We start from the raw sequence: 72,089 nt of genomic DNA, 5'->3' as shown, positions 1-72,089 counted from the left end.
CTCTTACCTACCAAGTTTCAGGCTGGTCCTCGATATTTTCTCCACTGAGGATGGAACCTCCTATATCTGGGATTGATTTTATCTGTGTTCTGCTGCTCTGAGGCCTCAGTTCTTCTCTCTCTCTCTCTCTCTTTTCTGTAGAGTCTTCATCATCTTTTTAGTCTGGTCCAGTGTCTAGAGTGAGTGCTTGGGTATAATTTACTGCTTACCTGTAAATTAAATTTCATAGTATTCTCTGTTTCCTAGTTATACTGAAGGTGTGTTTTATGAATGTTTTTGTTCTCCTTGCTCATCTGTAGTTTCTCTTTTTTCTTTTTCTTTTTGACTTGAGAACGTGTGGAGAGATTTGGACTTTTCCTAGTTTACATTGTCTTACAGAAAACATATGGATAAAAAGGATTAAATTAACTTTTATGAGCCAACATTAATTACTTTTGTAAGACACAGGGTACAGATAAAAAAAATCAACTGAATCTATTGTATACATTTTTCAAAAATTCTCTGGATGAGGCAAGTATAGTATGGAGTGAGTCATAGCCATTTTAAGGCCTCAAGATAGAAACCACTATAGTCTTCTGAAAGATAATGACGGTTGGGACATTTTGACCTTCACAGATCTTCATATTTTAATATATATTCTTTACAGCAATAAAAAGACCCCTCTGCATGCTTGATTATCTGAACAGAAATGACGTTAAGCCGTGGGTTTATTATTTCTCACATCTGTGTCAACTATGATGTTCCATTCACAAGGGCCATGGCCAGGCCATTGTACATTTACTTGATACTTTATAAAACTTTTCTCTGATCAGTGGGAGCTGGATTAAGAAGATGTTGAAACTGTGTTGCTGTTTTGATAGAATTCTGTACACTTGTAGACTATTTCTGAATCTATCTTTAAAAGCCACAGTAATCATACACATGCAGTGTTATGTTAAATATCTCAGGCACTGTTAACTAAGAAGCAGAGAACTAAATCGATATGGTGATCATGCTCTTTTTGGAGTGAGTAACGGCAGATAAACAGAACTTTGTGTCAGTATGACATTAAAGTTCAAGCTAAGGCCAAATAAGTCAAACATGCTAATCTTATCTATAACCGTAAAATGTGAATCTTCAAACAATATAATACTTGGATTCTGCAGCAAGGTTGATCCATACCACCTATAAGATCTATAAATATTTATTCACACTAAACAACACATAGGGGTTCACTAACCTGCCAGCATTTTTGTGTTGGTTACCACTTTGCAACCACAGAAGACTGGTCACCATGAAAGAATAAACAACCACTGCTCCTATTTAGGATAACCTGAAGAGGGCATTAAACAAAGTCAGGGAGGACAGATGGAAAACCTGAAAATTTGCAAATGTAAATACTTCTTTAGGACAAATGAACCACTACCAGATTTCAGAGTTACCTGTTTAGTTGTTAATACTGTACGTAGTCTTATTTTTGTTAAGGAATTCTTGAAGTATTGAAGACTAAAAATTATCATGTTCCCAATAAAGGGAATCAAAGTAAACTGGGGATAAAGAAGATAAAACTTTGCCTCCTAGTTTAGTGGGCTATAAATGTAGAGTTTCAAGCCTGTTTTAAAATAGCTCAGAGAGTTTTGCAGCACATCTTCTGGGATAGTTTGCTCTCCTTTTAAGAGGCAGCCTTAGATCAATATCCAAGGTGGGTAATTAAGTGAGAAGAAACTGGGCCAGGAAGAATCTCTTGATATGCAACTGAGGAGATGCTGGCACAGGGGAACTCTCCTTTCAATATAAACTCATTTAGGACTTTCAGAAAGCAAGGATGAAGCCAACTATGATTACTGAAATACAGACTATATCAAGTCCTGTGTTATGCCAGACTTGAGAGTAATCATCTTTGCTCCTATGGGAGGAAAAAAAAATTTTAACAAGATGCCATGAGAATGGTAATTATTTGAGATAATGAGAAATTGCCCAAGGGAAATTAGCAAAAGTTTGGTTTGGTGACAAGAAATTAGATAACAGTTTCACTAAGTAACTTTTCAATTCTCATATGAGGAGCAAGCAATGGGCATTATTAGTAGATATTTCCATCATTCCCTAAAACATCTCTAAATGAGTGCTGGGGTGATAATGAGAGACTTTAAGTCAAACTCAAATTATATAGGGTATTGGTTAATTCAATCCTTGTTAATCCTGATTCAAATCAGGTCCTTGTCAGCTGGGAATTCTCACTTGCCTCTTCTTTTCTGAGCTCCTTCAACGTCAAGATCCCTGACTCTTTACAATGCAATTATGGGATGAATTGGTGGCAAGAGCTGACTGGTTCCCGAAACACATTTGGAAGCAACCAGTTCCCAACCTGTAATATGTATATACTACTTAACTCTTATTATTGACTGCAGAAACTTTCTCAATCCTTTGAGTCACCAGTGTTACTTCCTTTAAAGTTTCAAAAATAAATCTCTTCACGGAACCACAAAAAACCCCAAATAACCAAAGTAATCTTGAGAAAAAAGAACAAAGCAAGAGTAATTGTCCCTGACTTGACTATACTACAATACTACAGTAATCAAAACTGCATGGTACTATCACAAAAACAGACACATAGACCAATGGAGCAGAATAGAAAGTCCAGAAATAAACACATGCACTTATGGCCAATCAATCTATGACAAAGGAGGCAAGCTTACACAATGGAGAAAAGAGTCTCTTCAATAAGTGGTGCTGGGAATACTAGACAGCTATATGCAAAAGAATGAAATTAGAACATTTTCTCACACCATATACAAAAATAAACTCAAAATTAATTATAGGCCTAAATGTAAGACCAGAAATCATAAAACTCCTAGAACACATAGGCAGAACACTCTTTAACATAAATTGTACCGATATTTTTTTGAATCTATCTCCTAACTTAAAGAAAACAAAACTAAAAATATGCAAATGGGATGTAATTAAACTTAAAAGCTTTTGCACAACAAAGGAAACCATCAAAAAAATGAAAAGATAACCTAGTGAATGGGAGAAAATATTTGCGAATGGGAGAAAATAATTGCAAATAATGTAAGTGATTATAAGGGGTTAATACCCCAAATACATAAACAGCTCATAAAACTTAATATAAAAAACAAACCACCCAATGAAAAATGGGCAGAAGACCTGAATAAACATTTTTCCAAAGAAGAAACACAGATGGCCAACAGGCACATGAAAACATGCTTAACATTGATAATCATCAGAGAAATATAAATCAACAGCACAATCACCTCATGCCTGTCAGAATGGCTATCATCAAAAAGACTACAAATAACAAATGCTGGAGTGGATGTGGAGAAAGGGAACGCTAGTACACTGTTGGTGGGACTGTAAATTGGTGCAGTCATTATGGGAAACAGTATGGAGGTTCCTCAAAAAACTGAAAATAGAACTCCCATATGATACAGAAATTCCACTCCTGGGTATAAAGCTGAAGAAAATTGAAATGCTAATTCAAAGTGATAGATACATGCACCCCAATATTCATAGCAGCATTATTTGTAACAGCTAAGATATGGAAGCAACCTCAATAATCAACAGATGAACGGATAAAGAAGGATATATAGATATATACAGATATAGATATATACACACACAATGGACTACTACTCAGCCATAAAAAAGAATAAAAATTTTGCTATTTGCAACAACACAATGGACCTAGAGAATATTACACTTAGTGAAATAAGCCTGACAGAGAAATACAAAGGCTGTACATTATTACTTATATGTAGAATCTAAAAACTGAAACAAATGAATATAACAAAACAGAACAGACTCATAGATATAGAGAACAAACTAGTGGTTACCAGTGGGGAGAGGGAAGGGGGTAAGGGCAAGATAGGGTTGGGGATTAAGTTGTACCAACTACTATATCTAAAATAAATAAGCTACAAGGATGTAATGCACTACACAGGGAATATAGCCAATATTTTATAATAAATTTAAATGGAGTATGACCTATAAAAGTATTGAATCGCTACACTGTATATCTGAAATTTATATTAATATTGTAAATCAACTATACTTCAATTTAAAAAAAACACCATATGGTAACTGAAGATAACCAGAAATGGTAATTTAAAAGGTTAATGTAACAAATTCTATAAATATGTATCTTTCTTTCCTTTTTATCCTTCAGCTCATTTAAGAGCCATAAGACTACACTAAGCAACCATTGTAACAATTGTCCTGTAAGGTATATAGATGTAATAGTACAGGTCTTATTTTCCTAGTGTTAAATTAATATAAGTCTGAAGTAGACTATAATAAGAGAAGATGTATATTATAAGTCCTAGGACAAGCAGTGAGAAAAAAACTCAAGATATATTTTAAAACTATTAAAGGTATAGTAACAGTCTAGAATATACCTAAAAAGTAACAAAGGAGGAATATAGAGAAAATATAACATAAGACATATAGAAAACAAAAATCAAATGGCAGAAGTAAATCCAACTATATTAATAATAACATTAAATGTGAATGAACTTAGCAGTCCAATAGAAAGGCAAAAATTGTCAGACATAATAAAAAATATACAACCACACACTGTCTAGAGAAGATACACTTTAGATTCAAAGATACAACTGGCTTTCATTCTTCTAAATAGAAAATCTTATACCATACATACAGCAACAAGAAAGCTGTGGTGGCTATACTAATATCAGAAAAACAGATTTCAAGACAAAAGGCAAATTAAAAAATATTTGAGATGCATGTAAACAAAAACAAAACACATCAAAACTATGAAAGGTAGCTAAAGCAGTACTTAAAGGGATTTTATAGCTGTAAAAGAGAAAAAAGATCTTAAATAAACAGTCTAAATTTCCATCTTTGGAAATCAGAAAAAGAGTAACAAGCTAATTTCAAAGTAAGCGTAAGGAGAGAAATAATAGAGAGAAAAACATTAATGAAACAGAAAATAGAAAAGCAATAGAGAAGATAAGCAAAACCAAAAGTTGATTCTTTGAAAAAAAAATTAACATTCCTTTAGCAAGACTAACCAAGACTAAAACAGAGAAGACTTCAATAACTAAAACCAAGAATCAAGGAGGGGACATCACTATTGACCATACAGAAGAAGAATTATAGGGGAATACTATGAACACTGCTATGCCAATAAATTAGATAGAAGAAACTGATTAATTTCTAGGGAGCAACAAACTACCAAACTAAGTCCAGAAAATCTGAATAAACCTACAATAAGAGAATAATAAATCAGTAACTTTAAAACTTTCCACAAAGAAAAGCCCAGTCTCAGATGGCTTCATGGGTGAATTTTACCATACAATTAAAGACAAATTAATACTAATTTTTTATAAACTCTTCTAAAAATAGAAGAGGAGGGAACATCTCCTAACTCATTCTATAGGGCCAGTGCTATAGACTGAATGTTCATGTCTTCCAATATTCATACTTGAAATCTAATTCCCAAGGTGATGGAATTTAGAGGTGGGGTTTTGGGGAGATAATTAGAATTTTATAAGGTGATGAGGTTAGAGTCCTCATGAATGTGATTAGTACCCTCCCAAGAGTCACAACAGAGCTTGTTTCCTCTCTCTGCTCTCTACCATGTGAGAATGTAACTGGAAATTGACAGAACTCAACCATGCAGTAACCCCGATCTTAGACTTCTCAGAAATGTGAGAAAAAAATTTCTGTTGTTTATAGTCCACCCAGTCTGGTATTCTATAATGGCAGCCCAAACAAACCATGACAACCAGTATTATCCTGATAACAAAAAGCAAAGACACCACAAGAAAAGAAAACTAAAAAATATACCTTATGATTTTGAAATAAGGCAAGCCAAAGAAATAAAAATCATCCAGACTGGAAAGAAAGAAATAAAACTATATTTACAGATAATATGATATTTTATATAGAAAATCCTAAGGTATCTACTAAAGAACAAATAGAACTTATAAACAAATTTAGCACTGTTGCAGGATACAAGATCAATACACATATCAACTATATTTCTATGCACTAGCAATTAGCAATTAAAAAATTTCTTAGAAATTAAGAAAAGTTATATTCAATAGCACCAAAATAAATTAAAATGTATGTCCAAATAAACAAAAAAACCCTTATACATGAATGTTTATAGTAGCATTATTCATAACAGCAGGACAGTGGAAACAACCTATGTCCATCAACTGATGAACAGATAAACAAATGCGTTATAGCCATACAATGGAATATTACTCAGCAATGTAAAGGGATGAAGTGCTGTTACTTGCTACAATATAAATGAACATTAAAAACATTATGTTAATGAAAGAAGTCATTAAAACTACATAGTATATGATACCATTTGTGTGAAATATCCAGAATAGGCAAATCTATAGAGAAAGAAAGTGATTAGTGGCTTCCCATGACGGAGGGAGGGAAAAATGTGTGACTGTTTTTAGTCATGTTCTGAAGTTAGACTGTAGTGATGGTTGCCCAACTCTATAAATATATTAACACTGTTGAATTGTATACTTAAGAAATCACACCTGTCTCGTTCTTTGGATTACAATTTGATAGAGTACTTGGAAGTACATTGTTAAGTATAGCTCAGTATATAAATACAGGTTTACCCATTCCATTTCTTAAAGTAGCTAGGGTTGCCACAACCAATACATCTACTCAATGTAAATGAAAAAATAAAACTGTATGTAGTTAAATATTGTATCTGTATTATGATATAGGATAAAGGATAACCAGCTTAAAATATTTGGTCTTTGGTTTAAGTGCAATGGAAAAAAATTTACAAGTTTTAAGTGGAGATGGGATGGGTGGATATATTAGTTTACTGTGGCTGCCATAATTAGTATCACAGACTAGATGGTTAAAACAACAGAAATTTATCTTTTCACAGTTCTAGAAGCTGGAGGTCCAAGATCAAGGTGTTGACTATGATTCAGTGATTTCTGCTGAGGCTTTTCTCCTTGGCTTGCCAATGACTGACATTTCACTGTCCTCACGAGGTCTTTCCTTTGTGTGTGGGCATAGCTAGTAACTGTGTCTTCATATGTCCTCTTCTTATAAAGACACCAGTCAGATTGGATTAGGATCCACCTAATGGCCTTATGGTGCTTACGGCGCTTACTTATGTTTTTTAGGGGACAGAATTCATTCAGGCCATGACAGTGGTAGGAATGGAGCATGGGTAGTGATGTAAGTTTTACATTTCATAAGATTGGTCTTGGGACAGTGTGGAGAATGAATTGGATGAGTGTATTAGTGGATGCAGATGGGTTAGTTAGGAGGTTATTCTTGCAAGAGGTGAATGTAGCTACAGACAACATGAGAAGTGGATGAATATGAGAGACTTTAGGAGATGAAATTTACAACTTGGCAAAGGCTAATGCGTCGAATCAAAGGGGGAGTTCAGTGTCAAGAACTTCTCTATTTTATGATTTGCATGACTAATTGTTTAGTGGTGTTACTCCTTGAGATGGAGAACATTGGAGGGTAATTATGTCTGGGTGTCAGGTTACAGAAGATCCTAACCTCAAATTTGGACATGGTGACTCTAAGTTACCTTTGATACTTTCAAAGGAACATGCAGAGTAGGTATTTGGATGATGGCATCATTAAAAGAAAAAAGAAAGGGAAAACACATATTTCCTAAGGCCTGTTCATTGATTCCCTGTATAGATGTTCCACAGTAATTCTCTCGATTATAAATAGTTTTTGATTGTTACAACAGGTTGTGAGGGTGCACTAATAATTAACTCACAATGCCCAGTAGAATGAATTTGACTTTACCTACAGGGAATCCTTTGGAAGTGTAGATGGAATATCTTTCTTTTGTTTTTTTTAAAGAACAAGTTTGGAAATAGAAGTAATAAATATTATCTCCGTTCACTTTGGAGTTGCTGATGATAATCAGTGTGCCAGTAATCACTGCCTCATTTCTACATTTTCTACCTGACTTCAGGAAACTATCACTTGCCAATTTCCCAGTGTTTTGCGGGATCCCAGTGAGAGTGCAGTGATTTCTACATTTTCCATTACTTAGAGTTTTGCAATTTATCTTCAGATAACAAAATATCTATGTAAGATATTTATGTAAGAAATTAAAATTCCAGTGAGGCAATGAGATTTTTCTCAGTCAGCCATAAAAATCTGGACAGATGGGAGAGGATGGTTTACTATAAAAGAGACATATTTACCACAAAATTTTGTAAATAATAAACTTTAATAGAAGAATGAAGAAAATGGAAAAAATTAAAATAACCACAATAAGAATGATTCAACAGATTTAAATTTTATTTTATAGAGAGTTTAAAATTGAAACAGCCATGAAGCTTTGTATTCACCTTTTTTGTAATTTTGCAGAATGGAGAGAATCCTAGCCTTTAAATTTGATGACTGACCATAATACATAGCTTTTAAAATTTCAAGGAATTGTAAGAGTAAGGGCTAAAGTCAGTAGTCAGTCCTTTATATAATAGATAATAGATAGCTAGCACTGTCTCCTTTACTCTAACCTGGAAATGTTTTTTTATGTAACTCTTAAGGGAAAAAATATTCCCAAGGCTTGCTACATCTTAGCTTAATTATGCTGAATTCATGAAGTGAAAATAGAAATGTCTATTATTTGGTGATTTGGGTTGCAAAGAAAGTAAGGCTACTTTATTTAGGACAAAATCTCCACTTTAGAAAGAAAATATTTCCTTAACATTCACATATAGTCCATTTTTAGCAAATATACTCCAGTGAATCTTTTAAGATGTATATATTACAATAGGGATCCCTGTGAGTAGGTATTTAGTAACTTAAAAGAACTAAATCTTTTTTTTTTAGATTAGTGAAGATGGAGAATAATAACTCATTGTTCTCCCTACTAGTTAAACAAACCTAGCTTTTTAAATGAACTTTCATTCAGTGTCTCTACGTATTATGTGTCTAGAGGTATGGCTATAAATTTATCAAATTGATTTTTAAAATAAGTTATTATTTATTATAACTGTTATTATTGTGGCAAATGTATTTTCTTTTCCCTTTCAAGGCATGTAGGAGGTTACACATTAACCCTAAAATATTTGGGAATTCTATTCTGGACTTCCTTTTAGATATAGTTCATAAGTCATAGAAGGAAATCTTATTACTGCATAAAAATAATAGATATTATATTCATAATAGCAGTAAAACCTATAAATCCCTTAGGAATAAACTTAATAAGAAAAGTACTGAAACTACATGAAGGAAACTATAAAAATGACTACTATACTTAGACATCATCCTAAACAATTTCAAATACCTTTTGACTATTTCAAATCATAATTCCTGCTCTCAATCATCTATTATCAAATATTTAAATGGAAAGTATCATTAAGAATTAAAGATTGTTAATAGATATTTTCATAGAAAACTTTACAGATTATTTGTTCCTAATTTTAATTAGAGTTTACAGTGTCAAAGTCCTCCTTAAAAGTAACAGTAACATTTTATTTTTCCTATTTCTATTAATATACCAGTGATTATCCTTTTATATATCTTTCTAGGCACACACATGCCATGTAGACAGACACACAGGCATAAACACAAATAAACATACATATGTAAAACAATTATATGTTGTCATATATGTTGTATAAAAAAGTTATATGATACATATTTTTATTTATTTTTTTTTGGTCGGGGGGCAATAAAGTACCTCTCTCCTGCTTCTGCTGTCTTTACCTCCATATCTACTACTGGAAAATCAGTGTTAGCAACTTGGTATATTAGCCCACATCTTTATCCACACTCATATCATCATATTTATTTATATTTATAAACAAAATTTTTAATTATATAAATGAGACCCTAAAACGTAAACTTTATATTTTGATTCCCTCTTTTAATAATACATTGAGAAAATCCTCCCACAGTTAACTGATTCAGTTCAAATTCACTTCTTTCATGGCTGAATAATAATCCACAGTAAGACTGTACCATAATTTATTCAACCATTTTATAGTTGTGAATGTTCTTTCTGTTTCCAGGCTTTGCCCTCATGAACAATGCTTCATTAAAAATCTTTGAACTTTATTCTTGTATAGGATGAATATTATTTACAGAATATATATCCAGCAGTAAGACTAATAGATCAAAGTTTATATAAATTTCTAATTTTGACAGATAATATCAAATTCAAAAGACTGTTATAATTTACATTTTCTCCAGTTATATTAGAAAATGCTTCCTCTCTCACTTTCCTGACATTAGTAGGTATTACTCCTCATTTTGCATAACTTATAAGTAAAAATAATGCATCAATTTAAAAAATATTCCTAATTATTAAGGAGGATTAGTATTATGTCATATATTTATTGCTCACACTGACATGTCTGTTCATATTTTCTGCCCATTTGTTTCACTGGGTCATTTAAATTGTTTTCATCTAGTTTGTAAGAGGTTGTATGTGTGTGTTATAATTACCAGCCTTATAAATGCAAAATACGTTACATATACTTTCCCAACACATTTTTGTCCTTTCACTTTGCTTATGGAATTATCTCTGCAATAAAAGTTATATGGTTATGCCTATATGAAATTATTACTCTATTTCTCTTCCACATGCAACGGTTTTGCATTTGTGTCTCTTCCTCATCAATTGTCTTCCACATGGTTTTAATATTCCCTCACATATTTGTACTTATTTCAGTTTTTTCCAATTTTAGAGTCAGACACCTGAACATAGAATTTGTAAACAGACTTACTTTTGGATAAAAGTTAAACTTTAAAAACTGCGAATTAAATGGAAAACAACACTAAGGTATAGTTTAATTTGCAAATAAAATGCCACTACTTTATGTTATCTTTAGTGATTGTCTTTGTCACATATTTTCTCATAACAGTGATCAAGTGTGAGTATGTCAGAAGGAAACAAGACTCTGGTGACTAAATTTGTTCTCACAGGACTTACACAGAGACCATGGCTGCAGGTTCTCCTCTTCCTCCTGTTCTTAATCATCTACCTCACCACCCTGGTGGGCAACCTTGGACTGATGGCTCTTATTTGGAAGGATACCCATCTTCACACACCCATGTACTTGTTCCTTGGTGGTTTAGCCTTTGCAGATGCTTGCAGTTCAAGCTCTATAACACCCAGGATGCTGGTCAGTTTCTTAGACAAGACTGCAGAGATATCCCTAGCTGAGTGTATCACTCAATTTTATTTTTTAGCTTCCAGTGCAACCACAGAATGTTTCCTCCTGGTAGTGATGGCCTATGACCGCTATGTAGCCATATGCAATCCCTTGCTTTATCCAGTGGTGATGTCCACCAGACTCTGCACTCACCTGATTAGTATTTCATATGCAATTGGTTTTCTGCATCCTTTGATTCATGTGAGCTTGTTATTAAGATTAACTTTCTGCAGGTCTAATGTAATATATTATTTCTATTGTGAAATTTTACAGCTGTTCAAAATTTCATGCAATGACTCATCTATTAATGCACTAATGCTACTTATTTTTGGAGCTTTTATACAAATTTCCACTTTAATGACCATCATAATCTCTTATACTCGTGTGCTCTTTGACATTCTGAAAAAAAAGTCTGAAAAGGGCAGAAGCAAAGCCTTCTCCACGTGCAGTGCCCATATGCTCTCTGTTTCATTGTACTACGGCACTCTCATTTTCATGTATGTGTGCCCTGCATCTAGCCTAGCTGAAGATCAGGACAAAATATATTCCCTGTTTTACACAATTATAATCCCCCTGCTAAACCCATTTATTTACAGCTTGAGAAATAAAGAGGTTATAGGTGCTTTGAGAAGAGTTGCAAAGAAGTAAACAGTTCCCAAGGGAAATTTCAAATTGTTTCTCTTTTCACTCTTTGCATAAACATATCCCCAAGTCTTGCAGATTAGCCATAGTTCTTCCCTTTCACCAGAGTGGTAGAGGTCAGGGTGGTCACTGAGCACTGGGTGAAGGAACTCAGCTTCACACAATGTTTACTTGGATGTGGGTCCAGCTGAAGTTACTACTTCAGATGAAATGACACGCACCATCTACAACTGACATTAAAAATACTGCTGTTCCTTTTTATCTGAACAGTTAGTCTTTGAAAATTTGCTATCTTCAGGGGATTCCTCCCCCAAATTTCATTAATTTCATTTAATAATTGACAGTAACTGAGGCTGGTGTATTACTGCAAGTCATTTAGTTCATGACTGATCCTAAGTCACTAAGCTAGACTTCCATGTTAACAAGGCTTTGTGTTGCCACACCTTGATAAAGCGATAAGAACTTAGATACTTGTTTCTGAAATAAAAAAAATATTTCTGATATAAAAGTGAGGATAATAAAAAAAGTGAAGAGGTTTAAAAAATTGCAGCCTCAATAACAATGAAAAAAAAAAGTGGTTGACTTGAATTGAATAATGAAACATCAAAACCTGAAACTTTCTATATCTAAAAGTCCACACACTACTTTCGTATAGGACATTATATGACACAGTCATATTCAGGAATTTGGAGATTTGGAATATCTCAAGATATTTGATATCTCAAGATAATCTTCTTAAATATTACAGATTCCCTGTACTCTATTTACATGAGTATTTTGTTTGTAATAGTAATCCTGGTCAAACACTTGCAGAGAGATTGCATTGCTAAACTACAAGAGGCAGAAGTCAAGGATGAGAAACTGGTTAAGAGTACATGGAGGTGGGTACAAAACTGAGGTAGTGATCACTCAAAGCTGAGACTAAGTTCTTGCAGTCTCAGCCACCAATTTACTTACAATTCAGTGACAGGGCCACATTAATATATATTTGCTAATTTACTTTAGTATAATGGAACTGACACAGAGCTCCTTTTTTTTCTTTTGCAAAGACTTGATTATGTTCCTTGAGAAATCTGTTCAAGCACTGATTTTAGGAAGAAAAGAATTTACAGGACATGAAAATTAAATTCAGATTGTTGAAACAGGAGTGAAATGTTTCTGTTATTGAAGTATTATAAAATTATTTTTAGTTTTATAGCTATAATTCTAAAAAAATATATCAAATACTTATCTAGGATAAAGACATGGTATATATTATATATTTATTGATTATTTGATTATGAATATAAATGAAAGAAATTCTATTCATTTGTATGGGTCTACTGTTTATTCCTACAGTTCCCCACTGACAATTTTTTTTAAAAAATTACACACCCGAAGTATATTCTTTTTAAAAATACTATTGACATCCAGGATATTCTGATTAATTTTACTGTCTTGGTGGCTAACTTAATAATTCAGGATATTTTTATTTTGTAAGTTAGGATTGATTTTTACTATTATATTTTCTCTCCTTTTGATTAGGGCTCTATACCCTTTATGTTCTGATATAATCTATTAAATTCTTGCTATCATTTTGAATAATATTATTCCTACATGTCTTAATATGTACTTTTTTTAGTGTGAATGTATGACAATCCATAATGTTTCTAATTTCTGTAATTATTTTATGACTGAACTATTAGAGCTACAAACAATTATTAAATTTATATTAACCTTTTAGTGCATATAATGATAACAAATATTTTGTATTAATCTAACCACAGTATAATTACCATATGCAGCAAAATTAATAATAGTTAATATTTAATATCCATATGTGTTCAATATTTCCAATAAGTATCAAAAATTTTCCTATCTCTGTTTGAACCAGTATTTAAATAAAGTATACACATTGCATTTTGATGATAGTTTTTAAGTATTCTTCCTAAAGACTTCCTCTGCCCACAGCTCCTCTAGACACGGTTCTGCCCACCAGAAAACCAAGACCAGCTTCACCCACCAGAGGTCCAGCACTGGATCTGCCCTCCAGGAAGCCTGCACTAGCCTCTAGACCAACCTCACCCACCAGCATGCAGACACCAGATGCAAGAAAATCACAACCTTGCACCCTGTGGAGCCAGCCCACCCACAGCAGGCCAGACCCTACCCTGGGACCAGCTAGACTTTGGCCCTGCCCAACAGCATGCCATTGCAAGTTTTGGGACACCCTGCATCACATACTGAACTGTGTCAGAAAGCACCCCCTCCCATACCCGACCAGTGATCTGATTCCAGCTCTGGGATTCCTGGATCCTGAAGCCAGACTCCAGGATCCAGCTCTGCCTGTCAGTAGTCCAGCACTAACCCCAGGACCTGGCTTCACCCACCAGTGAGGGGTGATTGGCAACAGCCCCAGAGTCTTCCAGATCCTAACTCTGCCCACCAGTGAGCCAGCACTAGCCTTTGGGCCCCCTGGGGTTCTGCAGTCAGCTGCCTTGTGACCAGGCCCCACTAACCAGCAACCAGCAGCATCTGCATAAGGCAGGGCCTGGAAACCAATCAGACTACGGGCCACCTAAATCTACCAGACCACCTACACAGTCAGCCCGCCACAACAGAAGGATCCACACAGCCATCTTAGGGGGAAACCCGAGATAATACAGCTTATGTGATGAGAGGGGATTCTGCTACTGGACATCTCCTGTAGAAGGCCACCTCTCCAAGGTTAAGAAATGTAACTAGCCAACCACTTTCATTAAAAAAACAAGTAGCAACTTAGACAAAATGAGGTGGTAGAGGAACATGTTCCAGACAAAGGAAAAGACAAAATTCCAAAAGAAGAACTAATTGAAATGAAGACTGGAAAACTACCTGAGGAAGAATTCAGAGTATGATGATTAAAAAACTGATGAGTAAACTCAGGAGAAGAATGGATGTACAGAGTGATAAATTAGAATTTTTTAACAAAGAGTTAGAACATATAAAGAACAGAGATAAAGAAACAGAGATAAAGAATACAATAACTGAAATGAAAAATATACTAGAAGGAAGCAAAAGTAGACTAAATGATAAAGAAGAATGGATCAGTGACCTGAAGACAGACTAGTGGAAATCACTGCCACTGAACAGAAAAAAAGAAAAAGAATGAAAAGAAATGAGGACAGTTTAAGAGACCTCTGGGACAACATCAAGTGTGTTAATATTTGTATTATAGGGGTCCCAGAAGGAGGAGAGAGAGAGCACAAGGCTCAGAACATACCTGAAATCAAATCTTTCTCTAACCCAGGAAAAAAAACAACCATCCAAGTTCTGTAAGTACAAAGTCCCATACAGGATTAACCCAAAGAGGAACATATGAAGACACACTGTAATTAAAATGACAAAAATTAAAGATAAACAGAGAACATTAAAAAACAGCAAGGGGAAAGCAACAAAACACATACAAGGGAACTCCCATAAGACTATTAGCTGATTTGTTAGCAGACGCTCTTCAGGCCAGAAGGGAGTGGCATGATATATTTAAAGTGATGAAAGGGAAAACCTACAACCAAGAATACTCTATCCATTCAGATTTGATGGAGAGATCAAAAGCTTTACAGACAAGCAAAAGCTAAAAGAGTTCAGCACCACCAAACCAGTTTTACAACAAATGTTGAAGAAACATCTCTAGGTGAAAAAGTGAAGGCCACAACTAGAAACAAAATAACAAAGTGAAAAAGTTCACTGGTAAAGGCAAATATAGAGCAAAGGTAGAAAATAATCCACACACAAAGCTAGTAGGGAGGTTAAGATAAAAGTACCAAAATTATCTATATCCACAATGAGCAATAAGGGATATACAGAATAATTAAATGTAAAATATGATATCAAAAACAGTAATTGGGAGGGGAGTACAAATGGTTTTTAAAAATACATTTGAAATGGCAAGATCAGCAGCTTAAAACAATCATATATATATAGACAGCTATACAAAAACCCCATCGTAACTGCAAACCAAAAATCTATAATAGATACACACACAAAAAAGAAAGAGGTATCCAATCATAACATTAAAAATAGTCATCAAATAAGAGAAAAGAACATAAAAATAAAGGGAAAAAAAGGCTTACAAAAACAAACCCAAAACAATTAGCAAAATGGTGATAAGGACAAACATATTAATAACTACCTTAGTTGTAACTGTATTAAATGCACCAACCAAAAGACATAGAGTGGCAGAATGGATACAAAAATAATACCATATGTGTGCTGCCTATAAAAGACTCATTTCAGATCTAGAGATACATGTAGACTGAAAAGTGAGGGGATGGAGAAAGGGATTCCATGCACATGAAATCAAAAGAAAGCCACAGTAGCAATACTTATATCAGACAAAATAGACTTTAAAATACTGTTACAAGAGACAAAGAAGGACACTATGTAATAATTAAGGGATCAATCCAAGAAAAAGATATAACAATTATAATATATACAGACCCAACATAGGTGCACCACAAAACATAAGGCAAAAATTAACAGACATAAAATGAGAAATTGACAGTAACACAATACTAGTAGGGGACTTTAACAGCCCACTTACATCAATAGACAGATTATCCAGACAGAAAAGCAATAAGGAAACACTGGCTTAAGTGACACATTTGACCAAATGGAATTATTTGACATATATTATATATATATATATATATATATAGACCACTAAACAACCAATGAACCAATGACAAAATTAAAGAGTAAATGAAAAAAACACCTGGACAAATCAAATGAAAACACAATAATCCAAAATCTATGGGATGTAGTAAAAGCATTTCTATGAGGGAAGTTTACAGCAATACAAGTTTACCTCAGGAAACAAGAAAAATCTCAACAACCTAACCTTACACCTAAAGGAACTAGAAAAAAAAAAAAAAAACAGACAAAACCCGAAGTTAACAGAAGAAATCATAAAGATCAGAGCAGAAATAAATTAGAGAGTAAAAAAAAAAAATAGAAAAGATCAATGAAACTAAGGGCTGGTTATCTGTAAAGTAAACAAAATCGATAAACCTTTAGACAGACATATCAAGAGGAAAAGAGGGCCCAAATCAATAAAATCACAAATGAAAAAGGAGAAGTTACAACTGACACCACAGAAATACCAAGAACTATAAGAGACTACTATGAAAAACTATAAGCCAATAAAATGAAGAACATAGAAGAAATGAACAAATTTTTAGAAAGGTACAATCTCCCAATACTAAACCAGGAAGAAACAGGAAATATGAACAGACCAATTACCAGGACTGAAATCAAATGAGTAATTTAAAAACTCCCAACAAACAAAAGTCCAGGACCAAATGGCTTCATAGGTGAATTCTAACAGCATTTAGACAAAAGTTATCACAAATCCTTCTCAAACTATTCCAAAAATTTCACAGGAAGAATGCTTCTGAACTCATTCTACAAAGCCAGAATCATGCTGATACCAAAACGAGACAAAGATATTACAAAAAAAAAAAAAAATTACAGGCCAATATCACTGATGAACAAAAATCCTAAACAAAATTCTAGCAAACTCAATCCAACAATACATTAAAAAGTATCTAACACCATGATCTAGTGGTATTTATCCCAGGAACGCAAGGTTTTCAGTATCTGAAAATCAATCAATGTGATACACCAAATGAGAAATTGAAGCTTAGAAACCATATGATCATCTTAATAGATGCAGGAAAAGCTTTTGATAAAATTCAACACCTATTTCTTATTGAAAAAAACTCTCCAGAAAGTGGGCACAGAGGAAACATACTTCAAAGTAATAAAGGCCATATATGATAAACCCACAGGTAACATCATACTCACAGAGAAAAGCTGGAAGTGTTCCCTCTAAGATCAGGAACAAGACAAGGATGTCCATTTTCACCACTTTTATTCAACATAGTTTTGAAGTCCTAGCCAAAGAAAGCAGAGAAAAGAAATAAAAGGAATCCAAATTGAAAAGGAAGATGCCGCTATCTGCAGATGACATAATACTATACTTAGAAAATCCTAAAGACACCACCAGAAAACTATCAGGGCCTATCAATGAATTTGGTAACATTGCAGGACACAAAGTCAATACACAGAAATCGGGTTTCATTTTTTATACTCTAACAATGAACTATCAGAAAGAGAAATTAAGAAAACATTTGCATTTACCATCACACTGAAAAAAATAAACACCTAGGAATAAACTAAGGAGGGAAAATACCTGTACTCAGAAAACAATAAGACACTGATGAAAGAAATTGGAGACAACACAAACAGATGGAAAGATATACCATATTCTTGGATTGGAAGAATTAATATTGTTTTTTTTTAACATTTTTAAATTGAGTTATAGTCATTTTACAATGCTGTGTCTAATTCCAGCGTAGAGCACTATTTTTCAGTTATACATGAACATACATATATTCATTGTCACATTCTTTTTTCTCTGTGAACTACCACAAGATCTTGTATATATTTCCCTGTGCTATACAGTATAATCTTGTTTATCTATTCTACATATGCCAGTATCTACAAATCTTGAAATTCCAGTCTGTCCCTCCCACCTCCAACCCCCTTGGTAACCACAAGTTTGTATTCTATGAGTCTGTTTCTGTTTTGCATTTATTTTATTTTTTTAAATTTTTTAGATTCCACATTGAGTGATCTCACATGGTATTTTTCTTTCTCTTTTTGGCTTACTTCACTTAGAATGACATTCTTCAGGGACATCCATGTTGCTGCAAATGGTGTTATGTTGTCATTTTTATGGCTGAATAGTATTCCATTGTATAAATATACCACCTCTTTATCCAGTCATCTGTTGATGGACATTTAAGCTGTTTCCATGTCTTGGCTATTGTAAATAGTCCTGCTGTGAACATTATATATATATATAGACTACTAAACAACCAATGGACCAATGACAAAATTAAAGAGTAAATGAAAAAAACACCTGGACAAATCAAATGAAAACACAATAATCCAAAATCTATGGGATGTAGTAAAAGCATTTCTATGAGGGAAGTTTACCGCAGTACAAGTTTACCTCAGGAAACAAGAAAAATCTCAACAACCTAACCTTACACCTAAAGGAACTAGAAAAAAAAAAGAACAGACAAAACCCAAAATAAAGAACTGTGAGGTACTAGCCATTCTATAAAATCTGAGAAAAAGACAAATTATTGAGAAATTAAATATCAGTCTCCTACCACCACACCTCATCCCCCCAAATCAGTGAAACCTTGCTTCTATAACTGGCACCATTAAAAAAAACCCTGCCCTATAAAAAGAAGAGTGGATCTGATTTCACTGGAACATTTTATCACATTGAAATAATAGCAGTTCAATGGAAACACTGTAGGATATTTAAATCTATGCCTGTGTTAAATATTGATTAATTAGCAGTCTGGGCTATAGGGAGAAAAATACACATCTTTAATTTGCTGCTGTGTCACTTCCTTTCTCACTGACCCAAGGTATGAAGAATAGCATTAGAACCTCTGAATACTGAACACTAGTGGGATATTTGGGATGAACATTTCTTTCCTTTAGTACTTGTGAATAAGGCTGTTTCTTCATAAGAAATCTGACCCATAAATTTCCACCTCCCTATTTGCAGTGATATATTGAAAAAAAAAAAAAAAAAAAAGCCTGAGTTCTGAGTTACAGCCAAATCAAGTAGAAGGAAGAAATATTCTCTTCCCCTCTCTACTTTTCTTCTTTCAAGATCTCCCTAAATGTTCCTAGATCCCAATAAGCAAAAATTCCTTAGAGTTCCGAGCCCAATGGAGAGTAGATGTGTAAAGGAATTAGGATCCTCTAGTCAAACATCTTCATTTTTCACAAGTGAGGAGTGTTATGCTACATCACACAGAATTAACAGAAGGAGTTTCTTATCACTCCAATGCTCATTTTAACATCTCTACATTCAACAAGCTGCTACCTGGTGAGAAGTGATACTATCAATTATTAGAATTCAGGAGTTCGTTGCAGTCATCAGTCTCTGGATTTGAGTTGTGAGAAATGAAATCAGTCAACTGCAGCAAAAGTCAGAAACTGGAGGGAAGGCATGGAGCACTGGTTGAGTAAGAGAGTATTAAAGAGGGCCAGGCTGCTCTGAGGGAGGGTGAGGGGAATGAAGCTTCCAGTGAGACTGCGTGAGAAAGCCTCTGCCCAAAAGTAAAACATAATGCAAGGTTTAAAAGTTACTGCTTTGATAAGAAATCATGAGATCTTCCATATTAAAGTTGCACAAACCACAGGGCTACCCAGAGATAGCATAATTTTCCCTTTCATTGAGTAAATCTCACTCACAGTTGTATACCACAAGTAATTCTCAGAGGAAATCTTTGCAGCTCAAGAGATTTGTCAGAAATGTGAGGTTTTACTATCTTGTACCTAGATCAGATTTTGTGGTATGTTCTACTATGTCCCAGGCAGTGAAAAGGACAAGTTCATAATTCTATGTCATTTTCAGACTTGAAAACTTCTATGGCCTGCTTACATTAATGAAGAAAACCTAGTCCCAACAGTTGGCCCTTTCAGAGCTTCTTCAGAGTTCAAGAACTCTGTCAGCCTCAATCACAAAGCATGTGTGTTCCTCCTCTCACAGGGTCAGCATGTCAGGCAGAAGTCTAATGGGCCTCGAGAGATACTAGCACTTTTCAAGGAGAACTCTTTTCTTTCTTATGATAAGATTAGGAAAATAAAGGGATAAACTCTGAATTTTGTTTCACAGCAACATCACATACAGAAGGCACAAATGAAATTCTGAATTTTATCAACTCCTAGATCAATTTTATTATCAAAGAAATATCAGAATCATTCTGAAAAATCTATGAATTACATTAAACAAAAACTTTATATTTATAGAGGTATAGAGGATTATTGGATATGTTTTAGGATGAAGGAAGGGATATAAGAGCTAAAGGATTTCACTCCTTCTTCTCAGAGCCACTGGAAATTATTTGTAGGTTTAGGTGGAGTTGTAGCAATGGGGGTGAGAACAGTGGTGATCTCAGCAGTTTGACTTTTTATAAAGATGACTTTGCTCCAAATATAGGGAATGGTATAGGAGAAAATGTTGGAAATTACACAGAATATTAAAAGGTTATGTCAGTATTCTAAGTAGGAGATGAATTTTCTTGAATTTAGAGAGATGTAGACAGTTTGAACAGACATTGAAGAGATACAAGCTGTCGGTCTGATAATGGTTTTGACATGGTTTTGAGGGATAACTCTCAGGTTTATTTCTTTTAAAATGGGGAAGATGGTAATGTCATTAACTGAGAGTGGGAAGACAAGATGAGGTCTATGTTTAGTGACAGATTAGAAAAGACTAAATTTGGATTTGGAAATGTTGAGGTCGACAAGTCTTTGAGATATCTTTAACTATCAAGTCATTGGAATGTAGCAACATCAAGAATAATAAGATAGATGAAATTAATGTCCTAAAAATGACTCAGAAACAATTTATCAAGTTCCCTGCATAGTAAACTCTAACGACACAAAGTGTGGTTCTAATTGTTACACTGGGTACATCTGGGGTGATTTGCTCGCTAATTAGCTCATAATGCCCAGTAGGACAACTCTGCCTTCATCCCACAGGGAATCTACTGGTAACTTTCATTAAGGGAATTCTAAGATTCTTTTTACTTTTTCATGAATAGATTTGAAAGAGTACAAAGAAATATATCCCTGCCATTGAGGATTCCAAGGAAAATTCTTGCACAAGTAAACACTGTTTCATTCTGCATCTTCCACTTTTCTTCATTGGAGGGTTTTAAGAAGATATGCAGCCATACATGTGAGAACAGTGGTGGCCTCAACAGTTTGGCAATTTGTAAAGGTGACTCTGGCCCTAGTGTAAAGTATGGTAGAGGGAAATATACATTTTTAATTTATTTTCTTTGAAAAACCATCATCTTTCCTTCAAGAAAACTATTGCTTTGTCATTCTCCCCACGACTTATAGAAACTGAGTGAGGACACCAGGATCTGTCTAGTTTTAATTATTTGTTGTTTTTCACTTTGCTTACCTGATAATGAAATATCCAGGTAAGAGAGAAAAATCTTGGCCACCATACGTGATTTTCTGTTCCTCTTCAGGACAAACAATTCCATATGCCCGTCATAAATACTAGATGTTTTACTGTTGAGAAAATATGCATAATAAGATTTATTTTTAATAGTAAACTTGGAATATTAGAAGACTAAAACAATAAAAAATAATGATAATGATTCAAAAGTTTCAGAGGTTATTTCATACTACAGAAAAATTTCTTGTCAGGGTATGGACAACTAAATTAAGCTGCTTAAATTTCCTTAATTTATTCATGGAATCATGAGAAGATGAGGTAAAATCACCAATGATAAATTTCTTAGGCAACTGAATTCCAAATAGATGGGTCTTTCTCTCTGTCTGTCTATCTATCTACTGACCTACCTACCTATCTTCATCTATCTTCTATATCTTAAGGGCAAAGATCCAAAATGCTTAAAAGCTCTTGACCTAGTTATGAAAATTGAAAATATTAATTGTAGTTGGGAGTTGGCAAGAAAACTAGGTAGGCTCACTCAGGACAAAGCCTCTACTTTGGAAACTAAATGGCCTACACTCATTTCCAAAGTCCAATTTTCAGTGGAGACATGGCAGTCAATCTTCTTACTTTTTGTGTTGTGTTTTCAGGGCTCCTTGCAGGTACATACTTAAAAAAGATATATTTTTAAAACTAATTATTTTCTTGTTTTATTCTCAGTGAAGGTGGAAAATAAAAACTCAGATCTATTTTAAGGTTAAACAAATCCAATTTTGGTAAATAGAAAAAATTTTAATGTATTTTAATCAGCAACAAATATGTGTATAAAATTATGTTGTTCATTTAATTTTGAGTACAGCTGAGTCTACACACTAAATTATAGGTGGGTTTTCTCCTTCTAGGTAATTGAATAATCTCTGCATTCACCTCCAAATATATTAGGATCTTTTCTTTTGGATTCAATTTTTGGCAAAATTTGTATGTCACAGAACAAAGTCAAATTATTTAAAGATCACATCAAATATTCCATCTGTATTATTGACAAAAATTATAAAATATGTCCAAAAAGAAAGATACTTTGTTATCAAAAAGAACAAAAATGTACTGAACTTGTATGCCTAACTTTATTCATTTACAAAATACCTTGTTGAGTACTATGAAAAACAAACAAACAAACAAAAAAAAACAAAGAGGGAGAGAGAGAAAGAAATCACTCTCAACGGTTGAAGACAGATGTTACTGAAAATATTCAAAAGCATATGTACTAATCCAAAATAATTACTGGACTGAAGGTATATATTTTTACAAAAATTTTACTTACAATGAATCCAATTTTTTAATTAAAATTTCTATTGCTACCTCTTAAATATAATAATAGCATTTTTATTGTTTCTTTTTCTCATCTTCACCATATTTAAATATCTTGATTCTTTTCCTATTTTAAAAGATTTTTATATCAGAAGATGATTATTAAATTGCAATCAACTTTTCCAAATTACAAAATAAGATCTCTTATACAAGTCATGGAATCATCAGTGTGTGTGTGTGTGTGTGTGTATTATATTATATATATAAATGTATTTTCCCCCTAATTTATAAGACCAGTTTACTAAATACTTATTGTTTGTAAAGAATATTTACTCAAGGGTAGAGGTAAATGTCCTGATTAACAGGGATACATAAACAAGGAAAATGTATTTTTTTCAAATGAAATGTACTTATTTTCATGGTATTTCATGACTGTGTTCTTCATCTACTCTTTCACTGCAGTCACAGGCTGAGTGGATATAATGCAGGCAAACAAGACGCTGTTGACTGAGTTTGTTCTCACAGGACTTACAGATCTTCCAGGGCTGCACGTCCCCCTGTGCCTGGTGTTCTTGTTCATCTACCTCACCACCATGGTGGGAAACCTTGGACTGATGGCTCTTATTTGGAAGGATGCCCACCTTCACACACCCATGTACTTGTTCCTTGGTGGTTTAGCCTTTGCAGATGCTTGCAGTTCAAGCTCTATAACACCCAGGATTCTGGTCAGTTTCTTAGACAAGACTGCAAAGATATCCCTAGCTGAGTGCATTACTCAATTTTTTTTTTCACTTCCGGTGCAACCACAGAATGTTTCCTTCTGGTATGACCGCTATGTAGCCATATGCAATCCCTTGCTTTATCCAGTGGTGATGTCCAATATCTTCAGCACTCAATTATTAGGTGTTTCTTATTTTATTGGGTTTCTTCATTCCATGATTCATCTGAGTTTGTCATTTAGATTAACTTTCTGCAAGTACAATGTAATACATTATTTCTACTGTGAAATTTTACAACTATTTAAAATTTCCTGTACTGACCCTAGGGTTAATATGCTCCTGATTTTTTTATTTGCAGTCTTTATACAGGCTTTCACTTTTATGAGTATCATTATCTCTTATTCCTTTGTCTTCTTTGCCATCCTGAAAAATAAGTGTGAAAAGGGCAGAAGCAAAGCCTTCTCCATATGCATTGCCCATCTGCTCTCTGTTTCCATGTTCTATGGCACTCTCTTCTTCATATATGTGTGTCCTGGGTCTGGACCAGTTGAAGATCAGGATAAAATGTATTCTTTATTTTATACAATCATAATTCCCCTGCTAAATCCTTTTATTTACAGTCTGAGGAACAAAGAGGTTATAGGTGCCTTGAGGAGAATAATAAATAGATAATTATTAAGGCAAAGTTTAAACTTGTTTTTATTTATTGTTTTATTGAAGTATAGTCAGTTTACAATGTTGTATCAATTTCTGGTGTATAGCATAATAGTTCAGTCATACATATACATACTATATTCATTTTCATATTCTTTTTCCATTATAGGTTACTGTAAGATACTGAATATATTTCCCTGTTCTATACAGCATAAACTTACTATTTATCTATTGTGAATTAAATTACATTAAATTTTTATTGAATTATAGCAAACTGGTTCTTTTTCAACATTCAAATTAGCCTTGGTTTTATAATTTTAACTGAGGGCAGTGTCTATACTGTATTAATCTTTACATATTTTACAAAAGCAGAAACATAATTTACATAACTGCCACTCATAATCTCTTCTGTGTTTACTATTTAAGTAAAAATAATTTATTTCTGCAATTACACAATGCAACAAATCTTAATTTGGGTAAGTGCCACTATGGGATGGTTCTCGTTTCTGAAATGACTGTAAAAACTTTCAATGTAATATTTATTGTTCTTTCATAGACGGCTCTGTAAGGAATTTGTAATAACTTTCTCTGTTGGCCATATTCTAAACTTAAAGGAACTCTAAAGTAGTAAACATACAGTGTTTGGTTTTATAATATCATTGGCAACCCATTGCTGTTTCAAAATCCCCAGGTGACAACCTGATATTGCTGAGCAGTAAGGGAGAATTAAGAGGAAGTCACATATACAGAAAATCTGATGTATAGACTTAATAGGCATGCAGGGTAGGAGGGTGCAAGGCTGTGAAATGAAGTCAGCACTACAGCTTCTCTGCGCTGTTATAGGCCATCTCCAACTTTTAACAGGGCATAGAGAGTAAGTGAAATTAAAATGATTATATAAATGTAATTGGCTACTTAAACAGGCAGTGACAAGAGGAATGAACACATTGAAGCTAAATGAACTTAAAAATTCTACATATCAAATTAGTATTGGGAGAAAATGGTCCTAGTTGTGGAGGAACTTAATAGGGGCATCTCTGGTGCTGATAGAGTTCAAAGTATCTAATCTATCTATGCTTCTGCAAGGTGCTCTGTCCTGTCTTCAACTAGGCAGGAGGAAAGGTGTAGATTTGTGAATGGGGACACCATTATTTCACAAGTGCTGTGAAGCCATATATTCAAACTCATGAAAAAAATCTCATATATTGAAGTATTTATTTTTTGAAAGTATTTTTAAGAGAACTGACCACTGGAGGGAGTCCATAGTACATTTACATCCTGGTGATTCTAGAATAGGCAAATCAGGCTCACCCAGTCTAAAATGTAGCTCATCAAGCCTAGAAACAAAGGAAATCTTGGATTCCTAAGCTAAGTAATCTGCAAAGGATAGCACTGATAGTGCACCAACCACAAGAAAACTGCTTCTGGCAAACGGTCCCAGACTTTAGGAGGAAAGAGAAGATCTACAACCTTCTAGATAGAGAGACTGGGTTACTGACAAAGTAAAGATAAGAACAGTAATAACTGACTTTCTATTTGTTGTACTGAAAGTACAAGACAATGGAATGACATTAATAAATTATTGAGAGAAAAATAATGGGTTCCATGAATAGTGTTGTGACAAAGTATATGCAGAGGGATTGTGAATGACCATTCAAGCTGTGTGCACTGCTTAACTCAGGGGCACTATTTACAACACAATATTGTGTTGCTGACTGCACTGTGTATAAGACACCATAAGCAATGACCTAATGGATGAAGATGATGTGACTGGGAACAGTATTATAAGTATTTAGTTAGATTTTTAAAGATTGTAAAATAAATTAAATAACATTTCATTGCTCTTTAAGGGAAATTTTGGCAAATGTCAGAGGAGACTTTCTTCCAGTCAAGAGGCCCTATGTTAAGTACTATGTAGTACAGATTGTATGCCATGACTCACTTCAAAACACTGTTTCCCACTTTTCTAAGCCTATGAGAGCAAGTTTCATCATTTCTTTTGTTATTTGTGGACAAACCTCAATTTAAGGTTTTTGAGAATGGGTTGCTTAAGGGATAGACTGATTCACTGTAATAGCTAGTGTTGAATGATTCATTCAGTGTGAGTCTCAGATCACACTGCCCTTGATTCTTATATATTCCCTGTCATAGATACTGCTGGTGTCTCCCCTTATCTTTTCTAACTGCACATCTGCATCTGAGGGTTTTCTCTGATGGCCAGAGCCATTTTACCCTCATTTAAGGCAGACTATAAGAACTGGGAAATGATTACTATTCAAAGAATCTCCCTCAGATCATTTATCAACCAGTGACTTGCAGGAGTTGGTGAATAAATACCCCAAATCCTTTGCCCTTTGGTTGATATAAATTTGATGTTCATGCTTCATACTAGCTCATGGTGTTTCCAAAAACGAGTAAGCTTGATTGCTTACAATTGTAACTTGTTTGGTAAATTACCCTTTTTGGCTGCATTCCCCTCCCTGTCTCACTTCATCACTTTATTACTCATCAACTATTAACAAAAAACTACTGCATTCAAATCATGTCTCAGTCTGACAGAACACAAACTAAGATATCCCTTTTCCCCAAAGGTAGAACTGAATGTCTTATACGGGAACCAGGCATACCCGTAATATCCCATTTCAATATGACAAAATTATTACTTCTACATAAATCTCAATGGTTGTGGGTCTTCCTACTATGGATATGCCCCATCTATCCAGATGGTATTCAGCTCTAAGCATAATCTTAAAGTGGTTCTTACTTTTACCTCATACCCTACCATACAGATACAGAATACAGTCTATCAAAGTTGATAATCAACGTCCCTTTTAACTTGGTATCTGAAATACAGATATTTCAGCTATTAAAAGGAATTTTAGGTTTTTATAATTCAGAATATTTCATTTGTCCTCTAAGTACTGTTTACTTCCATTTTTACTGTCCTACACGTGAAGACCAGATTTCAATTAAAAATTGTGAGACAAACAAGCAAACAAAAAAAACAAGAATGAAACAACACAATGTCAAAAGGCAAAACAATTGCTGGTCATTGATTCCCCCAGCAATTCCTGGGATGAATTTCCTTCCACCAGCGGGGGTTCTGGGCATAAGAATGACGGTCCTGGGGATATGCGTAGAACCAGGACTGAAAATACACGATTTAATAGAAGTGTCATCCCAATCCTCTTCCTCCCTAATCACTCTGATTAACTCCAGGAAACTGGGGAGACAATCCTGCTCACTTGCATACATTCTGAGAAGATTCTTGAGCCTAAAGTGCAGGTCCCCATTCAGCTCAGCCCCTAAAAGGAGCTGGTGCAGATGAGTCTGGTTTGTATCTTTCTAAGCTATGACCCCTGCCTGAATAGCATTCTGGAGCTGCACCTCTAAACGGATCACATAAAGGGAGGCTTTCTCCCCTTGTGCCTGCAGGGTGTTAAAAAATTTACCATGAGAGGTCACACTGCTTTCAGACTCCCCAAACACCAATTTCATGGCGTGCAAGAAATCTGCCACACTTAGGTTGGGGATCGCAGCCTGCAGCAAAAGCATGACCTCTCGCGCGGGGCCCCTCAGGGTTTTAAGCAAGCGCTTAAGTTTTCCCTCCTCAGACATATTCCAATCGGTTCGGACCCCACTGACTTGGATCAGCCAGTTTTTAAAGGTTTCTTCCCCCTGAGCTGGCACCACCCTCCCTGAGAACAATTTCACGTTTCTCTCTGCCATGTTGGACATTAAATGACCAAATGAAATAATTGATTTAATACAAAACATAATCTATAACAGAATTAAATTAGAAATCAGTAAGAGAAAGATATAAAATCTCCACGTATTTGGCAATTAAAAATCATCTATCTAAACATCCACAAATCAAGGAAATAATCACAAGAGAAAGAAAAATATATTTTAAATTCAATGAAAATGAAAATACAAACATTTAAATATGTGGGGTATAGCTAAAAGAGTGTTTAAAGAAAAACTTACAGCATTAAATACTTACATTAGAAAAGAAGAAAGGATCGAATCAACAGTCTAAGCTTCCATATTAACACACTATAAAAAGAAGAGCAAACTAAACCCAAACAAACAGAAATAAATAAATAAATAAACATAAGAGCAGAAATCAATAAAATTGAAATAAAAGTGATAGAGAAAATCAATATAATGAAAAGCTGGTTATTTGAAAAGATCAATAAAAATGATAAACTTCTGGCCAAACTGGCCAGGAAAAAAAAAAGAGAAAAATCTTAAGTCACTAAATGACAGAAAATGCATATATCAGAAGAGCAAGAGAAACATCAATACAGATGCTATAACGTTTAAAGGACAACAAAGAAATACCGTGAGCAATTTTATGTCCAAAAGTTTGTCAACCTAGATAAAATTAGCACATTCTCTGGAAAAATATAAACTATTAAAGCTTATTTAAGAAGAAACAGATAACCTGAATACTTACACGATTTTTTAAAACTTGAAATTTTAGTTTTCAAAAAAGAAAAGCCCAAGTCCATATATTTTATATAAAACAGATAAGCACAAACAGCGAAATCATCTTCTAGGAGTTTTTTGGGAGATGTATATAAATGTTCTTTTAGACATTCTAGAGAAAGAATGTAAGTGTGAGGAAAAGAAAACAAAGTAAAATACATTGCAACTTGAGCTTTGGTCAAAATAAGACAGAAAATTGTGGTCTAGACTAGAGGTCCAAGGAGCTTTTTCTCCTTTAAGCCTAATCAGAATCTTGATTTCTAGTGCTGGAAGAAATGGAGCTAGCAGTGTAGAAGTTAACCCTTGGTGCACAAAGCTAGCCAGACTAAGCCAGGTGGCCAGTTTAGAAAAGAGTGAAGTGGAGCTGGCCATGTTTGGAAGGAAAAGTCCATGAGTGAGCTTATTTTTCTGGCAGGAAGAATAGATGTTTCAAGGGAGCATGCCTGCGGGCTACTTAGCATTTCTGCTTAAAGAAGACACAAGCTACGGTCAATCAAAGCGACAGTCTGACCTCTGGATGCCCCTTAAGCCCACCTACGTGATCCCACCAGAATCTCGTAATTTCACACATCGTATTAACATCTCCTTGCTTCGGGAAAAGGAAAAAGGAAAAAGGAAATTGTAAAAGGATCAGAGTAGGAATTTGAACTCCTTTCTCTAGAGTTATCATTCCACATATATTAAGCAGGAATAGCAGGTTGCAAAACTATGTATATTGCATAATTTCCTTATCTGCAAACTCACAGATGTATGTATATTTGTATAATATATGATAGAAAAATTTTAAAGATTGATACTAAAATATTAGTGTATATTTCTAGATAATTATAAAATATTTTTACTTTCCTATTACTTATCAATATCTTTAAATCTTTCTATAATAGACAGTTTTACTTGTGAAATAAAATAATTCTAGAGTGATAAAGATAATGATAAAGATTCTCTCACTCATCAAATTCTACTCAGACTCCTCTGAGCTCTTTTTCAACCACGCCTGATTTCTGGACTTCCATATTCATCCGTGAATTGTCCAATTTTGGCAAGAATCCTGCTGAATCACTTTGATCCTTATCTTTGATGTCTGATCACCCCTGATACATAATTGGGTTCCTTATCCTACACCAACCCCCAGGTAATGTGCGATGACCCTAGCCTGCCTTCAGCAATACTGTTAGGTTGGTTTAGCCAGAATCGCTCTTATCCCTGATGTTTTCTCTCGGTAATTCTCCATCCACTCTCCCGCACCCTGCTCCTTGGCTATAAGTACCCACTTGCCTATGCTATGTTGAATTCAACATCTCTCCCCCACTGCAAGATCCCATTGAAATGGTTCCTGCAACTATTATAATAGCCTTCCCTTGAATAAAATCTTCCTTATGACCTTCATCAAGAGTCACTGATTTTCTTTAACAGCATCCAGACTGAAGAGGAAGAAATAAATATTTAAATAGATAATACAATTATCCCTCCAGAAAAATCAAATGGAGTACAAAAAAGTTACTAAAACTAGTAGATGAGTTTAGCTAATTTCCAGAATACAAAATCAATATTCAAAAATCACCTGTATTTCTGTATAGTAGTAATAAACATTCAGAAATTGAAGTTAAAAATACTGTGTACAATAGTAATCAGCATATGAAAACTTAGTGATAAATCCGACAAATAATGTGCAAAAGCAATAAATTGAAAAAAAACAAAGCTTTTATAAGAGAAATTAAAGAATACCTAAATATATGGAAAGATGGATTGGAAGAGTCAATATTGAAAAAATTTCAATTCTCTCCAAATTCATTTATAGATTTAATAAAGTCCCAATCAAAATACTAGCAGGATTTCTTGTAGAAATTGACAAGCTGATTATGATATTCATATAGGAATGCAAAGAATATAGAATAGCCAAGACAACTTTGAAAAAGAAGAACACAACTAGGGATCTAACACTATCTGACTCTAGGATTTAACATAGAACTTCATTATCAACACAGTGTGGACTTGTTATAAAGACACACAAATAGAGGAGTGGAATAGAATACAATTCAGATATAAACCCATAAATTTATGGACAGCTGATTTTGAATAAAGCTGCAAAGGTAATTCAGTGAAGAAATGACAGTCTTTTCAACAAATGATACTGGAACAATTGGATATCTATATGCAAAAAATGAACTTTGATGTAGATAATATAAAAAATTAACTCAAAATGTGTCATAAACCTAAATGTACAAACAACAAATAAGACATCAAAAGCACAACTTATGAAAGAAAAACCACTGACAAATTAACTTCATTAAATAAAGAACTGCTGTTCAAAAAAAGTGCTAAAATGAAATGACAAACCATAGAATTTCAGGAAATATCTGTAAGACATATATCTGATAAAACACTCATATGTAGGATATAGGAAAAACTCTCAAAGCTCAAAAATTAGAAAACAAATAACTCAGTTAAAAGTGGACAAAAAAATCTGAACAGACATTTGACTGAAGATGGCCTGCAGATGTCAAGTAAGCGCAGATATAATCATCATTAGTCATCAGGGAAATGCAAATTAAAACCACAATTAGATACCACAACCCACCTATTAAAATAACTGAAATCAAAAGGGCAATCCATGCCAGAAGCAGCAATACACACCTTTGTACTTACAGACAGACAACACAAAACCTGGAAGATAATTACTCAAAATTGAAGGGGGCAGTAAACTTAAGTCAAGTTTTGGTTATGTTAAAGCTCCCTCTGCACATCCTGCTACTTACTCAATCCTTCTGTAGAGTTTTCACAGTGAATTCTCTTTTATCTATGTTACTTCTTCTCAATTTCTCTCCCTTTCACAAACAAGATTCTAAGGAAGCAGGAAAGGGATTAATGAAGCTATCAAACAATATGCCCTTTTTTCTCCCTAGGTTGCCAGTCACATTTCAGAGGTTATTCTTTTTCTTTTTTTAAAAAACCTTTTAGATGTCAAATCCAAATATCACAAGTAAGTAAATTAAGGTTTATTTTATGAATGTTCATGGATAATTTTATCTGTTAATGCACAAAAAAGCAAATTTGGACACATTACCACTATGTTCAAAATCCCTCAATAGTTTTCCTTTAGGCTGGGGTAAAGAACAAAGTCCCTGACATAGTCTCCCACATATGCTGGCCTCTCTAACCGCATATGACTCCTCCTTACTTCTCTGTTTACAAGCTACATTTATCATGTTGTGCTTCTCCAAATATGTAGGCTCTCTGATACTCTGATAGTCCCTCCAATGAGGAAGACCCTGTGGCCCTGTGGAAGACACCTGTCCATAGGCAACAGTCACCTTGCTAGAGATGAAGACCCTTGGGCCCCTCACAGACCTACTGAAACAAAATCTTCATTTTAACAAGCTCTCCAGGAGATTCATAGACATTACAGTTTGAGAAGCACTGATGTAGGCCACCTCCCACAGTGGCCCTTTGTTCTGTTTTTCCTTTGCTTCTCCCCCTGACCTTTGCTTAGTAAGATTTCTCATCAGACTTCCCCACTAATGTGTGGAGCTAGGTATAGGTATGGAATGTGATTTACAGTTCGCATGAGGACAACTTTCTTGGGATTGGCTCCTGAAGGGATTCTAGAACTCTGGCCTCATTAAAATCAAGTGTGATTAGCTCAGACAAGACCATACTAAGCTGAGCATCAAAATTTACACATGAACTGAATTTTCATAAACATATCAGAAGAGTCATCTATGGTTGAAAGTAGTGGCATAAGGTGCAATTTCTACTGTTAAAACTGGAACAGTCTAAAATGATCGATTTTTATGATTTCAGAGTTTATAATGCCTGGTGGAATAATCTGGATTCCTCACACATGTCCAGGTTCACAATGCCCAGTAGAAAAGATTAGCTTTGTCCTAAAGGGAATCCTTGGGCTCTATCAGGGGAATTTTGGTACTTCACTCTTTCTTCTTCTGGTAAAAGCACAGAGTTGTATAATTGATTGACTATTCTATTCAGAAGAAATTAATATAAACAATAACTTCCTTAGCTTGGAAAGTAAAGCCTCCAAAATTAATCAGTATGCAAAGAATTGCTACTTGTGTTATTGTCATTTCCTGTACTATTGTAGATTTTCCTACTCTAGAAAGCCTACTGTATTGAAAGGATATCCACAATTTCTCATAAGATATGGGTAAGAGATAAATGATTTGCATAATATTCATTATTCTTTATATAAAACATTTAAAATACTGCTTAATTTATAGTAATTTTAGATTGGGCACATAAGATGTCAAAATATCCAAGTGGAAGTGGAAAAAAATAGTGAATTACTTGTGTCTTTTATTTTTGTGACTAAAATTTATATATGTAAAATAGCTTAAGACAGAATTGTTCCCTTTAACAATGTTTTATTATTTTGTTAACCTATCTCTAACAATTTTATGAGGTGAATTTTGGTGAACCAAAGGTTAAATAGTTTAAAACTGGGTTTAATGTTTCATTTCATATGATTCTTATATAAGAAATCATTTTGGTGATTCTGACAAAAAGACTCACTCTGATTAATTAAACACTGATTAAAACTTTTAAGGCAAATTATTTAAATATTAATTCCTCTGTTTTTTCACCCACTTCTGAGAATAACTTTATTGAGTATTTTGTACATATAGCATAGAAATATATATGTTCTATGGAATATAAATTAAAAAAGATATATACATATAAATCATTGAGTACTTTAATAATAATATATATTTTATTTATATATAGGATATATGTAGAAAATGTTTCCCTACTATGCTTGCCAGCATTTATAAATAAATGTCCACACACAAATTAGATTTGAGAATTTTCAATTATTTAGTGATTGCAGGGAAGGAAGGCAATTCTATATAAAAATTGAATTAACAACTGGAATTATTGATGTTCATTATTTATATTGCCTATACTCAAGATCTAATTTTGGCTCAGTTTTTGTTTCCCCCTAAAACTAAAGAAATTGACAACTGGTGGAGAAAGAAGTGCTCTGAAGTTAAACGAACAGGATTTCTAAAGAAGTTCAGTTCTAATTACTCTAACAGCAAAGAGAAAGCAAATTTTAAATATTGAAAGAACTTTAGGCAGAGCCAATATATTTACAGACAACACACAATTTATAAAATTTAAAATTGAAGTCTCTTTTTAATACACAAATTCCATAGGAAAATAAACTTTGACTTAAAAAAAAAAAGATTCTTAGGACTGACCTTTGGGAACACCATAGTTAAGACAAACATTCACCCCTAAGTCTCTAAGCCTTTTCCTTTATAGGTTTCCCCCACCATCTGAAAGTAGGGTGTTCTTATGAAACCTTTTAAAAGCTGAAATGGCATAAAGAGAAGAAGCTACTTTTCCTAAGAGATGCTCAGAATAAATAGAGATAAAGCACAGATGCTCACAGACACAGTTCAGAGCAATGGTGGCTTGATGCTGAGATCCTAAATGTAGTTCCCAGGGAAGGAGCTTGGCGGAGCACTCTGGCTGCCAGGGGTTGAGAAGTGTAGGGGGTGGGGAGGTGTGGGAGGTGGTGGTATGGGGGAGTATTGGTGCGATCCTTCTATAACCGCTTCTTGCAAAAGGAATGCTGAGAGCTGTTTTACCCTTTTTTTTTTTCAGTAGTAGCAAAAATTCTCTTTGGATCTCTTTTGATTAGTGAAAAAAGGTGCTAAGTAGTTCTTTCATAAAAGTGAAGTGGCGGTTCAGCGAACTTTTGAAAAGCAGGCCTATCTGTATTTTCTGTTCAGCATTTCCCAGATAGTTTCTCTCAGGTCTTCTTTGGTTTGTTTTCCCATTAATCCACCTACGTCTTTGTTATTTTCCATCTGTTACTCACCTCTCTGCCGTTTTTATTTTCACCAATACATATGCCTTCCCACTTTTCCTGTTCCCTTTCTCCTCTCAGTTCCTTACTCTCCTCTCTTTTGAAAACTTTCCTTAAAATGTTCTAGATGGGAAAAAAAACCCTACATATGAGAAGCAGAAAAATGCTAACGGTCTTCACATTTCTTGGAGTACTCTGTATCATTCCGTCTACTTGTTCCTCTTTCACTTCTCCTTATTGTCTGGCCTCAACTCAATCACCAAATGCAAGCTGCTCTCACTAAAGTCACTAACAATCTCTTAATTTCCACACCCAGTGAAATCTGATCACTCACTGTCCTACTAGAGCATTTATTTTGACATTTAACATGTCCTTCACTTTGTTCTTCTTGAATATCTTTTCTCTATTTAAGTTCACAACACTTAACTTCCCAGTTTCCTCCCACTTCTCTGCTCAGTGTCCTTTCCTGGTCTCTCCCTAGTCCTTTTTTGTTGTGAGCCAGGCTTCTTGATTGTCACAGGAAATGAGTTAATTGAATGGAAATTGGCTTTCACATAGAAATGCAGGAGAGATTAAAGAAATCAGGTGAAAAAAAATGATCAGGAACAGAAGGAAGCAAAGGAGAAAATCAACAGCCAAAATCATGTCCTAACACCAGCTCAATGAAACCTGTTCTCGCTACTGCTGAATTTGGAATGCCAGCTCACACTCACAATGCCATGGTCATGGATGCAGGATGCGTTTGCTGGAGTCCTGGTATTGCTGTCTTTGCAACCGATATTCTCTTTTGTCCCTGTACCTTTTTCTCCCTCTTTCTCCATATTCTAAATGTAGGTTGAGTGGATTTGATTTGCCAAATCTAGGTCAAATCCCCTCACCCAGGTGTAAGAGGAATGGGAAGTCAGTTTCTAGCTCTTTTGGCTTGTTGAATGAATGATAACCTCTACCAGCCACCAAGAGTGTATGGGAGAAAAGAGGATGAGATGTTGGTTATCTATGCAGTGTATCCACTGTGTAACCTCTTTAATGTAACTTCCTCAAGTTTCTTTCCATATCCTTCTTTTCTTTATTTTGTGCACACTCTTTAATGGATATCGATACATATGCCTTCAGCTACCCCAGTAACTCCTAAGACATTATTTCTACTAAGCTATAGTTGACTTATACTGCTGAGTACATCTCATCTGGATGTTCAGAGAACGCTCTCTGCAAAAACTGGCTACTGCATCTGAGTTCTTGATCTCACTTTTTGATGACCATCGGTTAGGTAGTTAGATAAGTGGGGGCACTAGGCAGGTAGGTGGAGGAGAGGGAGGATGGTCCAGAAGATGGTGTTATGCCCACCTCCAGCATAAAGGAACTTTACTTCTCCTAAATGAGTGTCAGCAATAAACCAGTTAAGACCCAACAGCCATGACTGTGCAGTCGTGGAAAGGACTTAACTGGACACGACCCAACATCCATTGCATTACAGTTAACATTGTAGTTTAGCCACCCCCAAACCCTGCCCATGGGGTTTTCTATGTATACCATGGTTAAGGACATGCGTAAAGGGACTAAACATAACTAAGCATTCCAGGAACAAAAGCCATCAATCAATCAAAAGACCACCTCTAAGTGAGGGTGTAAGACAAAGGAGAGATAAAGACCACTGTGATTGCCCCTTGAATAAGCCCACCTCCTGTTCTTGGACGTGTACTCTTTTTTTTCTAAATAAATCTTTTAAAATGTTTTTGCTGTACAACACTTTCTGTCTCCCATCTGTAAATCTTATCTTTCAAGTAAGACAAGAATTGGGGTCTTTTCAGTTTCCCTTTTGGGTAACCTATCTACCCAGTCACCAGGTGACCTCTCTCTCCTTCACTGACCACCCCTTCCACATCTAAAGTCACCAAGTCTTAGGGACTCCACATTTTGAATTTTTTTGCATCTATCTTTCTGTCCTTCTCACAACTTCCAAAGTTATATCACTAATGAACTAGGCACTCCACATGCATTTGAATCACCTGTGGAGCATTTTTTTAAAGTACAGATTCCTAGAACTCAATCTTGACCCACTGAATTAATTTCTACAGTAGTATCTTACAATGTATATTTTACACAAAAAGCTTCACAAACAATTCTGATGTGTAGTCTGGTTTGAAAACCATTGGACAATAGCAACATGTCCTGAATAGTATCCCTGACTTCCAATTTCCCCTCCATGACACCTATTTTTTGCCCTAACAAAAAATTAATTTAAGATACTTTCCAATGCCTCTCCCTGTCTTGAAATTTTTCAGTACGTATCTGTTACCTGAGGAAAAGAGTTCAAGATTCTTTGCATGCATCCAATTCATTTTATAATCCAGATCCTTTAAACATCTATTCTCTTGACTAATAATCCATGTCCCAGACTCAGAATTTCTCTACCACATTCTATCGAGTCCCCACAAATTTTGAAAATGGTTAGAATGTCTTTCTTATATGAATCTATGAATTTCTGCATATTATTTGAACTGAAATTATATTTATCAACATTTCTTCAAGTCCCCACAAGTTTATTATAGTACTATTTTGTGAGATTAAAAGGGCATTCTGATAAGAGTATAAGTTATTTTGACTTCAGGAGTATAATTTATTTTGACTCCACTCTCCAAGTTCTCAATTCCATAATGAAATAAATCCATAATGAATATTATTTTTACATTTATTGCATTTTATTTCAGGGGAGATCTAGTGAGGACATGGAAAAGGAAAATGCAACATTGCTGACAGAGTTTGTTCTCACAGGATTCTCATACCAGCAGGAGTGGCAAATCCCCCTGTTCCTGGTGTTCCTGGTGATATACCTCATCACCATCATGGGCAACCTTGGTCTTATTGCTCTCATCTGGAATGACTCTCAACTTCACATCCCCATGTACTTATTCCTTGGGAGTTTGGCTTTTGTGGATACTTCAATATCATCCATAGTGACCCCCAAGATGCTGGTCAACACTTTCACCAAGAATAAGATGATATCCCTCTCTGAATGCATGGTACAATTTTTTTCCTTTACAGTCAGTGCAACCACGGAATGTTTTCTCTTGGCAAGTATGGCTTATGATCGCTATGTGGCCATATGCAACCCTTTACTTTATCCAATGATTATGACTAATAGACTATGTATGCAGCTGTTAATCTTATCATTTGTAGGTGGTGTTCTTCATGCCTTTATTCATATTGGTTTTTTATTCAGATTAACCTTCTGTAATTACAACATAATACATCACTTTTACTGTGACATCATGCCATTGTTTAAGATTTCTTGTACTGACCCTTCTATTAATATTCTGATAGTTTTCATTTTCTCTGGTTCAATTCAGGTGTTTACCATTCTGATTGTTCTTATTTCTTATACACTGGTTCTCTTTACAATTTTAAAAAAGAAGTCTCTACAAGGCATAAGGAAGGCCTTCTCCACCTGTGGAGCCCACCTCTTATCTGTCTCTTTATACTATGGGCCTCTTCTTTTCATGTATGTACGCCCTGGCTCCACACAAGCAGATGATCAAGACATGATGGACTCTCTGTTTTACACTGTCATAATTCCTTTGTTAAATCCAATCATCTACAGCCTGAGAAATAAGAAGGTCTTAGATTCATTAACAAAAATGTTAAAGAGAAATGTTTAGTTGACATACTAATAGGTGTTCTTTTTTTAGTAAAACACAAACTTTTGTAGATTAGATGTTGCTATGTATTGATTAGAGCTCAAAGTTTTTTGCATTTATAATTGTCTTATTATTTTAATGACTTAAGATGCTAGTGTCTAACAAACTCCTTAAAGTCTCTATTTTATTCAATAGCAAATAAAGAATTTTAATTAAGTGTTTATATAATACTAAAATAATTAAAACAAAACAAAAATGAAAATATTTCACATTCTTGCATGTTCTTCAACGTGGCTTTATAAATTCATCAAGTACTAAAATAGTGCAGTTCTTCCGAACAGGACTTTATTATGATGTATTTGATACCTACACAGGTGTACAGCCTAGAGACTCATATCACATTTAACTCCACAGTGGAGGTAGGTTTGTGTTTGAGTGAACAGAAGCAAATCCCCAGAATTCTGCCTGCCATCAAAAGGTCTTACATTCCACTTTATTTGAGACATTATAAATTTCACTTCTTGTGGTGATCAACTCTCATATCAAAGAGAAATAAATAGAAATTTGAAAACAATGAAAAAAAATGGCATGAGAGGTAATGGAGTGAAGACAGTGCTACAGTATAATAGATACTCTTAGCTTAGTGTGCTTCTTAGAGAAAGGCAAAGACGCAAGTTGCCTTTCACTATCTACGACACCTTCTAAGGTCCTTTCTCTCTGTGTCTGTATTTGTAGGTCAATCTGAAAAACTTCACTAATTCAGAAAGTTAACAGATTAGATAGATGATTTAATTTGGGTAGAGCCATAATTTGGATAGGCATAGAAAAAAAGAAAAATATGGCAGAATAGGAAGAAAATGGTCAATCTTTCTAGAATTAAAAAAAGTAAAGATAAATAAAAAAACAGTAATCTACAATAGTTATTGGAATGTGTTGTTGACAAGAGAAGCATTAAATGCACAGTATAAAAGTTCAAATAACATTGAGATGATATGATATCATAGTGCTCAGTGGGTGGCTGGGAAGGACATAAAAATGTAAGAAGAGTTTGAATGTTTGTGCCCCAAAGTCTTTAAATGTTCATTATCATCACACTATACTCTAAGAATAATGAGTAAATCATCTTCAGGTCTACTCCTTCTCCTCCTCTTACCAATGATTCTGTGTATATTCTTACTGATACTACTGAAATCCTCACCTTCATCCTCACCTTCATAACTACCCACTTCTGTGATTTGCAAAACTCAAGTTACTTATCCCCTCCACTTCACTGATTCTCTCTTACTATTCAAACGTAGCTGCCAGTTTATTCTTTGTAAACTGTACTCGGATCAAATCATACACTAGGCATTCTCAATGCTATAATAATGTGATTTTTACTTCTGAGAGACACCTTCTAAATGAGACTTAATTGAGGAAAATGACTAACAGTAGCATCATGATATTTCAGTCTAATTTTCAATATGAAGCAAGAAACTTGCTAAACGAACTGTATTTGTATTAGTATAGGGTTGTCCAGGTTAACAGAACAAATATTACATACATATAAATATATATCATATAAATGTTTTTATTATACAGTATTGGCACATACAATTATAGAGGCTGAGAATCTGCCCTCTGCAAAGAGGTCTAGACCCAGGGCAGTAACTATTCATAGTTCGAAGGCTTGAGACAGTAGAACTAATGGTATAGATTTCTGCAAGAGCCTGAAATCTTAAGAACCAAGATCATCAAAGGAAGAAGAAGAGCAATGTCTATGAGTTAAGCAGAGAGGAAATTCAACCATCCACTGCCTATTTTGTTAAATTCAGTTCCTCAGCATATCAGATGATGCCCACCCACACTGGGGAGAGACATTTGCTTTACTCAATCCACCAATTCCATGCTAGTAACTTCTGGAAACATTCTAACAGATACACGCATAAATAATACTTTTCAAGATATCTGGACGTTGCATGTCCCAGAGAAGCTGACACATAAAATGAATCATCACAAGTCTACCTGCTGTCAACTTGGCACCTGTATATAATTCCTCATCCATATTTAATCTCCAAATAAAGACAACAAGATCACAATTCTGCCTAACATAATACAACTATGCTATGTTCAACCAAAAAATGCACTAAACCTTTCACCAGAGGAGGAGGTAAAATGCCTGAATGATGTTTAGTCTTCTCCTTGATATCTGGTAGCTTAATACTATGATGTCAAATTAACAATGCTTACTTACAATGATATATAGTCTATACATCTTACTTTACGTGATAAGAAAAGGGAATAATACTGGAAGGAAAACAAATATATTAGCTGTATACACACACACACACACACATGTGCACACACACATACATAAACACACACACAAAAGGTATTCTTACCAAAGTAAGAAGAAATATGACATTACTGTCCTCAAATCTGTAACTGATCACTTGGTATGTATAACTGTGTTCTTCCCCTACCAGTCATGTCCCCATTGCCTTCAGGAAGCACATCAGCTAGTTACTGTTATTTACCTGGTGGGGTGACACAAATCTCCATTCTCAAATAATCTGGATCATTAGAACTCCTGGCCAACTGGTTTATTAAAGTTTGCCATTGACCTTAATCATAGGGAAGAACAGCACCACTAAGACAGAGCCAAAGTAATCTGCATTTTAGATACGCTGATCCTTCCCTCCATGGTACTGTAGTATTCCAATTTCTCCTTGGTTATCAGGATCAGTCATCCCAGCCAACACAGCAACTCCCTTCTTTGCCTGATGATTCAGAGTAATGAGGAGCCCAAAGTGGTCCAGTGGCAGTTTTAACTTCCAGCTCAACAAAATCATCATTCTGTGTTCTGATGGAAGTATTTCCCTCTCAGGATCTAAGATCTCTAGGTCATCAAAGCATAAGATCAAGGAAATATAAGCAAAAATTATGCCAGTGGGCTTATAGGGGTAATAGTGAGTGATACAACTCCCATTTCCACCTCTTGATTACTGGATCCGTGAAACCTGGCTATGGGAGAAAATATAGCCTACATTAAATGCTGATTCAGAAAATAGAAAGCCCTCTGGAGAATGCTGCCCTAAATCTGCAAAATATTTCCACTTAGTTCTTCTGTAAATGAGTCTACAAGAAGGTTTTCCTCCATTCAATAAAATACGTTGCCTCAGAATAGTGGGGAACAGGTTAAGACTAGTGAATCCTACAAATCATAGGCCTATTGCTACACTTCTTTGGCTGTGGAGTGAATGTCTTGATGAGAAGCAATGCTGTGTGGAATACTATGACAGTGGATTAGAAATTCTGATAAGTAAAAGGATGATTGCTTTGACAGAAGCATTGACTTCATGAAAGGCAAATCTCTATCTAGAATAAATATCTATTCCAGTAAGAACAAAACACATCCCTTCTATGATGGAAACTGTCCAATGTCATCAACCTGCTACTAGGTAGATGGCTGATCACACCACTGAATGATACTATATGAGGGACTTAATGTTATCTTTGTTCCTGGCAGACTGAAAACTCATCAATGGCTGCAGCCAAGAGCTGGCAGTAGTTAATGAAGTCCATGTTCCATTTCTTCATGATCTTCTGAATGATCACTTCAATATGTGTTGCTGGGAAAACTGGACTGCTACATGGAAAAGAATGAAATTAAAACATTTTCTCACATCATATACAAAGACAAACTCAAAATAGATTAAACACCTAAATGTAAGACCAGACACCATAAAACTCCTAGAAGATAACATAGGCAGAGCATTCTTTGACCTAAGTCATACAAATATGTTTTGGGTCTGTCTCCTAAGGCAAAGGAAACAAAAGCAAAAACAAACAAATGGAACATAATTAAACTTAAAATCTTTTGCAAAACAAAGGAAACCAACAACAAAAAGAAAGGACAATCTATGGAACGGGAGAAAATATTTGCAAATAATATGACCAATAAGGGGTTAATATACAAAGTATATAAGCAGCTGGTACAACTCAACATCAAAAGAAAAAACAACCCACTGAAAAAATGGGCAGAAGACCTGAATAGATATTTTTTCCCAAAGGAAGACATACAGATGTCCAACAGGCATACGAAAAGATGCTCAATATTACTAATCATCAGTGAAATGCAAATCGAAACCAATGAGATCTCTCCTTGAACTTGTCAGAACATCTGTCATCAAAAAGACCACAACTATACAACACTGATAAAGAAATTAAAGATGATTTTAAGAAATAGAAAGATATCCCATCCTCTTGGATTAAATGAATTAATATTGTTAAAATGGCCATACTACCCAAAGCTATCTGCAGATTCAATGTGGTCCCTATCAAATTACACAGGACATTCTTCATAGAAATAGAACAAATAATCCAAAATTTATATGGAATCACAAAAGACCCAGAATTGCCAAAGCAATACTGAAGAAAATGAACGATGCTGGAGGCATATCCCTTCCAGACTTCAGACAATACTACGAAGTACAGTAATCAGAACAGTGTGATATTGGCACAAAAAACAGACATGTAGATCAATGGCACAGAATAGAGAGCCCAAAAATAAACCCACACAACTACAGTCAATTAATCTTTGATAAAGAAGGCAAGAATATACAGTGGAGAAAAGAGTTTCTTCAGCAAGTAGTGTTCGGAAAACTGCACAGTTGCATGTGAATCAATGAAGTTAGAACACTCCCTCACACCATACACAAAAATAAACTCAAAATGGCTTAAAGACTTAAACTTAAGACAGGACACCATAAATCTCCCAGAGGAGAACATAGGCAAAACATTTTCTGATATAAATTTTAGCAATATTCTCCTAAGTCAGGCAATAGAAATAAAGGCAAAAATTAACAAATGGGACCTAATTAAACTTGTAAGCTTTTGCACAGCAAAGGAAACCATAAACAAAGCAAAACGACAACTGATGGACTGGGAGAAAGTATTTGCAAGCAATGCGACTGACAAGGGCTTAACTTCTAGATATATACAAATAGCTCATACAATCCATTAAAAAACAAACAATCCAGTCAAAAAATGGGCAGAAGACCTAAACAGACACTTCTCCAATGAAGACATGCGAATGGCCAATAGGCACATGAAAAGATGCTCAATATCACTAATTAGAGGAATGCAAATCAAAACTACAATGAGATATCACCACACATCAGTCAGAATGACCATCATTAAAAAGTCCACAAATGATAAAAGCTAGAGAGGGTGTGGAGAAAAAGAAACACTCCTACAGTGTTTGTGGGAATGTAATCTGGTGCAGCCACTATGGAAAACAGTATGGAGGTTCCTTAAAAAATTAAAAATAGAGGGGGGAGGGTATGGCTCAAGTGGTAGAGTGCATGCTTAGCATGCATGAGATCTTGGATTCAATCCCCAGTACCTCCATTAAAAGCAAATAAACCTAATTATCTCCCCTCCTTGCCAAAATAAAATAATACAATAATAAATAAAAAATTTAAAAAATTAAAAATAGAGCTATCATATGATCCAGCAATCACATTCCTGGGTATGTATCCAGAGAAAACTCCAAGTTGAAAAGATATATGTCTCCAATGTTCACAGCAGCACTGTTTACAATAGCCAAGACATGGAAACAACCTAAATGTCCATGGACAGATGACTTTTATAAATATTATAAAACAACTTTATTATATATATATATTGATATGACAAATGAGATTCAGAGTAATATTTACATATGATTCCAAAGATTGTTTTGTAGTGTATTACCCATCCATTGCTTTAAAGGGAGCAGTGTGCACTGTTTTGTAGGTTACTTTTTTCAGGGGTTACTTTGAGGGTGTGAAAAACAGAATAAAATTACTTTAAACTCAAATACACACACACACACACACACACACACACACACACACACAGAGTGGAACACTACTCAGCCGTAAAAAAGAATGAAATAATGTCATTTGCAGCAACATGAATGGACCTAGAGATTATCATACTAAGTGAAGTAAATCAGACAGAGAAAGATAAATCACGTATCACTTTTATGTGGAATCTAAATAAATGACCCAAATGAACTTATTTACAAAACAGAAAGAGAGTCACAGAAATAGAAAGCAAACTTGCAGTTACCAAAGGGGAAAGGGTAGGGGAAGGCTAAATTAGGAGTTTGGGATTAGCAGATACAAACTACTATATATAAAATAAAAAGGTCCTACCATACAGCACCAGGAACTGTATTCAATATCTTATGATAACCTATAGTGAAAAAGAATATGAAAAAGAATATGTGCATATATCTGTATGACTGAATCATTATGCTCTTCACCAGAAACTAATATAACATTGTAAATCAACTATACGTCAATTTAAAAAAAGACCACAAATAACAAATGTTGGCAAGGCTGAAGAAAAAGGGGGACCCAAGTACAATGTTGGTGGAAATGTAAATTGGTAGAGCCACTATGGAAATCAGAACGGGGATTCCACAAAACACTAAAATTAGAACTATCATGTGATTCACCAATTCCATTCCTGGATACATATCCAAAGAAAATAATAACACTAATTTGAAAAGATATCTGCACCCCAATGGTCATAGCATCATTATGTACAATAGCCAAGATATGGAAGCAATCTAATTGTTCATCAACAGATGACTGGATAAAGAAATGTGTATACATTTACAATGTAATACTACTCAGCCATAAAAAACAATGAAATTCTGTTACTTTCAATAACATAGATGGACCTAAAGGGCATTATGCTTAGTGAAATAACTCAGAAAGAGAAAGACAATTACCATATGTTATCATTTATACGTGGAATTAAAAAAATAAAACAAATGAATAAACATAACAAAACAGAAACAGACTAACAGATACAGAGAACAAACTAGTGATTACCAGCGGGGCGAGGGAGGAGGGAAGGGACAAGATAGGGGTGTGGGATTAAGAGAGATATGCTACTCAGTATAAAATAAATGTGCAACAAGGATATATTGTACAGCAAAGGGAGTATGTCTATTATTTTATAACAACTTTAAATGGAGTATAATCTATAAAAATATTGAACCACTATGCTGTACACTTGAAATTAATATTGTAAATCAACTATATTTCAATAAGATAAAAAGAAAATGACAGTTCCAGTCTCTACACTTATATTCTAGTAGAAAAGAGAGACTTAAAAAAAAGTAATTAAATTAAGTAGTAATATGTACTATGATTGGGGAAGACCCTTTTGCCTCTAAGCAAAGTTTAATGTTAGGATTCGATAAGGTTCAGCTGTAAGATTCTTTATTCTATTCTTTCTATTCTTTTTTTATGTGGCTCCATCTATTTTTATAGTTTTTACTATCATCTACATGAATGAATATTTCCAGCTCTGTCATCTCCCCTAATCTCCAGACTTACATGTCTAATTGCCACACAGGATATAGTTCTTTGAATTTCCCAAAGACATCTCAAATTTAATGTGATCAAAAAGCAACAGAAATGTGGGTATTCCTGGTCTTCTCCATCTTGATAGTAGCATCCTCCAACCACTGGGCAAGGATAAAATTAGGAGTAATCCTTCATCTTCTCTCTTGAGATCCAATCTTTCACAAGATCTGTAACTCTATCTCTGAAATATATCTTCAATGTGTCCAAATCTCTCCATTTACACTATCCTCACACAATTCTATGTTGTTTAACATCTCTTACCTGAATAATGTCAATGGCTTCACACTGGTCTCCCTGCTACTGGTCTGTTTATTTCTTTTAAATTTTTATTCATAAACCAATTTAAAAAATATTACCAAAAGTGAATTCAAAAATTATAATCCTTTGCCCACCATAACCTATGCATATCAGATATAACCACTTTCTAAGTATTTTTAGCTATTTCTCTGAAAATTTACCTTTTACAGTATCAATTGTACACATATTAATCAACTTCCTGCTATGTTATTAATGTATGCATCTATGTATATATGTATTTCACACCTCCCCATTTATCTCATTCTTGATGGTAATCACAATATTTGATAATTTAATCATTAGGCTTTATTAGGGTCCTGTGAATACTTTTCATTGCTGAGCAACTAGTGCACTAAGATTATACTTCATTCCTGATGACTTCGTGGGATTTTTTTAAATGTTACAAAAAACTTTATTTCCCATTTGCTCTATTAGATCCATCATGTGTCTATCAAATATATTCCTTAAAAACTCAACTCTATTAAATAATTTTTTTTAATCCTAGAGACTTCCTCCTGGTGCTCCTGTCTGGAGAGGCTGCTCTCTAGGCCCAGTGCTCAGCTGTCCTGCTGAGACATCCCTTTGCCGACTCCTTATGTTGGATACTTTGCTTCCAAACTCTCTATATTCCTCTCCATTTCACTAGGAAATCCTGATAATCTTGTTGGCAATAAAGACTGGGAATCCAGACATGTTGCAAATGACCTTTGTTCTTTCTTCACACATGACGAGTAGTTTGGCTTCTACAGAATTCTGGATTTGAAATAATTTTTCTTCTGATCATTAAAGGCATTCTTCCTTTATATTCTAGCAAGCTGTGTTGCTTCTGAGAAATTTCATTGTCATACTGATTCACATTCCTTTATTTTCTTTTCAGAAATTTTTAGACATTTTATTTATCAATGGCTGTATAAAGTTGCAGAATGAATATCTTTGGCTTTTTCCTTTCATTCATTTTTCTACATAATGTGGATTCTTTTTTCTTTCTTCCTTGCCTGCTTAGTTCTCTTTTCTTTTTTCTTTCCTTTCCTTCCCTTATTTTCCCTTTCCTATTTCTTCCCTCTTCTTTAGTTCTCTTCCAATTTCTTCCCTTTCCCACCCTGCCTTCCCACTCCTCTCTCCTCCCTCCCCACCCTCCCCCATCCTCTCTCCCTGTATCTATCTCTCTCTTTTCTTTTTACTTTCTTTCACTTTAAAGACTCAAAGCTTTACTTCATCAATTAAGACAACCTGAGAGAACATAATAGATACAATTTACATAGAAAAATCAGAATGAAGAAATCTTATTACTAGTTGTCAGAATAGATTGTTTTCCTAATATGCTATGAAGATCTTCAACATATTAAAAATGACCATTCTAAACTAATAGATTTTAATATGTTTCATCAGCTTAAATCCATTATACTTACTATTCATTTTGATACCAATATTGTCTCATCTTTGGCTAATAGAAACTCACTCAAAAACTTCAAGATGGTCCTGAGTCTTTCTGAGACAGTAGTCTCTGATAGATTTCATGCTCTCATGTACAACATGTCTAGACTAAACTTATGGATTTCCTGCCTCAAAATGGGAATTAGACATTTTTCTGAAGAGGCCCCATAAGCAATAATGTTAACTAGTTTCTGATCTATATTTCTTCTCTTTCTTTAAAAAAATAAGAAAACACACAAACATGCATGCATATCTACACAATCTAATCTCCCCTTCCTTCTTACTCAAATGGTAGCATACACATATGCACACACACACACACATACATACATAATACGCATTGAGTTTTTTTTTTCCCTTTACTTACAATGACCTGGAAATCACACCATATCTGTATGTAGTGATATCCCTCTCTCTTTTTTTGTAACAGTCATGCAGCACTTAGCTGTGTGTTTACTGAAATGGTCTCTAGGAATGGGTTTCTAGGTTGTTTCCTATACTTTATCTGACACAGCTCTATCTACTCATTTATTTGTAGCCTTTCGGAATGACTTTGTTGTAGCTGTACCTCTTATCCAGATTGTAAAGCTGACTTTCCCTTTTTGAGCAATATGAAAATCTCATTGTAATTGGTGAATTAATTCCATTTACATTAATTTCTGATTGGTCCAAATTCTTGCATATTATTTTATCTAATATTTACCAACCAACTGTATTATACAATCTTTGTTTCATTTTTGCATGGTTTGTTTTCCTTGCTTTTTCTATTTCTTTTTGCATTTTGGATGGAAGGTATTTTTGTTAGTACTGTAATATTACCTTTATGTTAATACTTTTATTACCTATCCAATCCCCACTTTTCTGTATTTATCATGCTACTTTTGGTTTGTTAGCTTTCAATAATATTACTTGACTATGACTAGAATTTATGTGGTAGTCAATAAGCTTATTTACTTTAGCTTTCTCTTCTCCTCCGCTGATTTTTTAAAAAATGTATTAACATTTTATTTTGTAATAATTTCTGATTTCCAAAGGAGTTAAAAAAATCCAGAGTTCTCTGGTACATTTTACCCAAGTTCCACTAATGTTACATCTTAAGTAATCATGGCACATATATCAAAGCTAAGATGTTAATTATACGTTTTATGCTGGATTTTAACAGTTTTTCCTCTAATGTCATTTTTCTGTTCCAGGATTTAATTAAGGATGCCAATTTGCATTTAGTTTTCATGTCTCCTTGGTTTCCTCCAATGTGACAGTTTCTCTGTGTTTCCTTGTCTTTCATAATCTCAGAAATACTGGAGGACTCAAAATATTTTGTAGAATATCTCTAAATTTTCGTTTGTCTGGTCTCATGATTAGACTCGTGTTATGGATTTGGAGGAAGAATATCACAGAAGTGAGAAGTCCTTCTCATTCTATCATATTGGGGGTTCATGATAGCAACATAACTTCTTACTAATGATGTTAATCTTGATCACACTAAGGTGGAATCTGCTAGGTTTCTCCACTGTAAAATTTATTCCTGTTCATACTCCATTTGTTAGAAACAAGTCACTAAGTCCAGGCTACACTCAAGGGAAGAGGTACTGTGCTATGTCTCCTGGAGGGAGGAGAATCAAAGAATCTGGAAATATATTAACACCATCCAGTAATTAAATATTTTGGGGAGACTATAAAATATGTTGTTTCTTCTTGAAGTTTTGCCCACCACTGGGTCTTGCCTAGTAATTACTACTTTGCATTCTCACAGCAATTTCCTATTTCCCTGATTATTTTTATACTATTAATTAGAAAGTGTAGCTTAACTAGATATAAAATTCTAGGCCCATACTCTTATCCTTAAGTTTATTGAGAATGCTGATCTACAGTTATCTTGTTTTATACATTGCTGTTGAGATGCCAATCTGGTTTCTTTTCTTTGTAAGTGAAGATATGTAGATGGAAGTGCAGATAATTTTCTTTAACTTGAAGTCTAATAGTTTTACTAGCATATATCTTGAAGTTCACTTTTCTGGGTCAATTATCACAATTATGTTTCAAAATGTATGTTAACGTTTTCTCGTTTTCCCCAATTTTTACTTAGATTATAATTTCTCTTCCATTATTTTTTCTTTTTTAAGGACTACAATTCTGTTTGTGTAGCAGTCTGTTAATTTTTACAGTATCATAACTCTTAATTCTTTCTACCCCTTTAAATGTGTCACTTTCATTCTTTTAATCATTTCCTTTCTTCTCTTCAATGGCCCTTTCACAGATAATAGAATCCCTTACCTCTTGAGAACCTTGTAATTTAATTTTAATTTCCAAAGTGATTATGTCTTTTTCTCCAAATCTTTTCTACATTTAGTCAGTTATCATCTTATGTATTTCTTTTTCTCCATCTCTGTTTTGGTTTTAGAATTTTTGATAAAAGGTGTTTTTCCATATCTACAAGAGTGCAGGCTGAGAAACTGTAAGAATTTTTTTCTTTCTTGCTGTTGTTTTTCTGGAAAGAACTTTATCAAATGAAACACTGTATTCATATTTTTAGTTTTCTCCTTATATTGGCTTTGTGGGGATGTAGCCTGTAATTTTTCTGTTTATTCTGAAATGACTATTTTTCCTCTGGATCAGTAATGATAGATTATCTAGCAGGGGTAAGGATATACTACAGGTTACTAAGTTAATAGTTTTGGAGCACTCTGCTCTGTTGGTACAGTATACTACTTCTTTAACAGTTCATCTTTGAGAGGTAAGGTTAATTGTGCCATCTGACCTTGTGATTTTTTGTTGTTGTTCTGTAGCAACTTGTTTAATTTGAGATACCCAAGAAACAGACTCTGAGATGGAGATGTGCATGTAAGAAGCTTGTTGGGGAATGACCTTAGGCTCAATACTTACTGAGGAAATGAAAGACGTAAGATTGATTAAAGGATATTGAATTTAGTCACAACAAAGACCTTAGCCAACCCATGGAGAAAAAGAGGTTTGGGATGTTCCTTCAAAGTTTCCATGCCTTAAGTCAGGGGTCTGGAATTTATATCTTCCGCAAAACAATCATTGGATGCCTCAAGTAAGGAATTTGACCTTCATAAGACATTTATCTTCAGCTAAGACTATTTCCTAGAAAGGGACTCAGAAGAGAGGAGTCATTAGCACTCTTACTGCTGTGGAAATAGGTAGGATCTAGGCTGTAAATCACAGATCCATTATTGGCCACCTATTATACTGCTCAGAGCTTCTTATTTCTTATAAGTTCTGGGAAAGCCAGGATTTGGGTCTTGCTCTTTTTCTGGAGAACCTTACAAGATAGTTAATTAGACACCTGCGGTTTCAACTGTTGCAGTTAGTCTCAGAGTCACACTAATATCCATCTTTCTCCTCTTGACTCCTTTCACCTTTGTCTAATACCTCTGCTGTACTAGGAGAGTAACATGGGAGGATGATCCAGAATTAAGATCCCCAGGGATCTGAGCCTTTAATCACTATGCCCTTTTCAGTCCTGGTTGTTACATTTGTCTATTTACCATCAAATTTATGCAAGGGAGTACCAATGAATGCCTATGGATCACCTGAATACAATTCAGGTCTTGTTATTCCAAGCTTCCAGGCTTTTATCATGTGATTCCCTCATACTAATTCTTCATATGCTTTGCTTATGAAGTCCTCATGTACCTACAAAATTCATCTGAAATGACACTTCCATTTAGAAATCTTTCTTTTTTTCTACCAGGTCACCACTCACTTCTTTCACCATATTTTTGTATAACATACTTATACTTTTGTATATCACATCTTGAATTACCTGCTAGTTAGCAACGTGCCTTTCTAGTCACTAGATTATGAGCTTGTTATCGGAAGCATTTTTAGAACCTGCGAAGGTCTTACTCCCCACGCTCACATCCTATGCTCACTCTAACAATTCTCTTTTCTAATACCCTGTCTATTGCAACCACTTAAGGTTAAACAGAACTGAAATTTTAAAAATCAAAAAAGCACACACTAAAGATTGAGCTCAGTTTGTTGACAAGGGCCCAAAATATATATGACATAGTCAGTGACATGGTGACTTAAGTATATTTAGTCAAGATGTTTACAATCAAGACACATACAAGTCACACTTGAAAAAGTGGCAAATGCATTACAAAAACAGGTAAGTATCATGCAGATCAGGAAAAGGAAAAGTCAACTTAATTTAAAGGACTTAGGACAGTCATCAAGGAGGAGGCCTGACTGGAGATCAAGAATGAGTAGTACTGAGAGGAAAGACAGTGAGAAGAAGTTGTTTCCAGTGAGGGAAACATGAGCAAATTAATGAAGCAGGTGCACAGAGGAACAGTGAATGGATGCATATGGCCACATGCCTTGAAGTAAGAGGAAGAAAGCAAGGTGACTGATAGGTAAGACACAGACAGACTGTGGAGCATCTGGAAAGCAAAATAAGGAAAATGGATTTGTTTGAAAACTAATGACTGTTTCAAATTCTTGAGCAGGGAAGTATTTTTTTCACTAATTGAACACATATTTGTTGAGTACTATAAAGTGTGACATATTATTCAGGGTGTTAGAAACATATGAATGAACATAATAGAGAAATCCCATCCCTCTTAAGCCAAATGCTAATGGTGGTTGGGAGGGAAGGAGTGACTGATTATAAATGTACTAACAAATGAAACATAGCATATTGAAGGTGATCAGTGGAATGAAAGGGGAAAAAACAGAGTAAAAAATATAAAGGCAGCTGGGGTAAACTAAAAAGAGAGGAGAACCATCTCAGTAATTCATATGTGGTAATAAATAATAATATCAGAGTTTCCAATGAGGTTTTTGCAGGATATCGGGACAAACCCAACTCACAGAGTAAAGCTGATGACCCTGGCTGAAGCTACCACACTTTTGAGTCTCTTCTAAAAATTCTAATTATCTTTCATAAACTATTAATTCCTCCAGTAAAAGGCCAAGTTAACATGAGACTGTTTTTTGCTCATTTTAAATTTATGCAAAAGTAAACAGAATTTTAAAATGAGGTCAGATACATAATAATCAGCAAGGTGGTCATCAAATAACCTGACCTTAGTGACCTTAGTGAAGGTGATTTGCTTTAACCTTGTTGTCTCACAGGGCATCTTTATATGTGCAGGGGATTGACTCTCCCCACAGAAATACATGGATATCAGTGCCGGGAAATCCCTTAGGATTTGATGGAAAATTTTAACTGTGCATTGTAAGGAACATAATTATTGACTCTGGCCTATTAGTAGTCTCCTAGATTTTCCTTCTTTTAATCCCAAATGTCTTAGAGACCAAAGTTTATATTCTGAAATTCTATGAGACCTAAGACCAAGAAGCAAACATAAATGGCTACAAAATATTTTTCAGTGGAATCTAGGTAAGGGAAGTATTCTAATTAATTTTTACTTTTAATATTAGAGCCCATTATTATGTATTCATCTGAATTATTAAGCATCATTTTGTTGCTGTTAGAGTTCAACTACTCAAGTTATCTTTCTAGCTCTTTTCAGAACCAAAGGCTATGGGAAACTAGGATGAGATTCAAACTGCAATTCATGCTGGACTTTTTTGATTAAGGTGGAACTTCAAAATAGGTAAGGACACAAAGTAACTTTGTTCAATAATTTAAGCATTTACACTGAACATTTTTCTGATTTAGCTGAATAATTAAATGGCTTATTTTTAGTATTTTAAAACAAATAAATAAATTTTTCAATTGGGGCCTTTACTTTGATGTTTTGATTATGGAAAAATAAAACTATTTTGACCATAGATTTATATGATTATATGACCATAGATTTATATGATTTATATATAGTCCTAGTGGATCACTAAATAATTGTAGAGATTGGCCTTTTAAAGGAAAACAAAATTAATTTTCAAAAATTGTATTAACATTTAAAGAGTTTTATCTTCTGAGTGTTTGAAAAACTAAAGTATAAAGGTAAGCTTACTTTTATTATTAGCTTTTAATCTACTGAGATATAATTCAGAAAATCTTATAATTTTCTTAGAATCAGAAAAATAGTAGAACAGTCAACTCAGATGAAAGAAGTACAAAACAAACAAACAAAAAACCTATTTTGAGAGGGTATAGTTCAGTGGTAGAATGCATGTTTAGCATGCACAAGGTCCAGGGTTCAATCCTCAGTACCTCCATTAAAATAAATAAGTAGATTAAAAAAGGAAACCTATTTTTTGATTAAATATATATACACAGTATTATTTATCATAAAACACTGTGTAAGTTTAACATATATCACATGTAAGGATTTGGTACATTTGTTTATGGTAATACAATTGTCACATTTGGTACATTTGTTTATGGTAATACAATTGTCACTGTAACATTAATTAGCACCCTATCACATCACATAATTGTCATTTCCTTTTTATGGTGGGAATAATTAAGATCTAGTCTCTTAGCAGTTTTAATGATTATAATAAAATATTTTTGTCTACATACTATACTGTGCATTAGATTCCAAGACTTATTTATCCATTAATTTCAAGTTTGTTAAACAACTTAACTCCTATTCTCTCACTCCTTATCCCCTGGTAACCACCATTTTACTGTTTTAATGAATTTGGCTTTTTTAGATCCACATGTAAGTTACATCATACAGTATCTGTCTTTCTCAATCTGACTTATTTCACTTAGCATAATGTCCTCAAGGTCCATCTATGTTGTTACAAATAGCAGGGTATCATTCTCTTGGCTGAATAATATTCAACTGTGTGTGTATGTGTGTGTATACCATAGTTTATTGATTTATTCATACTATGACAGGCACTTTGTGTCTCTGTATCTCACCTATTTTGGGTAATTTTGCAATAAACAGCAGAGTGCAGATATCCCTTTAATAACTTGTTTTTTTCCTTTGAGTATATACCCAGAAGAGTAACTGAGGGATCATATGTTTTATTTTTAATTTTTTGAGGAGCCTCAATATTATCCATAGTGGCTGAACCAATTTACATTCCCACCAACAGTGCACAACAGCTCCCTTTTCTCCATATCTTTGCCAATGCTTGTTATTTCTTACCTTCTTGATGATAGGCATGCTGATGGATGTGAGGTGGTATCTCACTGTGGTTTGATTTTCATTTTCCTAATGATTAGTGATGTTGAACATCTTTTCATGTACCTGTTGACCATTTGAATGTCTTTTGGAAAAATGTCTTAGTTCTTCTGCCCATTTTAAAATCAGATTGTACTTTTACTGTTCAGTTGTATGAGTTTCTTACATATTCTGGATATTGATCCTTAATTTTTAAATGATAAGTTTGAATAATTTTCTCTGCAGCCTCTTCTTCAAAATTAACAGGTTCAATTTTTAGAAGAGGTCAACAGGATCATTGGTAGGACCACCAAAGAGGTCATACCATACGATATCACTCATATGTGGAATCTAAAAAAAAAAAAAAGAAAAAAGAGGACACTAATAAACTCATCTACAAAACAGAAACAGACCAGCAGACATAGTAAATAACTTTATGGTTACTCGGGGAAAGGGCTTGGGAAGGGATAAATCTGGGAGTTTGAGATTTGCAAAGGTTAACCACTATATATAAAAATAGATTAAAAATAAATTCCTTCTGTATAGTACTGGGAACTATATTCAATATCTTGTAATAACCTTTAATGAAAAAAATTATGAAAATGAACACATGTATATGTTCTTAGAATCAGAAAAATAGTAGAAGTCATGTGTATGACTGAGACATTATGCTGTACACCAGAAATTGATACATTGTAACTGACTATACTTCAATTTAAAAAAAAGATTTAAAAAAAGAAGAGTCATTGATTGGACACTGGAAACAAGTTCACACATCCTAGCTCACTGGAGTGGAGGCAGAACTGGAATCAAGACTGGTTTTTCCCCACAGCACTGTACAGCTGTTATAAGGAGTATAAGTCAGTAGTTAACCTCAAAGTGCTAATAATTTAATAAGGAAATTGTCTACTCACATATAAAAAAGAAATGTGGATTATACATAAGGAGTTCTAGATTGTGTTGAGTATGCAACATGCTTGAAAGTAGAGAAAATGGAGATCAGTGTAGTCTGGGGCATTTAATTAAATTTTTAAAATTTTCATTATTTATAAATTATGTTTTATATAAAGAGGAAATGATTTAGATATACGGGCAAAATCAACAGAAATAATCACAGACAGAGTCAGTGTTTATGGAAATGGGTATGACACTGGGAAAAGGAATAAAAGAGTTGATAATCAGTGGATATGTAATTCCTCAGCTATCCAGGATTACTGTTTTTAAAACTGAATAGCCCTCTCCTTAATCTTACTGATCTTCAAGCAATTCCTAAGATACAACTTTAACACATCTATTGTACGCATTTTTTCAAACAGGTCCTCCACTGGGAGAGTATACAAAAACCTTTTGCTCAATGAAAAAAACACGTATATAAAGAAAAAATGATTTTAAATTTATTTTTAAAAATCTTTAATATAAATACTGACACTGAACTTATTTAAGAATACTGAACCAAATGTGGGTACCCTAAATTTGGACACTATGCTTATATAAATTCATATAGACAAACTTTTCCACCAAAAGCATCCTCCCTGGAATTATCAAAACAGTCTCATGAATCCTGAGTTTCAGATTTGAAGTCATAGAGGCTGACATGTTAGGGGAGCAAATGTGCCCTAGAGTATGTGTGTTTGTATCAAAGAGACAGTAGGAGAGGCTAAAGAGAAAGTTCCTCTCCTTGTTGTAAAAAGAAAAATTTGAAAATAAAATTATACACGTTCTAAATTAGAATCTTTTATCTCCATAATTGTTATCTCAACAGACAAAGTAGAGATGACAGAGGATAACCACTCCTTGACAACAGAGTTTATCCTCACAGGATTCACAGATCACCCAGAGCTGAAGACTCTTCTGGTTCTGGTGTTCCTTGCCAACTATCTGATCACTATGGTGGGGAATCTCGGCCTGGTGGCATTGATATTTATGGAAAGTCGTCTTCACACACCAATGTACATCTTTCTTGGTAACCTCGCTTTGATGGATTCCTGCTGTTCCTGTGCCATTACTCCCAAGATGTTACAGAATTTCTTTTCTAAGGACAGAATGATTTCCCTCTATGAATGCATGGCACAATTTTACTTTCTCTGTCTTGCTGAAAGCACAGACTCCTTTCTCCTGGCAGCAATGGCCTATGATCGTTTTGTGGCCATATGTAACCCACTGCAGTACCACACCATGATGTCAAAGAAACTCTGCATTCAGATGACAACAGGGGCCTACATAGCTGGAAACATGCATTCCATGATTCATATAAGCCTTCTATTTAGGTTAACGTACTGTGGGCCCCATCAAATCAATCACTTTTTTTGTGATGTTCTTCCATTATACAGACTCTCCTGTGTTGACCCTTATATCAATGAATTAATGATATTTATCTTTGGAGGGTCAATTCAAATCTTAACTATTACCATAGTAGTAATCTCTTACCTTTTCATTCTTCACACGATTTTCAAAATGAAATCCAAAGAAGGAAGAAGGAAAGCCTTATCTACTTGTGCATCCCACTTTCTCTCTGTCTCAATATTCTATGGTTCTCTTCTCTTCATGTACATTCGACCAAATTCAGTTAATGAAGATGATAAAGATATACCTGTTGCTATTTTTTATACTTTAGTGATTCCTTTATTGAACCCCTTTATTTACAGTCTAAGAAATAAGGAAGTAATAAATGTTATGAAAAAAATTATGAAGATGTCATAATGTTCTGAAACAATTATCATGCTATGTGGACAACTGATTTTGATTTGATTAAAACTCTTTTCAAAACCAAGGAATAGTGAGAAAGTAGAAAATCGTAACTTGATACATAAAGTAATAAATTATTAACACATGAGTGGTGTATGAGTCAGATAAACAAGTTCAAAAAGGAGTTATTCTGCTAAAGCATATTTCAAAATCTAAGTTACTAGGTTTCATTAGGGGTGAACTAAATAATTATTCTTGATGTCAAAAATTGTGTCACAGTGTAATTAGTTCTACAGTTCTACCCTTTACTATTCATTTCAGAGTACAATGAGTTAACAATTTTCAGCAAATCCAACAAACCCTAGGAATAGAAGTCATTATAAACACAGGTTGCCTCCACTTAATATTGTTGGCAAATTTCTGCAATCTGAAGGCATAATCTAACAAATTCTTCTGTATCACAAGTTCTCAAAAATTAATCCCCTCTTGAGCAACACCATATGACAGAAGTAAACTATATATTTCTATTTGAATCTCAATTTTGAATTTAAGAGATTACATTTGAATATGAATTCATGCACAATACATAACTTCTAATCAACAACACTTTCTTCTTTATTGTTAGTTAATTTTCTATCAAGTCCTCTAAAACAGAGTATCTGAGTAATTGGTGATTTATTCATCTGTAGTTGAACATGCTGCTACTTATATTGACATTCCTATATATTTGGTATTTTCATGTAGTTTCTTTTGTTTGGTAGTCCAGCATATATGACAGTGTAATTCCTGAAGATTTTAGTTAAATAAAAGTTTTTTTTTTTTCTCTCTGGTATTAGTACTTGAATTCCTTGTTATTAGGAATACCACTAACATAGACTGATTTCAGTGAAAAGTATTGATATAAGCATAGCTCTAACAAAAAGTTGGAGATGTTGTTCAAACATAAATGAGGCAGAAAATATTGCAAATTACACATATATAAACAAAAATATTTATTGATCCTACATGTGCAATTAAGAAAGAAAAAAATAATTTACTGAGAACCTATTATCTGTTAGGCACTAGGCTAAACCTTTCATATATATTAACTATTAAATAGTTAGACATGATTTTTCATGCTTTTCCTCAGTAAAAATCTCATTCTTTAAAATATTGAGGACCTTGCCCAAGTTTGTCCAGGTCATCTGGATTGAGCCAGAATTTGAAATAATACAGCATTTTCCCCACATCCTTGGGAGTTCAGAAAGTGGAGATCCTTGTAGCCTGGGATATTCAGGCTTAAGAGCATCAGAAGTTAACTGTGCCTTAAAAATGGGAAAAACTTTCTGATATTTGGAGAAAAACAATAACGGGCATGACCAGAGTCAATGTTTATGGAAAAGAGTGTGGTACTGGGAGTGGGGGATGACATAGGTGACCCATGGGACAGAGTCAGAAAGTTGACAAAACTATCGGTGAGAGCTGTTGGTGAATATGGGAAAAAATGTTAGAAGGGGATCAGGTTACTGAGAATCTTAAACTCCACTCTAAGGAGTCTGAATTTATCTTACAGGAATCAAACACTGAAGTCTTCCTGTAGCAGAGTAATATGATTGTATCTTTCAGAAACCTGATCTTGCAACTTACTGGAAAGAGACCCGAAGCAAGGAAACTAACTTCAATAATTAATATTTTAGGTGAGGAGAACTGACACTGGAGAATACTCTAAAAGGAGAGGGGTGCACAGATATGAGCAAAACTTCAGGAAAAAAATAGTAAATTGTCATATTGGATAATAAAATGAAAACCTATCTTCTTCCAGTGAATTTCAAACATGTCATAACTGATTTCATAGCAGCAACACTTAAGAAGGTGCCTAAGACATTTGGCCATTCAATGAATATTACCTTCAATATTATGTTTTTAATATAATTATGGAAGTAAATATATAATAGGCTTACTATTTTTATTTTTGAATTGAGTTGAATAAATTTAGTATTTCTTGGTTTTAATTTCTAATATTATAAATACTGATAGATATAACCCATATAAACAAAAGCTCTTTAGGGTCCTAACATTTCACCAGCAAAAAGGAATACAGATACAAAGTTTTGAGAAGCTCTGAATTAGATGGTTGTACATCCTGTATCCAACATCTATTAGTGGACATTTTTAGTTATCTGACTTGCATGCATTGATTTAGTTTCCCTCTTCTAAGGATAACACAATTTTTGTTAAGTATTTCTGCACCACCTGCCCCTAAAACTTAGCACCACTGAATCCCAGAAGTCTGTTAAGGGAATAGTATGTGACTTATTTCAGGCCAATGAGAAGAAGAGGTGATTTTCTGGAAGTTTCTGGGAAGTATGTATCCTTTACTTTAAAAGAGATCCATGAAAAAGGTAGTATTTCTCCCTCTAAACCTCATGGTTTGTGGATATGAAATCCAGCACAGCCTACATCCATTTTGCCACCGAGAGGGAAAGTAGCCTGGAGATGAAGTCAATATACAAAGGAGGGCATAGCTGAGCAACTCATTGGGAAACTGACCCAGAGGCACTGGAATAAACCATTCCTTTGCATAATCCAACAGACCTTCTTACTATTTTAGCTTATTTGGAAAAGATGCTTTATTTGCAACTAAATAAATTAAACATAACTGATATATTTATGTCCCTTGCCTAATCTTTCATTTTTATATTCGTTTAAATTATCATTAGGCCTTCTTTAGCTTACAAATAACTTTTCAGCAGTATTCACTTAACTATTCAGCACATCTATTAAGACTTTTACTATCCTTACTAAATTGTAACTTCCTATAACCCCACTTATAAAAGTATAAAGGATAGACAGGTTGCATCATTTGTCCAAGGAAATACTAAGGTGGAGATCAGGAATCAGACCCAGGGTATCTGTTTCCTGAATCCATTTACTTATCCAGTAAGTCATATCATACATAACATAAAGAAGTAAAAGTAGCATGAGAGGATAACTTTCAAGAAGCTGAGTTGTTAAGTGGGCAGAGAGATAAGGCAAAGATGCAGGAAAGATGTGGATCAATAATATTTTCCTCCAAATTTATTCTGAAAATCTTCAAACCTATAGAAAAGTGGTAAAAATAATACAATTAATGGGTGTGGGTTTTATTAGCCAAGATTAAACAATTGTTAACATTTTAGCACATTAACCTATGTCCAAAAGTATATATAATATATTTCCTTCATTTATATGTACAAATATATATGATGACATAAAGATACTTTATGCATTAGTAGACACTGACATTCTTGTGGCTAAAGTAGGGACAAGGGCAGCATCAACAAAGAGTACATTAAGTGCTCCAACCCCACCTACCATGCACCACAGCTCAGAAATGAGTCTGGAAGCCTCCATTCCAACAAAAGGGGAACAGACCTGGCCCCTGTCAGGGCTGTGACAATCACAAAATAAAAACGAGGCCCCGCTCTACAATGAGGGCAAGCTCTGATCACCACAATACCGGCCACACTCCCAATCAAAAGGATAGCAGCCAACACACATGGAAGAAAGACGTGGCAACCATTCATACTAAGAACAGCCCTCACAACAAAACTATTAGATGTGCACAGTCTACACAGGAACACTCCTACTTTAAATAAAAACAAACAAACAACTAAAACAGCCCTTCAAGACCACAGTAGATAATTGGTACTCCTAATTCCATAGATCCAGAGAAATATAAGTAAAATGAAGAAGCAGAGGAACTACTCTTAATTAAAAGAACAAGAGAAGTCCCCTGAAAGAATGATCAGTAAAATAGACTTCAATAATCTACTAGATCATGACTTCACAAAGGGGATAATGAAAGCACTGCAGAAAATAAGAGATTATTAATAAACCTGCAGAATACTATAAAAAGGAAATAGTAGCTACAAAGAGGAGCCAGTTAAAAACAGAAAACTCAATGGCTGAGATAAGAGCTGAGCTAAAGGCAGTCTAAAGCAGACTAGATAATGCAAAGGGATGTATAAGTGACTCAGAAGACAGGATAACAGAAATCAACCAATCAGAACAACAGACAGAAATCCAAGTAAAAACTCATGAAAGAAATATAAAGGACTCTTGGGATAATACAAAGCATCCTGAGCTATGCATAATAGGGGTACCAGAAGGAGAAGAAAGAGAAAAGGGGATTGAAAAGGTATGTGAAGAAATCATGACTGAAACCTTCCCAAACCTAAAGAAGGAATCAGATATCCAAGTACAGGAAGCACAGAAGTTCCCCAACAAGAACCCAAATAGACCTACACCAAGACATATTATAATTAAGATGGCCAAAGTTAAAGATAAAGAAATAATTTTAAATGCAGTAGGAGAAAAACAAAGAGTCAGTTACAAGGGAACCCCCAGAACATTTCAGCTGATTTCTCAACACAAACATTGTAGGCCAGAAGGTAGTGGCAAGATACATTCAAAGTCCTGAATGAGTAAAAGCTGCAACCTAGGATAACTCTATCTAGCAAGGCTATCTTTTAGAATAGAAGGAGAGATAAAGAATTTCACAGATAAGCAAAAACTAAAATAATGCAGCAATACCAAACCTATTCTAAAAGAAATATTGAAAGGTCTACTCTAAATAGAAAAGAAGCAGGATGCTATAGAAAGGAGAAAACTATAATTGGAAATGCAGTAACTATAAGTAGTTGCAATACCATAAACATAAAGATGTAAAACAGGATATCAAAATCATTAAGAGTGGGAGAGGGGAGCAAGAAAATATGTAGATATTTTTCCTTTTTTCATTCCTTTTAGGATGTGTTTGAGCTTATGTGACTATCAGTTTAAAGCAAACACATATAGTAATGGGTTAATATACTTGAAAAACAGGGTAACCACAAATCAAAAGCATAAAACAGTCACAAAAAAACCCAAAAAGAAACCAAGATAACACAAAAGAAAATTATCAAACCACAAAATGAAAAAGAAAGGAACAAAGAGGAAATACCAAATCAACTGCAAAACTAAGTTCAAAATGGCAATAAACACATCTATCAATAATTACCATAAATGTCAATGGACTAAATGCTCCAATCAAAAGACATAGTGGCAGACTGGATAATAAAATAAGAACGCACAAAATGCTGCATACAAGAGACCCATTTTAGGGTGAAGAACACACATAGACTGAAAGTGAGAGGATTGAAAGAGATATTTCATGCAAGTGGAAATGACAAGAAAGCAGAAGTAGCAATAGTGATTTCAGACAAAACAGACTTTAAAACAAAGGCCATAAAGAAACATAAAGAAGGACACCATATAATGATTAAAGAAGCAATACAAGATGAGGATATTATACTTGTTAACATGTATGTACCCTATATGGGAGCACCTAAAAATACATAAAGCAAATACTAACAGACATAAAGGGAGAAATTGATGGGAACACAGTCACAGTGGGAGACTTTAATACCCCATTAACATCACTGGACAGATCTTCCAGACAGAATCAATAGGGCAATGGAAATACTAAATGACACAAAAGAACACTTAGACTTGGTTGATACTTTTAGGACATTACATCCTCCCGAAGCAGAATATACAGTCATTTCAAGAGTGCATGGACATTCTCTAGGATAGATCATATACTAAGGCACAAAAGAAGCCTCAACAAATTTAAGAGGATAGAAATTGTTTCAAGCATCTTTTCCGACCATAACACCATGCAACTAGAAATCAACCACAGAAAAAAAATGAAAAAAAAAATGACAGCATGAAGATTAAACAACATGCTACTAAAAAACCAATGGGCTGATGATGAAATCAAAGAAGAAATTAAAAAATACCTCGAGACAAATGACAATGAAAACACAACCACACAAAACCTATGGGATGCAGCAAAAGCAGTCCTAAGAGGAAGTTCATAGCAATACAGGCCTTCTCAAAAGACAAGAAGAATCTCAAGTAAACAACCTAACCTATTACCTAACACAATTAGAAAAAGAAGAGCAAACAAAACCAACAAAAGGAAAGAAAGAATAAAGATCATGGAGAAAATAAATAAAATAGAGCTTAAAAAAATAGAAAAAAATCAAACCAAAAGCTATTTTTTGAAAGAGTAAACAAAATCAACAAACCTTAGGCCAGGCTCACCAAGAAGAAAAGAGAGAGAACACAAATAAACAAGACAAGAAAAGAAAATGGAGAAATTACAACCAATACCACAGAAATACCAAAAAAAAAAAAAAGAGAGAGAGAGGAAGAATACTATGAACAACTATATGGAAACAAACTGGACAACCTAGAAGGAAAGGACAAGTTTCTGGAAACATACAGTCCACTAAGACTGAACCAAGAAGAAACAGACCACTTGAACAGACCGATAACTAGTAATGAAATAGAATCAGCAAATTAAAAACCTCCCTACAAAGTCCAGGACCAGATGGCTTCGCTGAGGAATTCTACCAAACATACAAAGAAGAATTCATACTGATCCTTCTCAAACACTTCCAAAAGATTGAAAAGGAGGGAGTACTCCCAAACTCATTCTGTGAAGCCACCATCACCTATATATCAGAACCAGACAAAGATACTACCAAAAAAGAAAATTAGAGGCCAATAACATTAATGAACATGGATGCAAAAATCCTCAACAAAATATTAACAGAATCCAACGTTACATAAAAAAGATCGTACACCATGATCAAGTTGGATTCATCCCAGGGACACAAGGATGGTTCCACATATGCAAATCAATCAACATGATACACCACATCAACAAGAGAAAGGACAAAAATCACATGATCATCTCAATAGATGCAGAAAAAGCATTTGATAAAATTCGACATCCATTTATGATAAAAACTCTCACCAAAGTGGATACAGAGGGAACATATCTCAACATCATAAAAACTATTTATGACAAACCAACAGCCAGCATAATACTCAACAGTGAAAAACTGAAAGCCTTCCTGCTAAAATCTGGAACAAGACCAGGATGCCCACTCTCACCACTTCTATTCAACATAGTCTTGAAAGTCCTAGCCACACCATCAGGCAAGAGAGAGAAATAAAAGGGATCCAAATTGGAAAAGAAGAGGTAAAACTATCACTATATGCAGATGACATGGTATTATATATAGAAGACCCTAAAAGCTCCACACAAAAACTATTAGAGCTGATAAAAGAATTTGGCAAGGTAGCCAGATACAAAATTAACACTCAGAAATCAGTTGCATTTCTTTAAATTAACAATAAAATAATAGGAAGAGAAAGTAAAGAAACAATCCTTTTTAAAATTGCATCCAAAACAATAAAATACTTAGGAATAAATCTGAACAAGGAGGTGAAAGACTTATACATGCAGAACTACAAACCATTGATTAAGGAAATTAAAGATGACAAAGAAATGGATTGATAACCTATGCTCTTGGATTGGAAGAATCAATATTGTTAAAATAACCATACTGCCCAAGGTAATCTACAGATTTAATGGGATCCCTATCAAATTACCCAGAACATTGTTCACAGAACTAGAACAAATAACCCTAGGATTTATATGGAATCATAAAAGACCCAGAATTGCCAAAGCAATATTGAAGAAAAAGAATGAAGCCAGAGGAATAATCTTCCCAGACTTCACACACTGAAATTGACACATTGTAACCAACTGTACTTCAATAAAAAGTGGGCAAAAATCTTACAGACACTTCACTAAACTAGATATACATATGTCAAATGAGGTCACAAAAATATACTCAATATAATTTGTCACTGGGGAAATGCAGATGAAGACCACTATGTGATACCATGTGATATCACCTATTAAAACGACTAAAACTGAAAACACTAATCATACTGAAAGCAGCAATGCAGATCTTCATATTCATATATAGGTAACAAAATTAGATAAAAGATAATTACAGAAAATTTAAGGGGACACTAAATTTAAGTCAAGTTTGGGCTATGTTGAAGCTACTCATGCACATTATGCTGATGACTCCGCCCTTCTGCTGAGTTGCCACAATGACTTCTCTTTGGTCTATGGTGATTTTTTTTTTCATGCTTTTTTTAGCTTTCACTAGCACAATTCTAAGGACACAGGATAAGCGATTAATGAGTCTATCAAAGTCTATGTCTTGTGCTTTCTCCCAGCTGACAATCTAATCCCAAGCAGAGGTTAAATATTTTTGAGTTTTCAGACATCAAAACCAAAACATTAACATTTTCATATTATACTATTTTGACACAAATAATGTCATTGTTTTTCTAAATGAATGATCAATGGTAACTTCTCAATTAATAATTAAAGTCAAATCTGAACATGTGAGCAGCATGTTCAAAATCTCTCAATAGTTTTCCTTTAAGATGGGGTAAAGAACAAAGCCCCTGACCTAGCCTCCAGATCCTATGTGATCCCACCCATGTCAGTCTTCCTTGTCCATTCTGGCTTCTATGCTTCTCTTTGAATGCCAGCTACAATTGCCTTTTTTGTTTTGTTTTGTTTCTGTAATGATCTACTACTCTGATCAGCTAAACCTGCAAATGAAGGGAGACCCTGAGGATGGCAAATGTCCAGATGCATCACATCGTTAGAAATGAAGACCCTCAGGACTCATCCCTGACCTACTGAAACAGAATCTGCATTTTAAGAAAATCTCCAAGAGATTCACAGAAACTCAAGTTTGAGAAGGACTGATCTAGACCACCTTCCACTGGGGTCTTTCCTTTTGTTTTTCCTTTGTTCCTCTCCCTGACCTATGTCTAATAAGATTTCTCATCAATTTTCATTGTAAATGGGGAGTTTGGTATAGGTCTGGATGTGAGCCAGTTTCCACGAGGAGGACAACTTTCTTGGAGCTGGATCCTGTAGGAAATCTAGAACTTTGACCTTATTAAAATCATGTGTGATTAGGTAAGCCAGACCAAACTGATCAGAGGACTCAGAGTATCAAAATTCACAGATAAACTGGAGTTTGCATAAAATATAAGGAATGTCATCTGTGCTGGAAAAGTAGTGCCACTTCAATTGTTAAAACTGGAAATGTCCACAATGACTTGATGTTTATGATTTCAGAGTCTGGAATGCCCTGTGGGACAGCCTGGATTCCTCACACATGTCCAAGTGCATAACGCCCAGTAGAAAAGCTTAGGTTTGTACTAAAGGGAATCCTTGGGCTCCATCAGGGGAATTTTAGTACTTCACTCCTTCCTCCCATGGCAAAAGCACACAGTTGTACAGTTGGTTGACTCTTGTATTCAAAACAAATTCATATAAACAAAATTTTCCTGAGTTTGGAAGATAAAGCTTCCAAAATGAATCAGTGTGCAAAATATTGCTGCCTCTGTTATTGTCATTCCAGCACTCTTGTACTCTTTTCTACTTCAGAAAGCTGCGCACTGAAAGGATCTCAACAATTTAACAGATATTGGTGAGAGAAAAATCACTTTTATAACTTCCATTATATTTTATAAAAAGTTAAAATAATGCTAAATTTAATAATTTTGATTTGGTTTACAAGATACCAAAATAGCCAGTTGAAAATGGAAAACAAATAGTGAATTATCTATAATAATTTATTATTGTAAGTAAAATCTGGATAAGCAAAATAGCTCTAACACTACATTGTTACCCTTTAATGATATGTAATTATTTTTTCAGAATAATTATAATGACTCCATAGGATAAGTTTCCGTGAACTAGGACGTTAAACAAATTAAAAGCGGGTTTACAGATTTAGGTCATAATGTTTCCTGTATAAGAAATCTTTCTGATAATTGTGTTCAAAATACTTATTCCACTTAATTAACTACATCCTCTGATTAAATTTTAAGTTAAATCACTTAAATGGTAACCTCTCCACTTTTCACCCACTTCTGACAATAATTTCATTGAAAAAAATATAATGGAAAAATCCACAAAATGTTTTTCCAGTGCTATTTTCAATTTTATGACTTAATAAGTGCCCATACACTGAATTGAAACTTTTGAATATTTAGTCATTTGGGATGCATGGAAGAAAATCCATTCCAAATAAATGTTCATTTAACAAAATCAGTTATTGGCAAGTTATTCATATTGCCTGTATTAAGTGCCAGTCTTTGGCTCAGTTTTTTTCTGCTAACAAAACTGGTGGAGAAGCAAAAGCTGTCAAGCAAACATAGCAGGATTTCTAGGGAATGTCTGCTGTAATCACAGTGATAAAGATTCTAGCAGTGGCAGCATATTTATTAATACAAATTTATAAAGTATAATTAAAGTGAAAGTCTCTATTCCATACACAAATTCCATAGGAATATAAACTTGGGATTTTGAATAAAAGTAAAAGAAATGATTCCCAGTGCTGACAACTTTTAATGAAAACCAGAGTTAAGACAAATATTTAAGGCCTACCTCAAGCCTTTCCCTTTATTCATCTTCAGCCTTTGTCTGATACTTTCTCTCTGCCTCTTTATTGCTTTGTGTTTCCTTATCCATCTATGCCCCTTCTTGTCTTCTTGCTTCTTTTCACTCAGGCAAATTTCCCTTTCCATGCCTTTATCCTGTTTCCTCCCACTCTTTTGAAAGCCTTCATGACGTTTTTCCTCAAGACAGGAAATTCACATGTGTCTCCACATCTTGGCTGCTCTTTCATCCTCCTCACTGCCGTGCCACTTGCTCCCCATTCATTTCTCGTTATTCTCCGACTTCAACTCTATCATAAAATGGAAACTGCTCAAACTAAAGCCACTACAAATCTCTTAAATCCTACATGCAGTGGTCTCTGTTCACTGTTTATCCTACCAAAGCATTTATTTTGCTTTAGGAACTGTACTTTCCTTTGTCATTCATGACTGTTTTCCACCCTTACAGTCCTCAACACTCAACTTCCAATTCCCAACTGCTTCTCTGGTCACTCTGCTCAGTAGCCTTTTCTGGTCTTTCCTTTTCTCTTTTTGTGGGAGCCAGTGTTCCTTGTTGCAAGGCAAAGTGAGTTAACTGAATAGATAGTGGCTATAACAAATAAGTGCTAGGGAAGCTGGAGAAATCCACTGGAGAAATGGGCAGGAACACAGAGAAAGAAGAGACAGTAGACAGCCAAAATCGTGTCCCAGCTCTAGTTCAGTAAGAGCTGCCGCCATTGCTGCTGAACTAAATGCCACAACTCACACTGACAATGCCACTGTTGTGGGCACAGGACATATTTTGGTATCATGATATTGCTCCTTTGGTTGATTTGCAACCAAAAATCTCTTTTTCCACATTTGAACCCTTTCTCCCTTCTTCATATTCCAAATTCAGTGTAGGTGAGTTTGAGTGGATAACCTTAGTTAGCCTACTTCCCTCATACTAGGTTCAAGAGGAATGGGAAACAGTTTTTAGAATTTTGGCTTCCAGAGTGAATGACATTTTGTCTACCACCCAGAATTGTGTGGCAGTAAAGAGTATCAGATATTTTCCATCTAATAAATGATGGATACTCATTTTAATTTAATACAACTCCCTCACATTTATCCTCACTACTTTCTTCTTTTTACCTTATTCACATTGTCCACTGGAGAGGTCATACATTCTATGCTTTCAGCCACCTCACTGATGTCAAAGTCATTATTCTATTAAGCTCTTGTAGAATCATACTGCTAAGTTTATGCCACTTTGATGTTCAGGAATGTTCCTTGCAAAAACTGGTCACTGCATCTGAGTTTTCAATCTCAATTTCTGATGATCATCTACCCAGACATCAAGCAACTCTTTCACCTTTACTAACCAATCCTTCACATCTAATATATCTCCAAGTCTTAGTGACTCTACATTCTGATTTATTTTGATCTATCTCTTTTCTTCCTCAAAACTCCCAATGTCATATCACACATGAACTAAGAACTTCACATATATTTTAATCACCTGGGAAGCAACATATTACTAGATGCCATTTATGACCTACTGAATAAATTTCTAAAGTAATATCCAAGATCTTATATTTTATACCAAAACTCCTCCAGATAATTCTGATGTGTAACATGGTTTGGGAATCGCTGGACAAAAGCTCAGCTTCCTGATGAGTATTTCTGACACCAGGTTCTTCATTCTGCAGCTTATTTTCTAAAATCAACTATTTATTTATTTTTTTAAAGTGGTGATGCTGCTCCCTGTCTTAACAGTTTTCAGCATTTTCTTACTAGTTTGAAGAACAAAATTTAAGTTCTTTTATATGGCACTAAAAAATACTATAATCCAGGCGCTTCTAACATCTTTACTTTTGATGCCGCAACCATAACCTAAACACAAGATTACCTCATTTAATAGTTTCCCCATAAATTTGATCATGTTCAGAATGTCTTTCTTCTCTTCATTCCTGTACATATTTTGAAATAAAATAATTGTACATTTCCAATATGACAATTTCCACAAATACTTTTTTATGTATTTTAGTAAGAGGAAGTAAAACAAAGGGAATTTAGGCTAGTGTATAGTTTTATTTCAATTACATTCACCAAATTCTTTTTTTAAATTCTTGATGGCTGTCCATTTTACGTTTACTGCATTTTATTTCAGAGGCCAGCGATTAAGGAAATGGAAATGAAAAATGCAACAGGGCTGACAGAGTTTGTTCTCACAGGACTTACGTATCAACCAGGGTGGCAAATCCCCCTGTTCCTGCTGTTCTTGATGATATACCTCATCACCATTGTGGGAAACCTTGGTCTGATTGCTCTCATCTGGAATGAACCTCAACTTCACATTCCCATGTACTTATTCCTTGGGAACCTGGCTTTTGTGGATAATTGGTTATCATCCACAGTGACGCCCAAGATGCTGGTCAACACCTTCACCAAGAATAAGATGATCTCTCTCCCTGAATGCATGGTACAATTTTTTTCCTTTGCAGTCAGTGCAACAACAGAATGTTTTCTGCTGGCAACAATGTCATATGATCGATATGTAGCCATATGTAACCCGTTACTTTATCCAGTGATTATGACTAATAGACTATGTATGTGGCTGTTATTCTCATCATTTGTAGGTGGTGTTCTTCATGCATTAATCCATACAGGTTTTTTATTCAGATTAACCTTCTGTAATTACAACATAATACATCACTTTTACTGTGACGTCATGCCATTGTTTAAAATCTCTTGTACTGATCCTTCTATTAATGTTCTGATGATTTTTATTTTTTCGGGTTCAATTCAGGTGTTCACCATTTTCATTGTCCTTGTCTCTTATACATTAGTTCTTTTTACAATTTTAAAGAAGAAGTCCGTACAAGGCATAAGGAAGGCCTTCTCCACCTGTGGAGCCCACCTCCTATCTGTCTCTTTATACTATGGGCCTCTTCTATTCATGTATGTGCGCCCTGGAACTACACAAGCAGATGATCAAGATATGATGGACTCTCTATTTTACACTGTCATAATTCCTTTCTTAAATCCAATTATCTACAGCTTGAGAAATAAGAAAGTCATAGATTCTCTGACAAAAATGCTAAAGAGAAATATTTAGATCTACTATTAATAAGTGTTCTCTTACATGAAATAACACAAAGTTATGCAGATTAGACACTGCTGTGTGTTGATTAGCATTCAAAGTTTTCTTGCATTCATAATTGTCCTATTATTTTAATAAGATTTTACTACCTAATATATCTTTAAATATATTTTATTTATATTGCATAGCTTATCAGAAATAGGGAATTTTAATCAAGTGTTCATCTCCTACTAAAATAACTAAAGCAGAAATTAAAATGAAACATTTTACATGCTTGTATATTCTTAAATGTTTTATAAGTACATTTATTAAACTTTTATTAAGTACTAAAATAGTGTTGTACATCTGAAAAGTACTTGAGTATAAGGCCTTTGATAGTAATACAGCCTGGAGACTTGAGTCACATATAACTCCATAGAGTGAGCATGTTTGTGTCTGAGTGAATAGAGGCAAATCTCAGGACTTGTGCTAGCCATCAAAAGGTTCTTTCATTCCACTCTATCTGGGACATGGATTCAAATGTCATGTCAGACAGAGGAATAAAAAGAATAGAAAAAAAAAATGAGGAGAACATAAGAAGGGAGTTAAGACAGTGAAGGTCAGGCCAAACCACATGAAGATGCTCTTAACTCAGTGTGCTTCTATGAGAAGCTGGAAGAACTGAGTTGCATCTCCCTGTCTATAATGCTTCTTAAGTCCTTTTCTAGCTGTTTGTTTGTTGTTGGGAAATCTGAAAAGCTTTACTAATTCAGAAAGCTAAGAATTTAGATTGAAGAAAAAAGCTGGGATGAGGAAGAGAGAAGTGATAGAATAGGAAGGAAATGGCTCAATCTTCCAAGAATTAAAAAGAAAATAACATCTATAAGATTAAGTAATCAGTAATATTTAAAAGTTATTGGATGTGTTGTTGACAACAAGGAGATTTAAATGTGTATGACCATAGTTCAAATAATGTTAAGACCATATAATGTCATAGTTCTCAGTGGTTAGTTGGGACAGGCATGAAAATCAGCAAGCTTCTGGATGTTTTCTGCCCTAAAAGTCCCTGTAAGTCCCTGTAAGTTCTCATATGCCATACTATTTAAGTATAATAAGTGATCCATTAGGTCCATCTCTGCCCTTCCTCTCTCAAAACTGAAATTCCACATGCATTCCTACTGATTTCACTCAGGCCTTCACCTTCAAAATTATCAGCCTTTGTATTTTGTAAAACTCTAGTTATTTATCCTTTCCAAGCTGTTCATATTCTTTTCATTTCCAAACATAGCTGCCAGATTAAACTTGATGAACAGGACTCTGATTAAATCATATCCTTCTTCAACAACTTTTAAAG

General features: G+C 34.4%; 4 protein-coding genes and 1 pseudogene across 6 annotated transcripts; all 5 read left to right on the top strand.

Annotated features, from left to right (window-relative positions):
- Positions 1-10,871: 10,871 nt before the first annotated feature.
- LOC105087750 (olfactory receptor 5AC2) lies at positions 10,872-17,446 on the top strand. Of its 2 annotated transcripts, XM_064477668.1 has the most exons (2): positions 10,872-11,780; positions 17,252-17,446. In XM_064477668.1, exons 1-2 carry the CDS (start codon positions 10,872-10,874, stop codon positions 17,291-17,293), a joined length of 951 nt encoding a protein of 316 aa, XP_064333738.1. In that variant the 3' UTR covers positions 17,294-17,446. The 2 variants fall into 2 exon arrangements, with proteins under 2 accessions (XP_064333738.1, XP_010976802.1); XM_010978500.2 differs by lacking the exon at positions 17,252-17,446 and having other exon boundaries at positions 10,872-11,795.
- A 6,157-nt stretch (positions 17,447-23,603) lies between these two features.
- LOC105087798 (olfactory receptor 5AC1-like) lies at positions 23,604-24,515 on the top strand (annotated as a pseudogene).
- A 13,023-nt stretch (positions 24,516-37,538) lies between these two features.
- LOC105087749 (olfactory receptor 5H2) lies at positions 37,539-38,495 on the top strand. Its single transcript, XM_010978499.3, has one exon. It carries the CDS (start codon positions 37,545-37,547, stop codon positions 38,472-38,474), a length of 930 nt encoding a protein of 309 aa, XP_010976801.1. The 5' UTR covers positions 37,539-37,544; the 3' UTR covers positions 38,475-38,495.
- A 17,926-nt stretch (positions 38,496-56,421) lies between these two features.
- On the top strand, positions 56,422-60,883 carry LOC116154778 (olfactory receptor 5K1-like). Its single transcript, XM_031457750.2, has 2 exons — positions 56,422-57,341; positions 60,612-60,883. Exons 1-2 carry the CDS (start codon positions 56,422-56,424, stop codon positions 60,760-60,762), a joined length of 1,071 nt encoding a protein of 356 aa, XP_031313610.1. The 3' UTR covers positions 60,763-60,883.
- Positions 60,884-65,018: 4,135 nt separating this feature from the next.
- On the top strand, positions 65,019-70,771 carry LOC105087748 (olfactory receptor 5H2-like). Of its 2 annotated transcripts, XM_010978498.1 has the most exons (2): positions 65,019-65,030; positions 69,839-70,771. In XM_010978498.1, the coding sequence occupies exons 1-2, from the start codon at positions 65,019-65,021 to the stop codon at positions 70,769-70,771; spliced, it is 945 nt and encodes a 314-aa protein (XP_010976800.1). The 2 variants fall into 2 exon arrangements, with proteins under 2 accessions (XP_010976800.1, XP_031313531.1); XM_031457671.2 differs by lacking the exon at positions 65,019-65,030 and having other exon boundaries at positions 69,821-70,771.
- The last annotated feature ends 1,318 nt before the right edge of the window (positions 70,772-72,089 follow it).

The sequence above is a fragment of the Camelus dromedarius genome, chromosome 2 (assembly GCF_036321535.1).
Source record: "Camelus dromedarius isolate mCamDro1 chromosome 2, mCamDro1.pat, whole genome shotgun sequence".
Lineage (NCBI taxonomy): Eukaryota > Metazoa > Chordata > Mammalia > Artiodactyla > Camelidae > Camelus > Camelus dromedarius.
The sequence above is the reverse complement of the archived record's forward strand: the minus strand, read 5'-3'. Positions and strand labels throughout refer to the sequence as shown.

What these genes read in the sequence shown, in the direction of transcription:
- LOC105087750 (XM_064477668.1), top strand. Translation starts at nt 10,872, where the DNA reads ATGTCAGAAGGAAACAAGACTCTGGTGACTAAATTTGTTCTCACAGGA. An exon ending in TTATAGGTGCTTTGAGAAGA is followed by an intron (nt 11,781 to 17,251) that starts GTTGCAAAGAAG and finishes AACGAGACAAAG; the next exon opens with ATATTACAAAAAAAAAAAAA.
- LOC105087749 (XM_010978499.3), top strand. Translation starts at nt 37,545, where the DNA reads ATGGAAAAGGAAAATGCAACATTGCTGACAGAGTTTGTTCTCACAGGA.
- LOC116154778 (XM_031457750.2), top strand. Translation starts at nt 56,422, where the DNA reads ATGACAGAGGATAACCACTCCTTGACAACAGAGTTTATCCTCACAGGA. An exon ending in ATGAAAAAAATTATGAAGAT is followed by an intron (nt 57,342 to 60,611) that starts GTCATAATGTTC and finishes TTGTGGCTAAAG; the next exon opens with TAGGGACAAGGGCAGCATCA.